We start from the raw sequence: 65,824 nt of genomic DNA on the forward strand, positions 1-65,824 counted from the left end.
AATCAACTAGAGTGGACTACATCTTTAAGACTCTTATGGGCCAACCAATGGTTATTAAACCTGAATAGTTTAGGACTCTAAAATTGATTAGCATATCGAAGAATAATAGGACAATGGAAGATCCCGCAGCGACATTAAGCCCCATTTTTCACACCAGACATCAGACGTAAGAATTATATCAAGCCTACTAGTAGTCCCTCCATTCAGATGGAACCAGGTAAAGTTCTTACCTAAAAGGGGAAGATCAATGAGATCCATATGAGAAGTGAAATTAGAAAATCCACGACACTCAACTAAGTCAATCTTACAAGGGATACCATCAATGGCAATTCTCTCAAAAAGAGAACAATTAGTATTGAAGTCATCTAGAACATACGTTATCATCTATTTATGTTAGTCTCTCTGTCCTACAAAAAATCATTAGAGTTGATTGTTTCTCTAAAATTAACAAGAAATTATAAATATTATTTTATCAAATTGATCTTACTAATTGTTACAATTGACCTAAAGTCTGCGCCATTACGACTACTAGATATTGTCTGCTTTGGGTGTGAGAACCCTCACGGCTTTGTCCTTTTAAAAAAAGCGCCATGTTGGGTTGAGGAATGTAGGTTTTGTATATAAACTACCTTTAGCCTCGATTCTCAAACAATTTGGAACTATTTTGGCTAGCTCGAAACAGTTTTCCTCAGTCCAGGCTAAGGGGCAGGGTGCGAGCATGTGGGTCTGACTCCTCCTTCTAGCGTCAATGTTCTGATTGACCTTAAGTTCGCGCCACTGCGGCTACAAGGTATTGTCCTCTTTTGGTGTGAGAATCCTCACGACTTTGTCCTTTAGAAAAGGCATTTTATAAGGTTTAGGGCAGTGTTGTATATAAATTATTCTTGATCTCGATTCTCAAATAATGTGGGACTATTTTGGAAATGTCTAAAACAATTTTCGGACCCACTTGCTCGCACACTGCCCCTTAGCCTCGACTGAAAGGCAGCTGTTGTGATTGGATAAAATAGTCTCACAGCTTAGGAATCGTGGCCAAGGCTAATTTATATCCAACACACACTCTTTAACCCAATGTGACGTATTTTTTAAAAGATAAAGTCATTAGAGTTCTCACACTCTAAACGAACAATACCTCGTAGTTACAGTAGCGCATATTTAAAGTCGATCAAAACACTAATTATTGGTTAATTACAATATCATAAATAAATTATAATACTAGTTTGAAAATAATATGTATAGTATTAATTAAAAAATATTATATTTAAATAGAAGTTATTAATATTACATTCAAAATAAAATTACTTTAAAATAATTTTTTCTTATAAATATGAAAATAAATCGATATAAATGAATTATGAATTCTTAGTATTAAGTCCTCTTTGAATAGTCAAGAAGACATTTTGGAAACACCGTCATTGAGAAGAAACATTTTCTAGTTGACTAAAAATGGCCGGTGGATACCCTAATAAATTTAAGCAGCAAAGCCAAGTCTCTGCCGTTTTGTCCAACCATCCATAATAGTAGTATTTTCAATCATCAATTCATCAAAATCATAATCTACATAAGTCCATTCATGATTCATATTTTGTTCTTAACAAATTTCATTACTCAGTCAAGAAGAAATACAACATTCAATACAAATTTGAAAATATAAATGTATTAACGGTGTAGTGTTACAGCATGTCCATTAGTACTCTATAAATTTTTAGGTCTTCTAGAATATATTTCCATGAAAATCTCACTTTATAATATATATATATATATATATATATATATATATATATATATATATATATATATATATATATATATATATATATATATATATATATGGGGACGACTCAAGTGAGAACACTTGGTTATTATGAGAAATGAGAATAATGAATCACGACCATTAAATTTTGATTTTGTTGATTTTAATGGACTAGATTGATTTCTCTTTCTATGATCCTTAATATTTATTTTAAATCAACATAGAAAGAGAAATCAATCAAGTCCATTAAAATCAACAAAATCAAAATTTAATGGTTGTGATTCATTGTTCTCATTTCTCATAATAACCAAGTGTTCTCACTTGAGTCGTCCCCTATATATATATATATATATATATATATATATATATATATATATATATATATATATATATATATATATATATATATATGAGTAGGGATCAAATTACACCCGAAGAGTTACACTACGAGTTACACTCGTTCAATAACTACATCTCGAATTAATATTTTTTAAATTCAACCGTTGGATTGAAACATAATATCATATAGATCATACCTATAAAGTTTGAGCTTAATCTATAATGATTTACTATGTCATTGAATTACATTAAAATTAACGTTATATAAAAGCTCATTTTGACGTTAATCTTTGGATATCTTGATGATATAGTAAATCATTATAGATTAAGCTCAAACTTTATAGGTATGATCTATATGATATTATGTTTCAATACAACGGTTGAATTTAAAAAATATTAATTCGAGATGTAGTTATTGAACGAGTGTAACTCGTGATGTAACTCTTCGGGTGTAATTTGATCCCTCCTCTCTATATATATATATATATATATATATATATATATATATATATATATATATATATATATATATATATATATATATATATATATATATATATATATATATATATATATATATATATATATATATATATATATATATATATATATATATATATATATATATATATATATATATATATATATATATATATATATATTATCATAAATGTAAAGTTGATAATTTTAGTGATGAAAATGATAATAATATATTGTATGTAATTATAAAAGTAATTATTATTAAATTTTAAATTGAATGTGGCATTTTTTAAAATATTTTTTTCTTATAGATTTGAATCAAAAAGTGAAGATAATTGTCTTAATCAAAATTTGAAGTTTTATGATTAAGCTGTGGAAGAGTCTAACTTTTTTTGCTAGACAATTTTGAGAGAATTTATTTTAATGTAACACAGGATAAAGAGTGTATTTATATTTTATATTTTCTTACAAAAGAATTATATTATATTATTATTAGGTATATCTGATGGACGCGCTTTCTTTTTAAAATATATGTTTTCAAACAAGTTATTAAAACAAATTCATATTTATTTTGTTAATGTCATATTAATTTATTTATTTTAAATTCACAAATAAGCCAACAAGAACTCTCCATATTTCTTGATGGGAAATAATCAAATAATTAGAATATTTTTTAAACGGAATATTTTCTCAAACTTGTGCAATTCAAATAAGCAACCAAAACAACCGATTCCAAAGTAAAATAATAATGACAGAAAAATAATATAGCAAGAACGTCAAATTATTAACGTCGAAAACTTCCCTAAAAAAAAATAGAGTAAAAATTATGGGACCTATTAAAACCTTTCATTATATCAAGATCACAAAAGTCTTCCTTGTAACATTAAAAATAACCATCTTAGAATAAACAATAAAGATGAAAAAACTTACTCTAAACAAAACCTTCATAAATTGTGTATACCAAAATAACTTTAAGAAAAAGTAAAGCTACTCAACAAGATCATCAATAAAATTAGCGTAGTGGTATGAACAACATACTAAATTTAGGTTTCCTACACATAGAAATATGTGTTTCAATCGAGAGGACCGAAGCTGGAATCGTGAACGGAATCACTTTCTTTATAGTATTTCAAGCACTCCCAATTTGTCTTGGAGTTTCTACGCAGGAATACCCAGGATAATTCAGCCTTCTCGAGTTTGCGCAAGACCGGCGAAAACTCGAATGTAGCGAAGAGTGCTTTGGAATTATTCTAGAGGATTTGTATTTTTGTGATTGTTATTTTCTGAATTCGGAATGAATTATTTATAGGCCACATTGGTATTGTTTCACAAGGTAGCGACCCTTGGTGGAACAATCTCTCTTACCAAAAGTTACAAAGTTTGGCCAAGAGTTGTATGTTTTCATTCTGCAACACTTCATGAAGTGTTGTCAACTTTCGAATTCAAAACTAACATATTTTCCTTGTCATTTTGGAACGCTCTCATATTATTAATTATTATTAATAATTTACAACAATCCCCCACTTGTTCTAATAATGACAAGTCCAATTCCAGAATATAAAAAACAAAAGAGTGTTAATACAGTTAGGTATCTTTCGATTTGAACTTAACCTTAGTAAAGACAACGCAAAGCCTAATCGGAATGTTAGGTAGCTATGCTTTGAACCGTTATCCCATGTGATCAGACCGGCGTTACCATACACACACTCTTTAAAGGTTCTTCGCCTACATATCTCGCCTAGCACTATTTATGGCCATGTGCTTTTCTTGTTTTCATGAATTCTTTATGAGAGAAACTCCAACTCTCACTTTAAGACGGCACCATCTTGAAATTCATATAGGTGAAGTTCAGTTTGTATCTATTTCTTGAGATACATATCCTCCTCGATATAGAACTTCATTCAGAGTTTCTAAAAAAACTCAACCCTCAATTATGTAATAGTCAACATTGTCACAAAATGTTGCACCATCTTCCAAATCAACGACTTGTTGTTACCCATTGAATCTTAGGTTAAGATGTATTAACTTCAGATTGGGTTGCTATCATTGTTGGAACACTTATTCAAGGAGTTTCAGCCTCACACCTCTTGAGGTTGTCTTTACTAAATCCCTGACCAGTAGTTTAGTAAATGATTTATTCAAAATTATAGATCGATCGTATATATGTGAATGAGATGATTACATCTTTAATCAATTTTCTCACGAAAGAATGTCTAAGGCCTTAGTGCCCAGACTTTTCATTTTACACATATCTGAATTCTCTTAATAAATTGGCTTGACTATCACATTGTGTTAACACCTTTGAAAAATTGTCTTTAGCCAATGGAACTTCCAACAGAAGGTCCTTCAACCATTTAACTTCTTGACCAGTGGAAGCGAGATCCACATACTATGGATCCATGGTCAAGAGTGTGTTGCATATTTGTTTCTTGATCTTCCAAGAAATCTCATCCCCAACTAGTGTAAATATATGATCTCCAACACTCGATGTCCAACTCATATTGGTATATCCTTCTTATATGCAGGAAACTTACCATAACGGAGGTCAAGATTTTGGCTTTTAAAAGATGATCAAAATCCTTGTGATGGCCTTCCAATGCTCACCATTTGGATTTCTAGTAAATCTACTCATTTACTAAGTGCAAATGCTATGTCAGGTCTAGTACATTACATTAGAACACCAATTTCACTTGCGTATTCTAATAAAGCCACATCTCTTCCATCATCATTTTGACACTAAGATCAAATTGAATATTCACTTTCTTGAAACGTGATAGTTTGAACTTATCAAGAACTTTCTCAAAGTGTCTTTGACTAAGTTCATAACCCCCACTATTTTTGCATTACTTTGATCTCCAAAAGAGTGTCAACTAGTTCAAGATCTTTCATCTTGAATGTGATTTTCTCAACCCCCACTCTTTCGCTTTACTTTGATCGAAAAGAGTGTCCACTATTTCAAGATTTTTCATCTTGAATGTGGAAGCTAGAAACCTCTTTGTTTCTAAGATTTCATTCATCTCGTTGCTAATGATCAACATGTAATCAACATAGAGACAAAGGAATATCACAATATTCTTACACAACTTCGTGTACAAACACTTATCACAAGAATTGGATGAAGAAACTTTTTAGATAATCATGCATGATGATGCAAGAAGGTTTTTAGATGAAGTGAGAGATAAAATTATGAGCAATTTAAAATAAATATTATGAATTGCAATGAGTACCTTAGTTATATTCTCTTGTCTCAAATATTCACTTGAATTTCTATGTTCAACCTTCTTGATCAACTTCATCATTGACGTGCATGAAACTTTTGATCCTTTTTCTTCTTTGATAACCTTTGTCTTCATCAAAACTATATATAAGATATATTCTTCACAATCTCCCCCTTTTTGATGATGACAAACTCTTTGAATTCTTGTTTTGATAAGATTAAAAATTCTCCCTCTAACTCCTCCTTAATCGGAGAATCTTACAATGACAAAGTCAAACTTTTATTGTCATTGTTTCGGTGCTTGTTTTAATCCATACAAGGATTTAACAAGCTTGTACACTATTTGTTCATTAACAGGAAGTATATAACCTTCTGATTTCTCCATGTAAATCTCCTCATCGAGATCTCCATTTTAGGAATGTCATTTTGACATCCTTTTGATGAACTATAAGTTCATGCAAAACTAATGCAAACAATACTCTAATTGTTGCCGTCCTTGCTACTAGTGCATATGTGTTTAAATAATTAACACATTCCTTTTGTCTAAACACTTGGTTATTAATCTAGACTTGTAGGTGTTTAGTGTACCATCTTTATGATACTTTCTTCTAAACATTCAGTTGCATCCAATGGATCTTGATCTTTTAAGTAGATCGACAAGTTCCAAGTATAGTTTGACATTATTGAATTTATTTCATCTTGGATACCATCCTTCCAAAAGGAGGGTTCCATTGAAGTTACTACTTCATTATGAATCTTAGAATCATCTTCCTACTTGAAGAATAATTGGAATCTTAAGAACAAAATTCTCATTATTTCCTTCTACTTGAAGAAATAAGTCGAGAATTTATTCTGTTCGGTCTTAGATCCTGAGTCTTTCGAACTCTCTTTCTTAACCTAAGTTCGAGTTGTTTTTCAACCATCATCGACGAACTTTCGGTTTGTGTTTTAATAATTGTGGATAACCTTTCTCACGAGGTTCTTCAAATGTAGGAATCTCAAATTCCTTATCCTCCACGATAAGGTTCTCAAAATTCTACATCTCGTTATGAATCATATTTGAATGATCTTTATATGTCTTATAATAATAAGTTTCACAAAATATTATTCACGTAGCATCCAAATCAAAATTCATTTACAAGATTTAAAATCATACACAGTAATGAATTAACCATTTCTATTTTGATGATAATTTCAAATTAATAAATTAATATGCTCATGTCTCTTCCATATAAATGTTTCAAAAAATTTAATTTATCATTTTAAACAATTCTAACATTATGTACTGTTACTATATCTTTATACTCAAATAAAAAACTATAATTTGAGAGATATAATTATTAAGACTAGAACAATATATATTTTATGCATATATATACATATACTAAAACATCTTTTAAGAAGGATAAATAAACTAACAGGTTTATGCAAAGTTAGTATGTATATATATGTACTGTTTCGTTACACTACACTGCTTGGGGACACCGTTTCGTTACGCAACGTATATATCCATATTATTTCAATTTCCTACAGCATATATATATATATATATATATATATATATATATATATATATATATATATATATATATATATATATATATATATATATATATATATATAAGGGTTGTTGATGATGCAGCGCATTGTTTAGAGAACAGATGGTATCTCTCAAACTGATTTTTTTTTTTTTTATAGACATTGCAATTTTTAGAACATAATAGATTGAGAAAAATTATATTCTGTAGAGAAACAACCATTGAAGATATATTCCATTTAGACACAATTATTTCAAAGAAGAAGAAAACACAAAAAATATACAATTAGAACCATTTCAATAGTTTCTTTTAAACTCCAATCATCTTTAGAAAGAATAACTAGTCTAATATATTGATTCAAAAAGAATTCTACATGACATAGCAAAGTTGAAACTACAGCCACTGAGAATATCAAAAGGATAAACAAATTGATAAATAATATTAAAATCATAAATAATCCTTTTACTAACGAGTATTAAATGTTTCATAATACTCTTTAAAGTAGTTAATACCATGTAATAAATAATGTGAGCAGTAGTTAAAAAAAAAATCAATATAACCAAACATATACAACGCTATATTCATGATAGAACCCAATATATCAAGACCTTCATTTTCTATTCAATAATGTTTCAATATTAAATGAAAAATAATAAAAACTTACTCGAATTCGGAAGCTAGATTCTTCCTGCATTTAGAATGTGTCGACGATACAATAATTTATCTTATGATGTTTGAAACGGAAGCCTCAATAGCCATTATTTGAAAATACTATAAGATTGTTAGAAATATGTGTTTCAATCGAGAGGACCGATGCTGGAATCGTGAACGGAATCACTTTCCTTAGAGTATTTCAAGCACTCCCAATTTGTCTTGGAGTTTCTACGCAGGAATACCCAGGATAATTCAGCCTTCTCGAGTTTGCGCAAGACCGGCGAAAACTCGAATGTAGCGAAGAGTGCTCTGGAATTATTCTAGAGGATTTGTATTTTTGTGATTGTTATTTTCTAAATTCGGAATGAATTATTTATAGGTCACATTGGTATTGTTTCACAAGGTAGCGACCCTTGGTGAAACAATCTCTCTTACCAAAAGTTACAAAGTTTGGTCAAGAGTTGTATGTTTTCATTCTGCAACACTTCATGAAGTGTTGTCAACTTTCGAATTCAAAACTAACATATTTTTCTTGTCATTTTGGAACGCTCTCATATTATTAATTATTATTAATAATTGACAACACCTTCTATCACTCGTGTCTTTTCCATCCTTGTGCTCTTCTTTAAAACTCTTGTAAATTGATTATTTGTTGTGTTGCTTTAAGAATTAAAAAATCCCTTTAAACAGATGTCAAATGAATATGACCCCAATAAAATAAATCTAATAAAATCTTTTTTTGTTTTATTCTTTTTTTTTAAATAAACGATGAATCCTGTTGAGAATCATGTGTGAGGAAGAAGTCTCACATTCGTCTAAAATGGAAGATAGAACACTTCATAAGTTAGAGAACTCACACATCTATCAGCTTAAGGTTTTAGGTGGACAAGTGGTGTGTAATATGCTCCCTCATTGAAACCCCCCTGCCAAACTGCCCCTTAAGCACCTTATTGAACACGTGTGAGGAAGAAGTCTCACATTAGTTAAAAAATGGAAGATAGAACACTTTATAAGTGAAAAAATCCACACATCTATTGAGGGGGGGGGGGGTGTTGAGAATCAAGTGTGAGGAGAAAGTCGCACATTGATTAAAAAATGGAAGATAGAATCCACACATAGAAAAGGAAAGATAGAACACTTTATAAGTGAAAAAACCCATACATCTATCACCGTAAGCACCAGGTTTTAGGTAATGGATAGAAAATGGAAGAGGAAAAAATTCACACACTTATCACCTTGGTTAGAAAAAGGAAGATGAAAAAACCCACAAAATGTGTCCTAATTATAAAAAATCTCCCTCGTTGACCTCCCGAGTTGCCTCCCACAAATCCCACTTTAGGAGCGACTCCCCCTCAAAATATTTGTCACAATTTTAATTTTTATATTTCAATTGTATCACATAATTAATACTTTTAATTTATTACTTTCTCACATTAATTTGCCTACGTCAATAATAAATAAAAATAATTTAATAAACTAATTTTTTTTTTTTTGAGAAGGGATATATTTACTCCAAGAGTAAGTGTAAAAAACTTACTCCAAATCTTAACCATTAGTTTTCATTAATCTAACATTTTTAATTGATTATTTAATCTAATTATTTTTGGAAATATTTATCTTTAATTATAGCCGTTAGATTAATGAAAATCAATGATTAAGATTTGGAGTAAGTCTTCAACACTTACTCTTGGAGTAAATATATCTCTCCTCTTTTCTTTTTAATTATTATCATAATTTTTTAATCAATATAAAAATATCAACGCTTCTTTTAAAACAAAGAGAATATATTTTAATATAAATTCAATAATCCTCTTTTATTTACTATTATATATTTTTTTAATTTGAATGAAAATGTGTTTTAACACAGAGAGAGTATAAATAAATTCGAAAATATCTTTTATTTATTATTATATTTTTTATAATTCAAGTGAAAATGTGTTTTAAAACAAAGAGTATATTTTAATATAAAATTTATTTGTTTGAATTGATTGATTTAATAAATTATTTATTTTTTAATGAAAAATAAATAAATAAATAGAAATGTAAAGCCCCTGCCCCTCTCTTTTAAAAGTGCAACAACCAATAAAGATGAAAGTGAATTCTAGAAGTGCAAAGTCCTCCCTCTTTTCAAAAAGACATTTTGGTTACCCTAAAAATCATGACCCCACAATGGCCGGTGGATACCCTAATCAATCATGACCTCTGAAACCAAGTCTCTGCCATTTTATTCAACCTTCTATTTTCATCATCAAAATTCATGCATGCTTGGTCAGAAAAAAGTACAACATTCAATACAAATTTTTGGCTCTTCTAGAATATTCTTGAAAATCTCAATTTAAACTATAGTAGTAACTAGGGCTGGACAAATGTTTACCAACCGATGGTAACCGTCCGAACCGAAACAATTATTTAGCATTCGGTCGAGTTTAAATGGTTACCGGTTTGAATCAGATGATTTATTTGGATATGTTAGGATTAGACCGGTTCAATTCGGATGGTTATTTTGGGTCCGTCGAAAACCGAACTCGACCGCAACATTTTATTATTTTAATTATTATTTATATTATTAATTAAGATAGGCTGGCCCATTATATCAAAACCCAAAATTTTGGGTTTTTGTCAAAGTTAGGCTGACCAATTATATCAAAACCCAAAATTTTGTCACTCTTCTCTCACTCTCTTAAACAGAAACCCTAATTCATTTCTCCCTCACTTCATCTTCATTCATTTCTCTCCTTGCCGCCGCTTCACCTACCATCATCGATAAATCTTCCTCGCATTTGAAGACATGATTTTATACAAAAGGTTAAGTACGTATTTGCTTTCTTTTTTGGATTGTGATTTAGGGTTTGAGTTACTATATTTTTATAAATGATTTAGTGTTGGTTTTCTTTAGTGTTTTGTAAAATTGATTTAGTGTTTGAGTATTGTGAATGTTAATATTTATTTATGGTGTATTTGATTATTATTACTAACATTCATTTACTGGTGTATGAAGTGAGCGAAGTTCTTGTAAGAGATAGAGTGGAGAGATAAGAGTTTTCTCCACGTTAGTCCTTTCCGTCCATTTTTTTGAAACGGCGTTAACTTTTGCACAAATTCTTGTCTTAGACAAGATTCGAACCCAAGTCATTTGGGTTGTAAAGATTAGTAACTTACCACTAAACTATTTCACAATTGATGATTATTATTCTACAGTCTGCAATTAAACTTTAAAAATACAAAATAATAATTAGAAAACCTAAATAAAACCTAGATCTAACTTCATCTTTTTCAACCATTTTTGTTCTTGCTGAACCGTATATTGTTCTTGCTGAACCTTATTTTGATTTTCACCATCTTCGTACAGAACTCAAATCGATTTTGATTTTCACCTCAAAATCCCAATTGACTTTCACCTTCAAAACCTAGAGTGATTTCATCATTGAAATTAATTTCTAATTCCCCAATTTATTTGCAGATCTAGACCGAAAATTGATCCACGTTTTCATCTTTGTTACTGTGAAGGTGGGTTTCATTTTACAGAGAAATTTGTGGGTTTCATTTCAAAATGAAGGTGGGTTTCACTTTCACTCTCTTCTTCTTGTTCATCCTCCAATTTCCTTCCACCACCATCACTGCAACTGCAACTTTCACACAAAGAAAGCATGTTACTAAGGCTAGAAACGGGAACTATTAAAGATTTGTGATGTAGCTCTGTTGTTGGAAATTCAACATAAATGACAGAAAGGCGCGATTTTGAATTCGGTTTCCATCCCCTTTTGATCTTCTGTGTCAATTCCCTTTCAAATCTAACATTTTCTATGGTTATGTAATGTAAATAATTGATTATTATTCCAATTTTTTTAGGTTTATGAATCTCAAATCAATCTTGCATTTTTATATGTTTAATTTGATTTGACATTAGAGAATGCATGATGTTGTTTTTTATGATGATTTTGTTCTTGAAATTTGGATTTGTTTGTGATTCATGATGGATAGCTGCTAGCTTTGTAGTGCAATCTGTTGTAAATGATGTTGAAAATGGTTGCACACTGGATGTTGTTCTGATGAAGATGAATGTTTTTTAATATTTTTTCTGAAATAATAAACTTGATAAGAAATGTGAATGAAATAGTTAGCATAAATTGTAAAGTGGTGTGGTGGTAAGTTACAATAGCTTACAAGCAAGGTGGACTTGGTTTGAATCCAGACATAATCAAAAAAATTGGAATGTTTTTTCAAGGAACTTTTTAAAGATAAGGGACTAGAATGAACCCCAAGGTATACTTAAGGGACCAAAAAGGGTATTTAGCCTAAGATTTATTTATGGTTTGTGGATGTTGTTTTATTTATTTATGGTTTGTGTTGATGTCTATTTGATTTTTATTACTAACCTTCATTTGCTTATGTTTGGAGTGAAATTCCTGAAAGAGTTAGAGTAGATGATGTCGATTTGGTTGACGATTGGTTGACTCTGTAGAACATCCAGAGGTATGCGAAATTAATTTTATGATTTCTAGCCTTCTTTTAGATTTATCTCTTTGAATGTAAAGTTTGTAAAGTTGTTTAACAATCTGTCTTTCTATGTTGCAGCTCATAAGATTAAATCTAAGTAAGAAAACTTGGGCTGCAATTTAGCAATCATGGCATCAGAAGAATGATTCTATCCAAGTTTCATATTTGCAGGTACTTATTAACATCAAAAGAGAATTTGGGTATAGAAATGGAACTTTAATCTATTAAAATCCATCCTTTGTTTCAAAGCATGTGTCAATCATTCACACATGGTTAATGAAAAGTTTCTACTAATTGTTAATGAAAAGTATCTACTAATCATTCACATGGTTAAATAAAATTCCTTTTTTAGTGAAGTTTTTGTATATTATGTCACCCTTCATCTTCATCAGGGCCGATCCCGACTTTTTAGAGGCCCAGGGCAAAAATAAAATTGGACCCCTAACAAAAAACCGATTTTTCATTCGTCTCTAAAATGAAGAAGAATCTCAGAGACAAAATAAAAAACATGAAATCTTGATTGTTTCTAACGACAAAAAGAATTTTAATTTGATCAGAAAAATAATAAATCAAAGCACAAATGATAATAAATTTGTTTTCATCATATGATAATAAATAAGTTAATTGTATGATAAACTTTTAAATATTTAATTATAGCATATAAGTAGTCTCTAAAATGTATACTAAAATAAATTAAAATAAAATTATAAAGGTTAGAATAAATAATTATTAAAAATGAAATTTAATTTAAAATCTCATTATAAAGTTTAATTGATCATATACAAATTATTTTATAAATAAAATTTGAGAAATTCTAATTGTCACAATAATTATATCAAAAATTTATTGAAAAATACTAATTATTGAATATAATTAACTAAGTTTATCTTTTTAAAATTGGTATAATTAACTAAGTTTACCTCTCCATATTCTTTCTAAATCAACCATAATTTAATGTCATATTTATATACTTCTGAATCAACCATAATTTAATGTCATATTTATATATTTACTTTACTTGCCATATTTACATATTTACTTTACTACAGTTATATTCATTCTAAAATGAAGTCTTTATTTACTGCAGTTATTTATATTCTCTCAAAAAATATGATAATTAAATATTTGGAAGCCATTAAGTATTTAAGAATCGAACACGTAACATTTAGCTCCCACAACAATTACCACGCCACTGGACTACAGGCAAGAAGTTGTTTACAGATTTCGCTAAAACGTAAATAATATATTCTTTCAGTATTATATTTCTTAACTATAATCGCAAAACTTGAGGCCCCCCATTTTTTGAGGCCCTGGGCTGTGGGTCTGCTTGCCCGGGCCCAGGGCCGGCCCTGATCTTCATACATTGTATATGTTTGTGTTTAGTTATTTTTGTTATGTATGATGAACTATAATGGTTGTGTTAAAAAATATTGTGTTTTGATCTTGACAGAATGAGGAATGAAGCAGGGAAGGAGTTGGACTTAGGAATGAGCAAAGATCGTATTATATATTTTAAAGTGTTAGTATTAATTTTTTTATGAGATTTTTTAATGTTAAGGACTTGATATATGGACTGAATTTTGTTGAATTAATTTTTTCTGATTTTTTAATGTTTAAGGATTTGATATATGGACTGAGTTTTGTTGAATTAATTTTTTCTGATTTTTTAATGTTTAAGGACTTGATATATGGACTGAATTTTGTTGAATTAATTTTTTCTGATTTTTTAATGTTTAAGGACTTGATATATGATGGACTGAACTTTGTTGAATTCATTGGGTTATAATTTATCCTGTTTAGTGGGTTGATTTAGGTCTATATTTATTAAAGCAATTTATTGATATTCAATTTATTCATTGTTAAAACAATTTTTTAAAAATTTAATTTTAATGATTTAGTGCATTAAACTGTAAGTTTCTATGTAAATTTGGGGTTTTGTTTGCCATTATTAGGTTGGTGAAGAATTAGTAATATTAAGATTTAAAAAATTTATTTTGTAAAAAATCAATATTGGGTTTCAAATAGTTACTACTTTTTTATACAAATAATCTTCATTTTTCATAAAAAATCTAGTGTATTTAGCAATTTTTTAAATTAAAATAAAATTTATATTGGATTGTAATTGGGTTGCAATTTGATTGGCCCAGGCTTGCTGAATAGAATTTAAAAAAAGTAAAAAAAAATTGAAATTACTAATTGGGATGGAATTTGTTTTGGCCCAATTTGAAATGCAATCCGAAATAAACCGGTCCATTTACCCAAACCCGTTTTAATTCGAATCTGAAAAAACCTAATGTTAAGTTGGTCGGAATTGGGTCTATGGATGTCATCCGAGGGTTGGGCCGGATTGGGGTTTTGGGCCCGAACCCGAACCGGCTCGAACCGATGTCCACCCCTAGTAGTAACTACTCTTCCAATCTCAAGAATTTTACAAGTATTTTGAAAAAATGAATGAGAATTTCTTTATCCATCCCCTGTCTTCTTAGTGACCCCTGGTAAAAACCCCCAAAATGCCTATTGTTTCGGAAATGCATTTCCGAAGTGCAAAAAAATGTTGTTTTCGGAGATGCATCTTCGAAAACACCTTTTTTTTTCCAAAATTTATCTTATTTCGGAAATGCATTTCCGAAAACAGGATTTCGGAAGTGCATTTCCGAAATACTGCACGTTTTGCAGATTAAACAAAACAGCCCCTCCCCCCAGTTCATTTACCCTAAATCAATTTCAAACTCAACCTCAAAGAGATTTTCTGCAAACCAACTTACAAGGCTACATCAAAGGCTCCATATACTTGCTCTACTACATTCAAAAGCTTCTCAATCACTTCAATTTGTAAGTTTCTTAATATTTAGATCCATGATTGAAATGCATGTTAGGGTTGTTAGAAATTACAAAAATGATATAGGGGTAGGTTGTTAGTAGTATTTAGGTTGTTTAGAAGCATTATAACATGTTTGAACTACTGATTTTGGGGTCTGCCATGAAAGGTGCAGAAATGGAGTTCGCAGGGGTGTTTCAGAAGTTCATTTTCGAAAACACCTCCCTCACCAGTTTCAGAAATGAACTTCCGAAATGTGTCCAGAAGTAGTTTTTTATTTAATTGTTTCGCATTTTTATAGATTTCAATTGTTTCAGGAATATGGCAGGCAACCCAGCACATATCAGACAGGGGAGAGAGACACAGACAGCGTCGGCTAGACGCAAGCGTGCGGTGTAACTTGCAGCGACGCGGAGACGGGGTGGAGTACGAGCACCCGTAGATACTGATGAGCCCGGTTACTCGTCTGGATCGAGGAGTCGGCTGGCTAGGGTATCTTCTTCCCGTTAGGAGGAGGTACGGGAGGAGGAGGAGGAGGCAGTTAGATACTAGGAGGCGGAGGGGGAGGTACCAGATGTTGACCCTCCGCACGGGAAGGAGGAGGAGGAGGCAGTTAGATACCAGGAGGCGGAGGGGGAGGTACCAGATGTTGACCCTCCGCACGGGAAGGAGGAGGAGGGCTACCCGGGAGGGCCCAGTGACACGTCTGTGTTGATTTCCTACCAAGAGCATGTCGCTCGACGTGTATGGGAGGGAGAGGTATTTTTTATAATTTGTCCGACTTTATTATTTTAATCGTTTTTTATTTAGCTTTTTATTCCTTTTTAATAATTAACAATATTTTTTGATTTTGTTTTTGTTGTAACAGGAAAGGGTGACTTAAAAAATGGTGAACCACGCCAGGAAGATTTTTGGTCTCTTTAAACCAGAGGCGCAGTGGTTTAATGATGCGGTGACAACTTCAGGGCTAGGTGGGTTGTGCATGACCGTGTATACCACCATAAGCCACGGCATGCAGGGGGCCTTTGTGGAGCGGTGGCATAGGGAGACGTTTTCTTTCACTTACCGGTTGAGGAGATGACGATTACCTTGCACGATGTGCAATGTCTTCTCCACTTGCCGATTAGGGGGATGCTGCTGAACCATTCCCGGATCCAGAGGGTCGATGCAATCGATTGGACGGCGATCTATCTGGGATGGAGCCAGATATGGCTGATTTTGAGTGTCGGAAGACAAATGGGCCTCATATCCGGTTCTCCACATTGAGCGATTATTACGAGCACCACTTGGTGGCGGCGGCCGAATCCGAGGATGCGGAGAACGGCCTATTTATGGAGTATCACCGTGCCTGCACTCTCCGGTGCTGGTTCATGTTTTTTGTAGGCACTGCACTCTTTGTGGACAAGAGTGCAAGATACGTCGACGTGACCTACCTCCGCTACTTCATAGACTTGACTACCGTTCACTAGTGGAACTGGGGGTCAGCTATTCTGGTATACCTATACCAGAAGCTGAATGAGGCCTCCAACTGGAGGACCAGGCAGTTGATCGGATCCGCCACACTCCTGACTGGATCCTCCAACATTTTAATGGTTTCACATTTATTTATGGTTCGTATTTATTTTTAATACATTATCGTGTTTGTGTTTTAGGGCTGGATCATCTCTTACTTCCCACGTATCCACGGCTTCCACATTGATCCTGCGTACGAGGACGCTATGCCCAGGGCCGCCCGATACGATCTCCAAAGGGGGAACAATGCAGTGGGACCATATCGTGGGTACCTCGACCACACAACTCACGATGACATCCGTTGGAGGCCATTCAATGACTACACTATTGTTGTCGCCTTTGACCGCATCTCGTTATATTCTGGATGGTTGGCATGCGGGACCAACACCATGGTGAGGTATCTCCTTGAGCGGTGCATGCGGCAGTTTGGATTTGTGCATATGATACCCAGGTCACCTTTTGAGGCTGCTCCCGACACAGTTACCCGAGTGGAGCTCACTGGCATATTTGCGGATTGGGAGCGTCATGTGGTTCCGGAGGAGTATCGTCGCATGCAGGTCACGCAGGACTGGCATAGTGTGGAGGGGTATGTCACATGGTTCTATCGGGTGTCACATCCTCTGATGACACCCGACGCTTCCGGCGCTCCTAGGCCAGCATACGAGGAGGTCCTGGAGAACCAGCAGGCCAAGGATGACCACACCATTGATCTCCTGCCGATCTGCCAGCGGATAGAGCTGCTCGGGCGGGACGCGTTGGAGCGAGGTATCATTGATCAGGACGGTCCAGAGGCAGTCGCCGTGGTGGAGAGGATGGTCGGTGATGTGGGCCATGCGGCGGCATATAGGAGGCAGAGGAGGTCCCAGGGAGTGAGGGTTAGGCATACCCAGTAGGGGTTCGGGTTTATTTTTCTTGTATTCGGCTTGTATTTCGCACACTATTACTCGTTTTGTATATATTATTCGGATTTTATTTATTATATTATTATTTAATGTTGATATGTCGTTTAGTTTGTTCGGCGTTTTCGTTTAATTAAAAATACGGTACTGTTAAGAAAAACATAAAAAAGAGAATTTCTGCATAATTCGGAAATGCACTTCCGAAAATCCCCAAAAACTGTGAAAAATGTATTTTTGGAAGTGCATCTCCGAAAATACCCCCCATTTGGTGTTTTCGGAAGTGCACTTCCAAAGTCTAGGAAAATTTAGAAAAAAAATACTTCGGAGATGCATCTCCGAAGCAGGGGCAAGTTGGGGTTTTAGCTGGGGGTCACCCCATAGGGAGGTGGATAAAGAAATTTCCAAATAAATATAGTAATGAACTTGTCAAAATTTATGATATTTTTTAAGGGTCAAAATTTATGATATAATAAGGTTATTTTAATAAATGAGACTCATTTTATCATTGAAATCAACATAATTAATCATTTTTTTAAAAAGTGTGAAAATCTCAAAGAAGACAGTTATTGTAAAAGGATGGAGTAATTAATATCATCTTAAAAATTAAATATGCACTCATTTTAAATAATTTTATTTATTTCTACAGATTAATTTGAGCTAAATTGTGGATATTTTTTTCCTAAAATTTAAATCTTCAATTTTATCCAAACTAAAAATAGATATTTTCAATTTTATGTTGTTCGAGTCTAGTCTATTATGCTTGACCAATCCAAAACAATTTATTTGATTGTACCACTTTTTTTACACTATTTTAACGCAGCACTTAACCGAAGGTATATTCATTTTTGTATTATCTTATAAAATGTTTTTATTTTACAAAATTGTGATATATCCTTTTTCTAAAATAAATATAGATTGAGGATTTAATAAATGAGGTCTCCAATAAGTATAATTTCTACTTTTAAAAACCGATACTCTATTATACGTTTTTTTTGGATCGTCATTGTCTTTCATATTCTCAAAAATTTTGAAATTGATTAGTCTTAATCATAAAACCAGACTCTATTATCAATTGATGGATGAAAATATGGAGTATGAAAACAATCTAGAAGGGGGAGGAGGGTTTGAATAGACTAAAATAAAATTCAACCGATTTTCTAAAATGGATTATTATAAGTTTTTCAAAATTGCGCACGGATGATTTAGAGCAAAAATATGAAATTATATATTTATTGAAATTTGATCACGTTAACACTTAATCATTTCACAAATATCAAAATATAAAAGATGATTTAATGATGCTACCCAAATGGGTTCAATTGATCCAGTTGCATACTTCACGAGGCGTGTTTATACAACAATTCAATTTCAACGAATTCTAACCTCAATAGTTTCTCACAATTTAATCACCACTAAAGCTCGATTATACATCAATTATTAGAAAATCTAATCTTACGTAATAAATTGCTGCCAGTTTAATAAACGATAAACTACACCAAGAATTGAAAACCTAAGCATGCAATATCCTACGAAAATTAAATGCAAGAGAGAGAGAGAGAGAGAGAGAGAGGACACCGGGAGTTATAATGCTTCAGTGTTCGTCCTCGCTTTGCCCACTGTACTCTTCAATAGTTTCCCATTGGAACTTGCTTTATTCTTTTTTATTTTGACAAATATTGCAAGAGTTCATACAATCACTAATTCATAATACTGCTGAGAATAATAAATCGCCTATCTAGATCTTGACTTGTATACAACGTAATGCCAAAATCTTCTGCTTAATATTTACTTGATTTACACTTCTTGAATCTTCCAGTATCACCAATTTGTTCCAAGCCTTCATATATAGCAATCACCCCTTAATCCTACTGATTCCTTGAGGGATGAACTGTCTAAGAATTTGAGAAGAACTCCACCTTGTCTTTAGCCTTCCATACAGTCACTACAAGGGTATTCAGGAGAGAAGAACATCCTTCTTTTCATTGGAATTTGTTAGCACCAATAACAACGATGTCAATCTTGCAAGCTACCTGAAAATCTCAACCAAATCTTCAAGAATGATTAGTTTCAAGAAGACGCCTCTCCCAATTAATTACAAATATTTCATTATCAAGATATGAAATCAAACTAAAAGTTGAAGAAGAAATAAATTCAATTGCTAGATTTTTGAACTTTTAAAAGTGAGAGGGGGTTGATTTTACGGAAAATCACAATGTTGATTATGAAATTCATACTAGAAAAATGATGACAAAATAATTTTATATGTGCTTGAGATTAAGCACAAAAAAGGATGGAAAAAGTTACTTATATTCAAATCAAGAATATTTCATGATTTGAGTCAAATGAGCAAGCGAAGTAGAATAAGAAGGAAAAAGATTTTTGACCCATTTTTCATCTGATTCGAATCTAGAACAAAGTATGATTCAAATCAAAGACCCCGTGATTTGAATCAAGTGTTAATCCTGGTTCGAATCAATTCAAACAGAGCCAAATGGAAAAGGCTGAAAAACTGTATGATTTGAATCAGGTGTAAAGTCTGATTCAAATTAAATCTAGCAGAGGTGAACCAGAAGATGTCTGATTTGAATCAGGTGTAAATTCTCATTCGAATCAAATACACAAAATCTTACTTTTTCATGGTTTTCAAAATACTTTGAGCTTTTATTTCCACCTAACTTTAATCAATAACACATATCATTCTTATTCCACTGACTCATGCAATTAACCAAAAGCATCATGATCATGATCAAGCTCAAATATGATTATTGATTTATGCATGCTAAAACGAATAATGAATCGATTCAAACTTGATTCGTAGATGTGAAATCATGGAGACTCGATAAAAGATGATAAATGGAAGCAACAAGGCAAGCAAAAAAATTGTCTTGGGGGTGCTCCCTTTGAATGTGTTAGGGGCATGCAACACTCTCCCCTAGGGATATGCAACTTCAAGAAGAATCATCAAACTGGTGGAAATTAACAAAGAGGATATAAAAGGTTCCCTAGGAAAATAAGAGAGACCTATTCTCAAAATCTGGGATAATGAAAAAGTAGGCAAGACCCCAAATGAAAATTTTCCTTTAGAAATAACAACAATGATAACCAACTTCGAAGTGTCCAAAATCATCATTAATAGGGAGAGCTCTTGTGGCATTATGCATGTTGAGCTCTTTAAAAAGCTTTGATTGAAAATAGAGAAAATGTGATCATATGAGGGAGCCGACCTACAATCTTTCAAAAACACGGCCAATCACCCATAGAGGTGTGTTGAGCTAATGGTCACCTTGGAAGAAGGAAGAGATACTAGAATGATTGACCTACAATTCTTAGTAGTTCCCTACAAAAACGTTTATAATTGCATTTAGAGCAGACCCTTCGCTACATGTTGGATGTGGTGGCCTCTCTGCTCCACTAGAAAATGAGGTATCATAATGTGCATGACGAGCCGATGCGAAAATGCGTCAACCGGTCTAGATCATGAAGGATACAAAAGGCCTTGCAACGTGACCAAAAGGGGAATATAAAGAAAATGTGATGGAAAAAACATGGCCTCCCTCACCAAGTAGTTGAAAAAGATGACGATAAAAATTCTGAATGGTCAGGGGACAACTCCAAATAAAGAGAGAAACCAGAAACATTGTGCCACACTAGCACACCTAGAGACCAATAAATATCGATAATTCGCTTGGTTAAGTTTCCTTTTTGCTATATACATAAATCATACTCTACATCACATTGTAATATCTTTTTCAATGAGAATGAATAAATTTTCACAAATTTTATTCTTTATGAACACAAAGGATATGCACATCCCAGGCGTGTTGTCGCAAACTCCACCAGTGTATGATCAAAGCAATCAAAACCCCATAAAAGAAGTCGCATGGATAAAGACCATAGACCACGAAACAAAGTGGTGATCATGGCTTTCCCCCTCTTGGCAGCTAGCCGCTCTAGAGCACAAAGGTGAGTCACCAGTACATCAACCTTGGACCAGGCTCGAGTATGAGGACAGTAAAGAAGTACCAACCCTTGGCTGGGGAAAAGTCCCCGCATACATTCAATACAACTTTTGAGCACAACCTCAAACATCAACAAATTCCAGAGAAGTGAAGTTGGGGAACTAAAGCAACATCATAACAAATATAACAATGGTAAGTAATTTCAATAAGGAATATGCCATAAGTCATCATTTATGGAATTTATTTATTCTCCAATAAGTGTTACATCGGGTAAGTGCGTCTCAAAAGGAAAAAAATATTATGAGCTCGACTCTTCCCCAATAAAGACTGACTTCCTGTCCACCATCTCTTGATCATGATAGATCTACTCTCATGAAATGTGCATTATGTGATAAAAAATTACCTGCTGGAAGGAATTCTCAGAAGAAACTTGCAAAAAGGAGAAATTTTCTTCCACTAACTTTGCATATTCTTTATATAACTCGAGGTTTTCAAGACGCGTCTCCTGAACTCCATCTTTAGCCTTGTCCAATTTTCAAGAGTCTCACTCAAAGACACATTCAACTCCTCACCATCATGTAGAAGGATGTAAATTCCTGGTTCGCCTCAACAAGAATGACCTCAGCTATGGATAGTGTCCACCAATAGATGTTAAGGCTTCATCTTTCTTCTTCATCTCTTGCACAAGTGATTGCACCCTCTCATCCAGTAAATGAGGGTATCCGAAAGTCTTCCCATCAAATCTTATATCTCTAAACAAGACACTTACCCTTGTGAGCTCCTTTAGGTACTAGTCTTGTTCAACAATAAGAGCATTGGCACATTTCTAGAGCACTTATTTCTCTTTCTGAAGGTGGTTAGGCAAAAAGATATCTCCTTTTCTAGCAACAATAGATGCTAAAATAGCCGATGTCCGATAGGGTTGATTCGCCATTTTAGGAAACTCCTTTTGATGAACAACCTCGGCCTTGCTCGAGAAAAATGCATAATCTTCTTTAGAAACAAGATACAAAAACTCCCCAGTCGTTCGAGAACCACGATGAACCAGAAATGTAGGAGACAAGGTGCCTTGATTCGACACTAACCTTCCCCAAAATCAGGTCCTCTTGGTCTTTCCTGATTATCCGAAGCCTACTTCTAGTTGGTCCACGACTAAGAGGCATTTCTAGAATCTTATTTGGAATCAACCCAACCACGCACGAGAAGAGCATAAAACACCCACTGCAACAGGTTGATCATGAGAACTCTGAGCTTCTGATGGGACCAGGGCAGGAAGGTTAAGGGTAGACAGACTAGTTGAGGACCCCATAATTGGAACTCCTCCAATAACTTGGACATTAATGGCCTCTGCAAGTAAAACAACAACCCTTTGAGTCCTCTTCATTTGTAGCATCGTCTAATGACATATCATCCATCTACAACCTAGAAAATAAGCGAGATAAGGAGACGATCACCAGGAAAACAGTAAAGAAAAGATCAAATTTTGTACATTACTCATCAAAGACTGTATGTCGCTCATCTTTTGGTGAAAATTTCCACTACGAATTACATTTATATGTATTATTTCTTTTTGTTTCTTATGAGTCGCACTAGAGGAAGCAAAGCTGTCCACAAAACCTAAGCCATCAAAGAGAGCTACCAATTTTCTCTTCAAATAGGTTTCTTTTCAGGATAAATCACCGTAGTGGTAAACATAAATTCAAGCATCTAAAAAAAAAATGACTATGACGCCAGAACCTGGAGAATTTACCCGAACATCATAAAAAATGACTCAAACTTTATGTTGCATATGTTAGTGTGAGCCACATCAATAAAGGATTTAACAAAAAATTAATAATTAAATTAAATTTAAATGTATTTTATAAATATAATATTAATTAGTTTATTTCAATTTTCGCTCACTTTATTATTTTTGTGTATAATTTCAACTAATTGTATTTTATAATACATTTATGACAATTCTTACAAGCAATAAAAAATATTGTAGAGATGCCATTGAACATCTAGAGGGTCAAAATAATGTCAATTTGATTCATAAAATCGTCAATTTCAAAGACATTTTAATCCCTTATTCAAAAAATAGATATTCAACTACAGACTTAATCATTAGTGTGACATAGGATGTCCAGAAAAACATAAACCGTAGAAATTCCATGGAACATCTAGAAGAGTTGTGAATCAGCAATGATTTTTTAAAAGATATTGTCACAATTACTTATTATTTTTCATAGTCTATATAAAAAGATTAAACTACATTTTCTTAGAACATAGGAGTATTTCTCTGACAGAGAGAAATTTAGCTCTTCTAGAAATAAAAATGTCAACAATATAGTTCTTCAATTTCTCCCATAAATAGAAAGTTCTTTTTAGAATGACCCTGTCTGTCAAGTTTCTGTGGTTCAAATGTTTTGAGTTTTATATACTATATGTAGTTGTTAATAAACTAAGAACTTTCTTAATATAATTTTGATAATTATTCTATAAATAACGTTCTATATCTTCCGAAATAAGTACTCATTCTTGTCATCGATGATTAATCATAACAGTTTATTAGAATTATTATATTTGTTGTCTTAGACTATTCTAGAACTTGCATATTAAAGTACTTAGATCATATGCATTGACAAGCATGTATTTCCGTCCAAGTAATTAGGGATTTTGATACCTTGAACAAGAAGTTATAGATTGATCTCTTGACTTTGCATATGAAGAAAATTAGATTGAAAGAACTTCTTCTGCGCGCCTAATAATTTTCTAAACAATACTAAATAAGATATCAGTCTCAAGATGCTTCCTCATTTTCCGTTTTGTCTCTGATTTTTTCTTCATCCCCGTCACTGATATCCGTCACGGGAGAATATTTCTCCTTTCCATCTCTATGGATTCTCACGAGATCCACCAATATTGAATATTAGAAAAATTTCTATACTTTTCAATTAAACTAAGACATTACTATTTTATTTTTATTTTAAAAAAAATACATCTTGCGTCAATTAAAAAAATACAAAAACACTCGCAGTTGTTAATATTTTATTTTTGTCAAAAAAAAAATCAATCTTTTTCTACCATGTATAATCATACAAAAATTCATAACCAAAATATCTCATAATGCATAAAAAAATAGAAAATTTCTTCACCTACCTCCTAACCTTCTTGCTCACCCCTGGTGAATTTACAACACTACCCCTTGTTTCGGAAGTTCATTTCCGAAAAGGTACTTTTTTTTAAAAAAAAAAAGGTGTTTTCGGAAATGTATCTCCGAAAACGTGTTTTTTTAAATATAAAATATTGATTTCGGAGATGCATCTCCGAAATAAAGTTACATTTTTAGAAAATGTGGTGTTTCGGAAGTTCATCTCCGAACGCACCCCCCTTGGAGAAATTCGGAAATGAACTTCCAAATTTATGTCTGGACAGAAGAAAAATGGAAAACAACAACGATTCGCTTTATTTAATCGGGTGAAGATTACAACGATAATATTACTGAAAATTAAAGTTACATATTGTTGAACACTGGTAGGTGGGGATGAGTCAACATTTTGATTACGTCGTCCGCCGATCTTTGAAGTTTCGCGTCCAACTCGATCGGGCCTTTCGAAGAAAATCGGTCGAACGTTGTCCACAAAACCGCTAAATCTTCGTCGTTCTTGATCTCAAAAGGTGTGAACTTAATGCCTCCCTCGTCGTTAAGCGATGGCGAGCGGTACTCGAGCTTGACAACCTTTCGATTCTCGGGATAGCGCAAAAGCGTGTTGAGCGACGGTATCAACTCCGCAAACGGCGTGTCGCGCGAGAAGCGAAATTGGAACGACATTGGGTAGCCGGTTTCAAAGTAGACGAATGCTAGGTGGGGGTAGGTTTGTGTCATTTGTGTTTTGTGGTGTGAAGAGGATGAAGAAGAGTGTGTGGTATTTATAGACTTATTGGAGCATTGATGGCCCAACAAACCTTATCCTGCCTTAGGGGACATTTCGGAAATAAACCTCCGAAAATAGGAGGCAGACAAGCATATTTCGGAAGTTCATTTCTGAATTATGCAGAAACAGACATAAACTTTGCATTTTGTTGATTGCTTAGTGTGTTGTGTAAATTGAACAAATGAAATTGACATTAAACATAAATTACACAAAGATGACATAAAACATACTTATATTATATATGTATTGAATCGGTCCGATTTTACATGATAAACAACAATACATACAAAAAATGATCGTTACAAACAAAAACGATCCGGAACGAACTAAAATTCACCGAACCAATCGGTGGATCCTAAGTCCAAAATAGGCACGTCCTTCGACCGCTCTCTATTTTGCTCGCGCTCTTGGCTCATCATTTCTTCAAACTCCGCCATTCTTGAAACGAAAGGATCCGGCCAAGTCTCCGCCTTATTTGAACGATGTGCGGTCCATTGACAACAAGTAGCCGGTATAGGACACCCCGGTTTCAAAAAAACTTGGACGAAGTGCTGCGATCGTAGATACCCGATGCATATGATCCGGCCCGACGAGTCTAATGGCGGTCGACTATGAAGTGGAAAGAAAGTCTCACTTAGTCCAAACCTCGTCAAATCGACACATACAATATCATAGGCACTTGCTATTAGATGACCCATATCGGGGAATGACATCCACTTCGAGACCGGAGCGATACCGGTAAGTGATGGAACAAGTGAATCATGAATTTTCGCAAACTTTTCTTGATTTTCATATAGTCGGCCGTAGATGTCCCGATACGAAGTCAACTCCGCAATGAGTTCCCATCGGACTAAAGTGTGATTATTTTCCCCTTTACCGAGCAAACCCGCAACGGCCCGATATCCACAATTGTCGTCGCCGCCAACATCAACGATGTTATGGATATATTTGTGCATAAAAAGTGGCATCTCATCAATGTAGACAATTGGTGATTTTTTGATCGGCGGTGTGCGAGGTGGCTTCGAAATACGGGCTCCTTTGTTACCACTACACTTAGACTTCGGTGTCTCATGAATTTCCGGGAACGATGCATCCACATGTTCAAAATAGGAAGGAGATCGTTTTGTTGACGTGTCATCTTGTGTAATTTTGGAATTTTTCGGTGCACCTTTCGTTTTAACCGGTTGAGATGGCGGTTTCAAATCGGTGGTCTCCGGAAATGCGATCTTTCGCAATTGTTCTTTTATGTGCATTTTTGTTATGTCGTCCGCTTTAGCAAACTTCTCCATTATCACTTCCAACTCGTCGGAGATGGTGATTTTGGAGTCATTTTCTTTCGGCGGGTCAAAATCATCAAAACGAAGTTTCTTCCAATGGTCGGCTACCTCATCCATGCGTATGGATGAATTCAAATTTTTCTTTTTTGCAAGTATACAAGCAAACGGAAGGCCATATGTAGTTCTAATGGTGCACCCACATAATGAACTATCCGTCCCCGTGGTCTCCGACCGCTTAGCTTCATGAAACAAAAAATTCAAACCCGTTCGAGATATGTTGTAAATCAATTGGGAGAATAGAATTTGGCCCTTATACCGGTGTTCCATAACCGTCTTGCTCCGACCGAACGATGTTTGAATTTTATTGTGTTGATTTTCAAGCATTTGGTTCACGGTGTCCCATCCGTGACACAAATCTCCCTTGCTATCACCCAACCACCTCTTGAAGACCGCATGTGCGGATTCAACTCGGTTAGTCGTGGTGCAACCAAGATGTCTAACCCGATTTGTCCAAGCGCACACGACTTTTTCTCTAACTTTGTCAAGAATGGTGGATTCGACGTAATGACAAAAAGTCTTAATGGAACCACACAAAGACCTAAAGTGTACCAATTTCTTGGTATAATCCTCTTCGGAGTATGCATCCAAAATTCCCCTCCATGCCGACATTATCCTATCAACCACAACACCGGCTTTGACAACTTTACCGTTTTCATCCGGCCTATCTTTTGTCCCAACCGCGGGTTTTAACTTGCTTCTCACGTTGCAAGTTATGTGATACCGGCAAAGTAAAGCGGTAGATGTCGGGAAGACGGTATCGACCGCATTCATCAAAGCATTGTCCCGATCGGTGACAATGACGTTTGGCATAACCTCTTGATCAACTAACAAAGACTTGCAAATTCCCAAGGCCCACGTAAAGTTGTCTTCTTTTTCACACTTCAAAAAAGCAAACCCCACCGAATAAGTCTTGTCCGTCGAGGTCACACCGACGATCTCTAGAAGAGGAAGCCTATACTTGTTTGTCTTGTACGTCGAATCCATGACAAGAACGGTTGGAAATGTGTTGAATAATTTGATACTTTCGGGATGAGTCCAAAAAATATCACGCACCGTAACTTTGTCCTCGGAGGTTCGGAAGCTTGAAACATAATTGTTATCGCCTAGTAGTTTCAAAAGTTGTTGCATTTCCGACCGAGGGCCCATATTCAAAACTTTGAGATTGTGCCGTTCATTGTAAATTTGCTTGATATTTGAAACGCTATCCGGTTTCTTACGCTTCAAATCGGCAAGTATGTTGCGAGGCGCCACTTTGACTATCGTTAGGTCCGATATCACATTCCTCTCTTCGCGGGACAAATGACACGCCATTGGATGCCCATGTAACTTGACATCCAAGGCATGATTATGCATTCCACAAATTACGGTTAACCGCCACAAATCATCAACCCTCTGAGTGGCACGCAACTTAAACGGACACCCGCACTTTCTCGATCCCTTGTCCTCGTGTTTTAGCACCCGGTTTGATTGTACATAACTACCACCCCGTTCGCAATTCAAAACAACGAAAGCTTTCCGCCTACTATTTCCGTTGTCCGACCTTAAAATAACAATTCCAAATCCATGTTTGTTAGCTTCCTTCCGAACCCAATCAATCAATTGTTCGCGACTACCGAAGCTCCGATCATTTGTAAAATGTTGCCGAACATCGACCGCATTGATCATAGGAGTAACGTCAATAACCGGATCGTTATTAACGTTGACAATTTCCGGAACTAATACTCCATTGTCTTGCACAATGTTGTCCGGATGCACCATACCTAACAAATGAATAAATTAGCAAAATTGGCCAAAACTGTTTTTTTTTTAAACTGCCAGGGCATATTTCGGAAGTTCATTTCCGAAAATTTTTAGGTAATATATTTCGGAAATGAACTTCCGAACCATATCAGTTTTCAGCATAAATTTGTTGAATCAATGTAGTGAAATAGGGGATGAAATGAGAGATGTTTACCTGAAATTGTAGCTTTCTATGCTCCCTTTAACGTGATCAACGGTTTGAAACTTGATTTTAGGGCAAAAAATTGATAGAGATTGATTGGGTTTTAGAGAGGGTTTTGAGAAGTTTTGGAGAAAAATGATGAAATAGTGAAGGAGGGAAATTTGTATATGCAGCAACAGTTTCGGAAATGAACTTCCGAAAATATGCACGGATTTTGAATTTTTTTTTACTTCGGAAATGCATCTCCGAAAACACCAAAAAATTGGTGTTTTCGGAGATGCATTTCCGAAGTCAACAAAAATTCAAAAAAAATATAACTTCGGAGATTCATCTCCGAAGCAGGGATAGTTTAGGTTTTTCGCTGGGGGTGACCTCATAGGGAGGTGGGTAAAAAAAATTTCAAAAAATATCAAACTAAAATTGTCAAACATAAAAAAAAAAACAAAATAGCCGATAAATATCCCACAATGCATAGCAAAATAGAATTTGGTGATACTCCAAAATATTAAAGTATTTATCCAACAAAAATATATAGATAAAGTTACTCTGAACAAAATTAGTCTAAATAAATCAAAATATTAAGCAATTATCTAACAATATCATGATAGCATCTCCATCTTTCTGACTTCCTTGTAAAATTACATTCGTACTTTTTGTTACTAGCTTTTTGCTCTTTTTTAGCATTTTTTGTTGCAATCCTGATGCATAATATTGTATAGAACTCTTTTATTTAATAAAAAATTTCTCTTCAAAAAAATTTATAAAAAAAAAACAGAGGGTATCACAAATCTTTCAAGAATAATAAAAGTAAAAAACTAACTAAATGTATATATAATAATCAAATAGCACCAGAAATCTTTGACGATTTACTACTACTTTTAGATAATATTGATAGAACAAGATTTAGTTCTGCACTATATCTCTAAATTTTGATGATAACAACACACATAGTTTATATGAAAATAATTTTGTTTCTAACAGTTTCTTAAGTGTGCAGATTAGAAATGCTTATTGATTCAAGACTGTTGTCTAAAGAATCATCAGAAGTATGATTGGCACACCAGAAAAACTATTCACATCCACTCTAAAAGAAACATAAGTAGTTCTAAAGAATGATGAATGTTAACTAGAAAGAGGATCTCCTGTGTACTTCTCAATTAGCTGCTGCTTCAGAAGTCTCAAGTGTCTCCAGAAGAAATAAGTCTGTTAGAAGAATTTGCTTCAAGATCAGAAAACAAGATTACATCAGGTACAAGCTTTTACTTCAAAAGATCATAAGACAATATGTGTTCGTCAGAAGAGCTGTTGCTTCTAACTTTGATGACATAGTCAACTTCAGCTGATAAGGCTCGAGATCAGAAATACAAATTAGTTATCATGACTCAAAGTTCAGGTATTAAGACTTGTCTTCAGAAAAGTTGTTGCTTTATATATATATATATATATATATATATATATATATATATATATATATATATATATATATATATATATATATATATATATATATATATATATATATATATATATATATATATATATATATATATATATAGGGCCGGCCCAATCAACGGAGATGCCCCGTTCTAATTTTAAAAATAGACCCAAATTTAAAATATAAATACAATTATAATAATTAAAAAAGACACATAAAAATTACATTTATGTATTAATTAATAATATATTTAATTATAACTATTTTGAGTTTTGATCTATCTTAATTTTTGAATGTATTGAGTTTTTATTATAGCATTTTTTTATTTATTGAATTTATATTATAATATTTTATTTATTTCGATTAATATTTATGAAAAATATTGGGTCTTTTAAAATTTTGGGGCCTCCTAAAATTTGGGGCCCTGTGCTGTAGCACTTCCTGCACATGCACAGGGCCAGCCCTATATATATATATATATATATATATATATATATATATATATATATATATATATATATATATATATATATATATATATATATATATATATATATATATATATATATATATATATATATATATATATATATGAAAACAATGTTCTATTTCTGAAAGACTCTGACAATATTGCACTAAATATCATATGGATTCTTTCTCATTCCTCAAATATGTTATCTTATCTTCAGATACATATAGGAAGTCCTGTGTCGTATTTCAGAAAAACGGTTGCTATCTTTTCTGAAAGACAAGGTTCTATTCCTAATGACACTAATGTTATGCTATCATAAAAAATTAGTTTATGAACTACTCATCAGAAAAAATTCATCAGAAGAACAAATATAAGAAGTTGATCTCTTCGAAGCTTATTACTTAAGATCAAAAGTACATCATCTGAAGATAAGATCAAGAAACTTTCTCAAGAATAATTCAGTAGAACTATATGCTTAAAAAATTAAAGAAGATGTTTGTACTATTTAGAAGTTGTCTTCCATGTTTTTATGATAAAGCTGCAAGCTACAGGCTAAGGAAGTAACATGTTGTACTATCCAACATCTACACTTGATATTATCCATTGGAAAGTAACTGTTGATTTAGTAAAGGAATTTTCTATCCTCTCAACCTCTCTTTTGAAGGCTATAAAATAAGATCAAAGATTTTAGAAGAAATTCTGCTGAAGCAAAAATACTCAAACGAAGCTGAAGCCGACATACTCAAGTGAAGCGGAAGCTGATGCTGAAGTTATGAAAGTTGAAGCTAAACAAAAAGAGAGAAAGAATATATGAAGAGAAAGAAAATAAAGAAGAGAAAGGAGAATAATACAAGATTCTACCCAAATATTTATCAAATACATCTTTGTAAAATCATGTAAAAGCAAGGAGTTATTGCTCATAACTTGCTGAACACTTTTGTGTTATTATCTCCTGTACTTAAACATTTGTGTAATCAGCTTGTAAGAAGAAATCATGTAAACACAAACATTAAGAAATTTTGATTTGTTTGTTCCTTGAGTGACTAGTGTTAGACTCAAGAAGACTTTGACAGTTTGTCATTGTGGAGAAATCTCCTTCAAGGGGCCAGTTGGGTCAGAATCCTTAAAGAGTTATTGATCGTTATATCTCTTAAGGTGTCATGTGGGTCAGAATTCTTAAGAGATCACTAACAGTTGATAAATGCTTTGGTTTTAAGTCACTGGCGGTTAGCCCGTGCATTTGTAATCATTTTGATGATAATGGATTAAGTCATTTTCTAAGACAAAATCACTTTGGCTGGTGGACAGGATTAACCTTTTCTAAGGTGAGCCTGGATCACATAAATGTATCATTTTTATCTTTATCGCATTCGTTTTTTATCTTTTATGAATAATATTTCCAAAGGAAAAAGTTTTGAAAACCCAATTCAAACCCCCCTTTCTTGTGTTTTTCTCTACATTTAAGTCTCAAATCGTATAAATATCACAATGATGATTTCGTTAAGTTGATGAGAACGAACAAAAGATAATGGTTGTTATAATGATGATGATGAGAACAGAGGAGATGGGGAATGAAGGAGACAAAGAGAATTAAGAAAAGAAGAGAAAGAGACGGTGTGTACACTATATGTACTGGATGCACTTTTCTTGGGTTGGATACCTGGGTAGTGAAATAATACAATGAAACAGAAAAATATATGATCACTATTTGTTAATGTACACTTATGACTTTTTATTTCCTGATATATTAATTATGTTTTTATAAAAAAACATGTAAAATTATATAATTATATATATTATATAATATACTATACATAAAACTTGAATAATATGGTCGTGGTTGAAAATCTGCAGAACGAAGAATACTTTCTTAATCTCCGTCTTAAAGTACTATCAGAGGAACTTTTCTCTCCTTCCCAGTCTTTGCAAGGAGAAAAATCCTCAACTTTAAAATCCATAATAGATAATCTCATATCAACATCCTTATACCGAGTAAAAAGAGAACTTAACTCTTAAATATTATTGTTGAACTATTTATATAAGTATATGAACTACTTAAATAAATTTAAACAAATATTTAACTAATTAACATATTTATAATTGCCACATAATAAACTTAAATTAATAAAGTTTATTTTACAATTTGTGGTTAATACCTTTCTTCAAACTTATGAATGAATGGAAACAACTCCAAGCATGAAAACTAATAATTGGAGAGGATAAGGATGCAAAGATTTTATTAAATTATCAATATATTAGATTATTAGTCTATTAAGTAGAATTCTGAATAAACACTAAATGAAATAAGCATGCCCATAGTTTTCATGGAAGCTTACAATGGTGCCTATATCAATAGCAAATTGATTATCATAATATAAAAAAGTAGGTGAAACGTAAAAGACGCTACTATAAAAAGCGCTTCTAATCTCAAATGCGTAATGCATTTTATTTTGGCTAAAGAAGCAACGTAACGAAGGGCGTCATGAAAAGTAACGACTTTATCTCTCAATTTTTGAAACACTAAGGAGAAAATGCTTATGGACATGGGTTCGAACACCAATTTCTACACTTTTAATATTTTCAAAACTAGCGCATCAAATATCTTGATTTATCAATACACCGAGGGATAAGATTGATATTTTTTTAAATTCATTACAAACTACAAAATATTTATAAATTAATTGCTTTCCCATAATATTACATTGTTTACACATATTATTTATGTAAATATATATAACAAATTTTAAATCCGATTCATCGTCATCACTGTGGTGAAGATTAGATGTTAGATACTCGTTTTATTGAAATGTAAGATGAAATATATTCCATATCCCTTTTGCATTAATTTGTTTTTGATGTAAAACAAAAAGGGGGTTAGTTAAATGAATGAATATATGATTATTGATGAACACCGTAAAAAATTGATTATTGAAGAAATACAAACCTTAAACATAATTTATTTTCTGCTCTATATAACTTTACCGAGTTTTTTACACTTCAAAGTTTTCATGTTATATGTTTAATTAATAATTATTGATATTCAAAATACTATTATAATGAATGTCTGTTAGGTTTCACGCGAATCACTAATGGGAAAGTCTTGAGCATTGATACTCATGAAATGGACGACACATATTTGTTTAAGGACGGTGATCATTATTCTCAATTGTCACACTAAAATTATTTCCTCGGTTTTCGACAAAAATCGAGGTAAGAGGTGTGTAAGCTTTTTTTAATATTACATTGTTTACACAAACTATTAAATTACATTATTACAACAAATACAGTGTTATCATAGTAGTTATTATTCTTGGAGAACAACACATCTCTGCTCTAATCTAGATCCTGTTAGATAGATTTTGTGCTCGTTATTTTAAAGTTCTATGGACTGCATGCAATCAACTTTTAACGAGCTATCTACCCCAAGTAAAGAATTATCTGTTCCAAATATGGAAAATGTTTTTCTGCACTTGCAATCCATCACAGAGAACTTTTCTAAGCTTCTTTAAGTTCCAAGATTTCATTATTTTGAGCAAATATTATGAAGGAAATTTCTTTCACAAGAAAGATATATAATGGTGGATGTAGATAGTTTGTTGTGGATTGATGTCTTAACAATATCTTGAGCACTACTCCTTTAAGAATGTAAGGTAGAGATTTGTTGTTGTAGCGGTGTAACATGTTCCCTCAGTTTTTACAAAAGAATCGGAGGAAAATGTATTTTATATTTTCAATAGAAAAATAAAATAAAATAACTGAGCCCCTCGGTTTTTGAATAAGGGTTAATAATTTTTTGGCTCATCAATGTTTACAAAAGGCACAACATGAGATAAAACCAACCGACATGGAGGATACTGATTGGACATAGATGAGGGAGAATGTCACAAGATTGACACACATTTGTGTTTCACACAAGGTGTTGTATCATATCTTGGACCAAATGACACCAAAGGAGGTTTGAAAGAAACTAGAGAGTCGTTATATGTCAAAGATGTTAATCAAAAAATTATGCGTAAAGCACAAACTATACAATCTCAAGGTGTAGAAATGATTTGATTTGCAACATGTCAATTTCTTCAACAACATAATCACTGATATGTAATACTTGATGTGATTATTATTATAATTTTGTTTCATTCACAAAGGAGATAAGGTGTGGAGGAATAAACTCAATGCGACGATTTGTATGTGAAAGGAGCTCTAGATCGTGGGCAGAATAAGGTTAAAACAGGTTATATGAAGAAGATGTCTAAATCCAAGAATCGGAAAATAGTTAATCCAAAACAAAAAATAGAGTTCATCCAATTATGCAAATATGGTTTAAACGGATGACTATGGAAGTAAAGTTGATATAGTGTGTGTCTTATCCAGCAGGTGCACAAATGAGTGGATTATTGACTCTGGATACTCTTGCCACTTGAAACTACACCGGGAATGGATCATTTCAATCAAGTCAAGTAATTTTTAATTTTTTTTATCTGGGTGATGATAAAGCATGTACTATCACTAGAATAAAGCGAATTAAAATTTTTATAGACGATGGTGGCATGCAAATATTGAACGATGTCAGATATATTCCAAAATTGAGAAAGAACTTAATTTGCCTAGGTACTCTACATGAAAATGGTTTCTCTTACATGTATGATGGAGATAAGAAAATTTTAAATGTTAGCAAGGGTTCCTTGACTGCAATGAGAGAAAAGAGAACATTGTTGTAAATGATGTAATATTATTTGAGTCTGATAATGATGCAACCAAACTCTAGCATATGTGTCTGAGACATCTTAGTGAGTGTTAGATGATGGATCTTGATAATAAAAATCTATTGAAGATTGTTCATATCTACAATATGGATTTGTGCAAGTATTGTGTACATGGTAAATAATGTTGTGTTTGGTTCAAGACGGAAAAACACAAATCATAGGGAATTTTATACTATGTGCATTTTGATGTGACGAGACCTACCAAAGAGGTTTCATGGATGGTTCTAGGTATATCATGACAAGATAATTTTTCTTGCAAGGTTTAGGTGTATTTCTTGAAGAAGAAATTTGAAGTCTTTACCAAATTCAAGTTGTGGAAGGTAGAGGTAGAGAATCAAACAGGAAAAAAAATCAAGTACTTACAATCAGATGGGACAAAGTATACTGATTCAAATTTCAAGATTTTTTGTGAAGAACACGGTACCCAAAGGCATTTTTCAGCTCATAAGACACCACAACAAAATGATGTGTTAGAATAAATGACTAATTTTGTGTGCATAGGTAGTTAACATGACATGATATCTTATCAACATGTCACTGTAGGCTTCATTGTAGGGGAAGATTGTAGAGAAGGTATGGGCATGTAGTCCTATTGATCATGAAAATTTAAGGACTTTGGGGTGTCCTTCTTATGTGCATATATCCAATGAAGATCAATTCAAACTTAATCCAAAGTTAAAGAACTAGGTCTTCGTCAGTTATGCTAAAGGTGTGAAGGGGTTCAAGTTAAGAAATCCAATAAAAAAGTAGATGGTAATCATTACAAATGTTCTTTTTTATGAGAAAATAATGTTGAATCCTTCTGATGCAATAGATGTGTTACCATATTAAGCAGAAACTTCCAACAAATTAGTGATTCAGGTGGAAGATCATCCCCCACCAATGAGCAATATGCAGGCAGTGCGTGAACCACAAGAGGAACTAGAATCTGATGATGAAATTGACCATGGACCTAAAGTTTCATGTGGAGTAAATAATTATATTCATGTACTTGATAAAGAGTATTGTTCAACCAATCCATTTTAAAATATGGGTATGAAGACTTAGTAGCCTTCCACCTTTTAAAAGGTCATAGCTAATGAGGAGAAAGATAAGAGGATGAGTGAAATGGTAGACGAGATGAAGTCCTTATAGAAAAATCAACATGATAGCTTCTTCAACTTCCTAAGTGGGAAAAAGTCATTAATTGTATGGTGTTCAAGAGAAAACTAGCAGTAACAAAAAAAAAAGGAGTTCAAGGATTGTTTTGTAGCAAAGGGGTATTCACATCATAAAGAGATCGATAATGATGAAATTTTCTCTCCAGTCGTCAAACATATTTCTTTCAGGGCAGTGTTAGCCTTGGTTTCCAGCTGGGACATGCATTTAGAGCATATTGATGTGCATATACTATTTTTTTCACGGTAATTTATATGACAAAATTTACATGAGCAACCCGAGGGGTTCAGTAACACCAGACGTGGCATACTAGTTTGTAAATTGAAGATGTCTTTGTATGATTTAAAAGAATCTCCAAGGAAATTGTATAAGCACTTTGATTTATACATACTTTATATTGGCTATAAAAGTTGTGATTATAATTATTGTGTTTATGTTAGGATCCTCAACGATGGCTCTTATATTTTCCTGTTATTGTATGTTGATGATATGTTTATTACTACTCATCATTTATGTTATGAGCTGGCCAGAAGCCCAAAGAATTAAGACCTAATTCATCTCGAATCCATTACACTTGATCCAAGGTATAAAATTAGTTTACACAGAAACACTAAGGTACATTCTTTGATATCCACTTTTCCCAACACTCATCTTGAATTTTGAAATGACTATGGGGTTGAAGTGCTAATCATGCAGGTCCACCTTGTGGCGCCGTGAAAGAGATCAACACCACCGTTCAAGATCATCATTTCTTCAACTACATCTATTTCTGGTTCCTGAACGAAACAATTTACATGGCATAAATGAAATGAAAAGAAATCATGATAGGAAAGAAGTTTGAAATGAGAAACTTAGGTGCTTCCAAGAAGATTCTTGGTATGTAAATTTACGGAGATATGAGTGCTAGAAAATTATGACTCTCATAGAAAAATTATGTTGAAAAGGTTCTTGATAAGTTTGATATGAGTAATTCGAAGGTTGTGAGTACTTCATTGACAAATCACTTTAAGCTCTCATTAGAATAGTGTCCAAAGATATATGAAGAAGTTGAGTGTATGTAAAAGGTTCCTTATGCTAGTGCGGTTGGTTGTTTAATGTATGTTATGGTATACATTAGAAAAAATTTGACACAAGCTCTAAGTCAAGTTTGTAAATTTATGTCTAAATCAGGCAAGTATCATTGGAAATAGTTAAGTGGATTTTTCAGGTACTTAAAGACTACAAATGGTCATGATATCATGTTTAGTAGTGAGCATGGCGATGCTTTTGTTGTAGGATATACTGATTCAAACTATGCTGGTGATGTGGATGATAGAATCGAAAACAGGGTATGACTTTACGTTAGCGGGAGGATCTATTCATGGAAAAGCATTTATTCGGTCAATAGTAAGCATTTATTCAAACTATCCAATGAAACATATATATATATATATATATATATATATATATATATATATATATATATATATATATATTAACATTGTAACTAGAGCTGTCAAAATGGACTCGACCCATTGGGTCAGCCCACGAGTCCTATATTTTATTATGGGTCGGGCCGCAAAAAATCTTTAAAAAACACAATCATATCTTTTTGGGCTAGCCCACCAAGCTTGTGTTTTTCATGGGCCGGCCTAGCGGACTTCGGGCTGGCCCATTAAAAATAAAATTTTGACATAATTTTAGTTAATTTTGGAGAAAAATGTTGCGTTAAGGTATAATTGCATAAGAGTATTTCAATTGAAAAAGAAAAGTTAAAGAGGATGAAGATATGTTTCAAGATGATATGATTAAGGAAATAGTTGTGAGATAAAGAAAAATTTTGATAAGTATTAGAGATAATATTCAGTTTCTCTCTATTTTTACAGAGATATCTTCATGGGATTCGTATATATGGATGTTGATTTAATGAATATTTTAAATATCACTTAACTAAGTTTATCATTTCTCTCTACTTATGTTATGTAGCTTTTATTCATTACATCCTTTTTATAAATTTAAAATTATAATATTGAAATAAAGTACTGACTGACTCATCGGGCTGGCCCACCTGGCCACATGGCCTATTAGTAACTGGACCAAACTTATTTTTTACGGTCCATGAAATTATTGGGCCGACCCACTTCAGCCCCTTTATATGTTTTGGCCCCCGGACTAAAGCGGACTGGGCCGGACCGAATCATTTGACAACTCTAATTGTAACCCTATTTAATCACATAAATAAAAGGAACTATATAGTTGCTCTATAACTATAAAGATAAACATATTAAATTGAAATGTGTCAACAAAAATAATCAATTCATTGTCTTTTACTTTTATTTCACTTTTATCTTAATCTTATATATTAATTTCTATTTTGACATATTGATGTCAAGTATGGTTGTTGTTAAATAAAATAACCTACCAATTAATCATCTACAACTAGTAGCATTAGTAGAGGACAAAAAATCAGAAATGTGCAACCTGGGGTTTTTAATCATGAGCCTAAAAGCCATTTTCACAGATAGTGTGTCCGATTTAAGTGAATAATCTAAAGAAAAAGGCTTTGATTGTTGTGTCACTTCGTGTCAAGAAAGTATCGAAGGTCCCCAAAATCTTTAATATGAAAAGATTTTTTTTAATATTGAAATTTTAAAATTTGAAACGATTGAATATCTTTTCCTATTAAAATAAGGTGATCAACATATATAAGAATGATCATCAAAGTGTGAGTTGCAAATTTTTTTTTTTAATAAGCAATGATATAATGATATAAGATATCGCACTAGGGGTGCAACCCTTACAACAAGAACTCTAAATAGAGTTAAAATAGTTTAAAAGTAACTTGTACTAATCATAAAAAATAGTCCTAGAAGTAGAGTCACTATTACACAACCATGCAAACTTAGTAACTAAGAAATCCTAAGGAGATGATTACTTGAATTGTAATACAAACAAAAACATTTACAATTAAACAAACCATTACCTACTTGATTGCTTGATCTCATAGAGAGGCTTATGTAATTGGTACACTATACTAAGCTTAATATTGTTAAGTTTTAGTAGAAGTATGATTGAAAAACAAAGTAAAAAATAGCTTATGACATACATGTCCTTAAATTACTGCTACCATATTTTCATAAACTTTTCAACATATCTCTTATGAAAACTATGTGACTTAACTTTATTTTTTGTGATAAAAATAGCTTATCAATAAGTAAATATATAATAAGCGCTCATGCTATAAGCGTTCAATTAATCAGATTATCTAACAAAACATAAATTTTGAGTACGAATCAAAAGGAGGACACTTCACTCTGATAAAAGAAGAAGCCGGAAGGACTATCATTAGGAAGTAGTGCTAGCCTTACAACACTAGCAGCGCCTTCTTCAACAGTTAACAAACCGGTATTGGCAGTTATATCTGTTACGATATAACCCGGGCAAACACTATTGATGCATAGAGCAGGACAATTCTTAGCTACAATTCTTGTATAAGCATTCATAGCAGCTTTAGAAATGATATAGGCACCTAAAGTCTTAGGCCAGCCATTATCTTCATTATCTAATGAACTTTCTTTGAAATCTTTCAGAAATTTCTTTAATACTTTCTCCACTTTCTCTTCTGTTAGATTATCAGCATCACTGAAGATACTTTTTGCACTTCCATTCGGTATACTCTGGAATTGACATGAATAAACTGTAAGATCCTGTGAAAATTATGGGACAATGGTAAAGATTGGTGACAATGGTAAATGCTAGAATCAATTCTAGAGGCAAAGTCAATTTTGATCAGAAACTTTCAATCATGTCAAAATCAATTTTAAGTCTTTAGAATGATTACTTTTAACTCTTCTGAAATGAATTCAAAGATGCAATTATTAATGTAAGGATTAAAATAGTGTACCTCTAATTGCCCCAAAGTGGATGATATATTAACAATTTTCGGTGAATCGGATAACTGAAGAAGGGGAAGAAGTGATTCAACAGTTATTTTAGCTCCATAATAGTTTGTTTTCAAGCATTCTTCGGCTAATTCGTATGTTTGAGTCAATGCCTTTTTCCTATTATCTGCTGATAATGCCTGCAAAGAAAAACTTATGAATACTCAAACCAATATACTTGTTTTCAACATCTTAACAATATACAGAACATTTTTTGTAAACAAGATGATATACTAAGCTATTAAAAATGCAAAAAATATATATATATATTTCCACGACTGTTGTCAAGTATCCGAACAATACTTACCCCACGGTTGATGATAGCGAGATTAAATAACTCTTTGTCATTAATTATAGTTCCAATAATACCTGCATTGTTCACCTACATGTAATAACGTTAGTTAATTTTATGTATATAGCAAAATGAAAAGTTTATTGATTATCTCACGGACCACAATCGCCTGCCGTCAAGATTTCTCGTAGTTATACATTGCAGATAGTGCAAAAAATTGGACAACTAACATTTCAAGTGCGTTATTTAACTCAAAATACGCAGTTGATACAAGAGTTATCTAATCTTGATCTGACGGCCATGATCCGCGACAGAAAAGAAAAATGAAATCCTTATGCTTATTAGCATGTGAGTGTGACAAACTTTTATTCCCAACAAAAAAAAGGGAATGGAGAGTCAATTTTTGGATGTTACCAGAATATCAAGTTTGCCAAATTGTGATTTGACAAAGTCTGCAAGAGAGGCTACACTTGAAGCATCAGCCACATCTAGTTGATGAAAAACAACAAAATCAGATAAACCAGATGCTTTGAGTGTTTCCAAAGCTTGAAGACCTCTTTTCTCATCTCTTGCTGTAAGCACCACCTTGATACCAGCTGAAGCTAACTGCCTAACTATTTCTAACCCAATTCCTTTGTTTGAGCCTGTCACCACTGCATACCTAACAAACTCATGCAAAAACTATAAGGATCAAAACATAAAGAAGAAAAAAGTAAAGGGATGAGGAAGTTAATGCCACTAAAACTTTTGGTCTTAAATTGCAGCCCGCATCTGCAGTTTTGGACTTTTGGTCGCATAGAAAGCTTTTAGCAGTCTCGACAGCAGCATTGCAACTGCGATTGCAGCTGTTTTAGTCATATTTTTACGTATCGGAATTCACAGTCTAACCACAACCGTGTCCGAAAGCACAATTTAGGACATGGTTCTAATATTACCTTTTTGCAGTTCTTCCCATCTTAAGTTTCAACTTTGAAGTTTGAAATGTGAGTAGAGTGTTTTTAACAATGAAAACATAGACAATGAAACACAACACTTATTATATACTAAAACATTGCTACTATGCATGTATTCATGTAATGTAACGCCCTTTTTCTTTCCAGCTTGTTATATTTGTCATTTTGCGAATTCGTCATTTGAGTTTTGGCTTTATATATGCCGTCTTTAAGCTAACTAAAGTATGACCTGATCAACATTCCATTAAAGAAGATATTGATCACTCTGTTGAATTTGACTATCTCCTATTTTAAACTATTACATAGAAAACTTGTTATTCATCAATAAGATAAGAATTATTGTTATTAATATGTAGAAAACATGATGCAACAGAAACAACAACAACAACAACAATAGTACTGTCAATATTAAATGCAAATATAACAACTAAGCAACAATACATTTTATTCTTAAACAAAAAATTCTAATGTAATTATCAAAAGGCTGACACTTCGGTCCTGCTATAGAATTGGCCAGACGAACTACCATTGGGAAGTAGTGCGAGCTTGACAACACTAGCAGCACCTTCTTCAGCGGTTAAGATACCGGTATTTGCAGTTATATCAGTGATGACATAACCAGGGCAAACACTATTGATGCTTACAGTAGGAAAATTCTTAGCAGCAATTCTTGTATAAGCATTGACAGCAGCTTTAGATATGACATAAGCACCGCCAGGTTTAGGCCCCTCTTTTTTGAAATCTTCAAGAAACTTCTTTAGTACTTCATCCACTTTCTCTTCGGTTAGGTTATCAGCATCACTGAAGACTTTTTGAGTCCATTCATTTTGTATGTGCTGAATTTGACACGAATAAGCAATAATACCTCATTCAAATTCAAGTCAAAACCACAAGGAGTAAAATAACTTACCTCTAACTTCCCTAGAGTGGACGATACATTTACGATTCTTGGTGAATCGGATAACTTTAGCAGCGGCAGAAGAGATTCAGTAGTTATTTTAGTACCATAATAATTTATTTTCAAGCATTCTTCAGCTAACTCATATGTTTGAGTCACTGCCATTTTCTTTTCATCTTCTGATAATGCCTGCACAGGACAACTCATGAATACTCAAACACCCATTATAGGTTTTTAATCCCCTAACAAAATCCACTGCCCAAAATATAATTAAAGATGAAACCACCTAAAGAGACTTACTCCAGGGTTAGAGATAAGCACGGTAGCTAAATCTTTGTCATTAATCACAGTTCCACTAATCCCTGCATTGTTAACCTGCAAAAAAAATTTCAAAAGGATATATGCATATTTTAGAAGTATGAGATTCCCTTCAAAGCTATCAAAATAGTTCACCATAACTGAATAGCCTATGAAGGATGGACTCCAACTCGGACACTAGGACACAGCACGGATACAGATACTCTGAAACTGAAAAATGTAAAAAAAATATAGGACATCGACAAGACTACATATATGCATGTCATACAAGTGTCGGACACCGATGCGTTTTGGACATTGCAACACGCATACTCGAATGACAAAATAGTGTAAAGGAATATAACTAAATAGTAAATACTCAAGTTGGTTCTTGAAATTGTATAACCAAATTACCCTAGTCTCTCATATTGTCAATATTCCAAAATAATCCTGAAATTGCAAACTATTGTTCATCCAAATCTGTTATAAATTGCATCTCTGAGATTATTCACTTAATGTCGAATTCATCAACTATGTTATCAAATTATCAATGGAGCTACAAACCAGATTAACATTTTACAATTTCATGGATCAGTTTGATATTATTGAAATTATAGAGGACTAGGTTGAACCAGAATCGTAATTTCAATGACCAAACAGATATGAAGCACAGACACCTCTAAGAGTAGACGTGTCGTGGTGTTCAACACCTGTATGACTCTCGTACAACACGGGTTGAAAAAGTCTTACAAGTGTCGGAAAACCCAAACAAGTGTATTCTTTATTTCGACACATTTTGCATCGGTGTCTGACGCTCTTATAACACTCACACAACACGTGTCCGACAATTTTGACAAGTATTTAAAAAAAATTGTTTTTTTCTATTCTTCAACACACCTTATATATTTTATGGACAAATCTCGTACATATCTAAAAGGGTTAAATATGTATCGCAACACTAATATCGGTCCAAAATTAAAGACATCAATTTTAATTATAATATTTTTAACTTTTTAATAATAAATGGATATATGAATGTTAAATACTTTCATATATGTTTCATTGTCGGTATCATATGTTTTTGAAAAAATCCGTGTCGTGTTGTGTTCCGGTGCCCGTAGTTGCATGAAATAAAAAAAAGGAATAGGGGATCAATTTTTTTATGGTACCAGAATATCAAGTTTTCCAAATCGCGATTTGATAAAATCTGCAAGAGTAGCCACACTTGCAGCATTTGCCACATCTAGTTGATGAAAAACAACAAAATCAGATAAACCAGAAGCCTTGAGTGTTTCCAAAGCTTGAAGACCTCTTTTCTCATCTCTTGCTGTAAGCACCACTTTGATTCCAGCTTCAGCTAACTGCTTAACTATCTCAAATCCAATTCCTTTGTTTGATCCAGTCACAACCGCATACCTGTATATCAAAATCAAACAAAAATATTTTACAGTGATTGAAGTTGAATGCAACATTGAAGCTTGTGATTTACTACACTATACTATACCTTTGTGGTGCAGAATCTCCCATTTTTCAGTAGGTTTGTGATGTGCATGTTGATTTGAAAGTGGTTGTACTAGTATTTAACTAAAGTGTTTCACCATTTCCTAAAACAAGTTGTACTTTTTGGACTCTTTATTGATTGGATCTGAACTCTGTAACCGTTTTTGTGACTGGTAATTAATTTGATGTTAACTTGTTGTATTCATTAAATTTCATCTAGCTAACTTTCAAGGGCGGAGTTTACTGGATTTTCCTAGGGGCACAAAAAACTATGAAATTTCATTGAACAACTTAACTGGAGTTTAGTCAGAGATAGTATGAACGAATTATCTAGATTATCGACATCATTTATTTAGTTAATCTAACAATTTAGTTAATCCAACCACATGTTATAAAAATTTAGTTAATCTAACATAAATTCAAAACTTTGTCAAAAAAAAATTAATAAAACATAAATTCAAAACCATTTTAAACCGTTTATTAATTGTTTTGAATAAATATTATTTAAAAATAAAAAACATAAATTTTATTACAATAATAAAATAATTATTTTTTGAAAAAAATAAATACTTATTTCGGGGAGAATTTTTTTTAAAGTGATTTTGACTTCTTTTCCATGATACTTGAATCTTGTCATGTTTTTGTTTTGTTTTCCCACGTCTTGAATATTTCACCCATCATGTGCGTTGTCAAAATTGTTCATATACTTTCGTAGATGTATTTTCAGAAATATTTTATTTTGTTTATTCCGTAGGTACATATACAGAAGGTTAAAATATAGTCAAAATTGAGAGAATTCTAAATTAATTAGAAAATTTTCAAATTAATTAAAATGAAACCTAGAAAACTAGAAAATTTCAAATTAAATGATAATTCCAAATTAATTGAAAAAATTTCAAATTAAATAAAATATTCTGTAACTACTTCTAGGTAACAATGAATTTGAATATTACACATACAAGGGTTAGAAAAATTTACGAGATTCAAAACATGGATATGTTGATCTAAGTATATTGAGAAGGAAAGAAAGAAAATTTGATACTACACGTACCTTTCCGTTGGTTCTCCCATCTTTGGTTGGAACTTAGATTTGGAACTTACCAAAAGCGTTGACTTGGGAGATTTGAAGGTGCTACTGATTTATAAATATTGGGAATTGGTCAACATAATTTTTACTGGTGCTCATTTTTGAAACGGTGGCATCAACATAATTTTATTTTAATATTAGAAGTGTTGAAAAACAGTGGTTTCTCGATTCAATAACACATCATTATGTCATTTTTCTTTGTGATATGGAGGTGCATATTGATGCTGGATCAAAAGGCAAAGTGGGCCTAACAAAGAAAATCCCAATGCAGTTCATGTTTTTCTTACAAAAATATATTTGTTTTCAGATTTTAGAGACATATCTCTGAACGCACTAAAATACAATAAATTTATGAATAAAACTCTGAATCAATGAAAATAATTTATCAGACAATTATGTAAATCTTACGTAGATGCATCTTCGGATGCACCAAACTTCAGTACTTTTATTGGTCTGGATACTAAATTTTATATTAAATTTTTCTAGAGATGTATCTATGGCGAACTTACGTAAGTGCATCTCCGAACGCTATTTGATCAAATACGCGCCTGAGTCTCTTCCCCTCCCTCACTTACTCATATTCTTTCAAAACTCATTTCTACAAACACTGTCCAACCCCATTATTTGAAACCCACTCATAACACATTCAATCTTCATCAAACATCAAACTTCATCAAACATCTGACTTCAAACATCATTGAGCATAAAGAATCAACTTGGAGATATAAATCGTAAGTTTTTTTTTAAGTTTATTGAGTTTATGTAAAATTGTGTAGAAGTTGAATTTTAGGTTATGAAATCAAAATATTTTTAGTGTTTGATGATCAAAACCACTGTGAAATAACTTAGTTAGGTAGTTTTTACGATCAATGGATAATTTTTTTCTTTAATGGATCTACATTTTGCCATTGACGGTGCTTGGAGTTGTAGGAATTTTTGGAGATGTATCTCCATAATTTTTCAATATATACTCAGAAATCAGATGCATCTCTGTAAGCAGTCTGTTTGCAATGTTTTGTTTTTTTAATGAATTCATAGAGTAACACTTGTCTTGTCTATTTACACACTATGACAAATAACACTTTTAACCTTAGACACGAAATGTGTTTTACCTCGGCTAAGGCATCGAGGTAACGAAGAGTGTCATCAAAATATTACATTGTTTTTTGTTACATTTTTTACCTAGAATATTACATTATTTACACAGAATATTAAATCAAATTTCATAGAATCGAGATAAAAATCAAATTCCCTCGAGATTTAGACTTTAGATCTTCTAACTATTGAATCTTGGGGAAGATCTTCTATTTCTGATGAAAAAAAAGGTAAGATAATTAAAGTCAAATTATTTTTCGGTTTGAATAAATATTTAAGAAGACAAATCTTGAACCCAAAAAATTGTATGCTCTTGCAATTCATCAAAGAGAACTTTTCTAAGCGTCCTTAGGTTTCAAGTGTTTCAAATCTTTCATTTAGGTTAGATTTTCAATATTCAGCATGATTTTATAATGGATATCCCTTAGGTTTCACGGAGATCATTAATGGAAGAGTCTTGAGCGTTGATAAACATCCAATAGACAGCAAAGATTTGTTAAGGCTGGTAAAAAAATGCTTAAACTATCACTTCGAACATGTAAAATCATCAAGGTGAATACGCATTTTTTTTGTAACATTGTCTTGACATAATATTATAAATACATTGTATACAATAAATATTTGATGAGATAAAGATTTAGATGCTAGATGTCCCATGAAAGATGCTAGAGATCTTTGGTGGAATTCAAGTTTTGTTGCATCCCTTTATATGTTTCCACCATGAGAATATTTATTTTAAAAAGAATAATCCATTTTTAATTTTTATTGAAGCGATGAATTGTCCGTCGTTGTAAAAAATGGCGAAAATAAGATTAATTAGAATTACATTGAATAATACAAAACTTCAACAATTTAATTGGATATAAATTGAATCACATATTATAAACAATTCAGTTAATCTAACATAAATTCAAAACTTTCTCAAAAAAAGTAAAAAATATAACATAAATTCAAAACCATTTTAAACCGTTTATTAATCGTTTTGAATAAATATTATTTAAAAATAAAAAAATATAAATTCTATTATAATAATAAAATATTTTTTTTTTGAAAAAATAAATATTTATTCCTGGAAAATAAAATTTAGAGTGATTTTGACTTGAATCAGTCTTTTCCATAATAGTTTGAATCTTGTCATGTTGTTGTTATGTTTCATGTAATAATAGCCAAAAATAAAAGATTGTGATAACTTACTAATGTTTGACTTTTATTTTAATTTTTTTAAAGATCGCACTGATGGTAAAAAAAACTTTTTACATTGACGCTGCATAATAATTAAACTCAAAATAAAAAAAAAATATTAATAAAATGATAGAAAAACAAAGTATGACGAGAGTAATTATAGTACCCCTTTAAAACCTTACATTCATTTGTTTGTTAGTAAAAAAAAAAAATCTTTCTTAGTTATAGTCATAATAGGAGGTCAAATATTTTAGATATAGTTCTCACAAAAAATAATTTTTTCGATGATGCATCATATTCTGTTACTTTTAACGACAATCACACTAGAAAAGTGTGGACTTTGATTTTGAAATCTATAGATCTAATATTTAGTGTCTTCAACCACTTCCATGCAAATGTTGAAAGAAAACAGGGAATCTGAAATGTTGTTATAGAAGATAATGATGGAAAATATACAGATATATTGTAGAGTATTGCAAGGTCTATTTGGAAGCATAGGAATGATATATTTTCCGGAATGATTCTTGGAATATCGCAGATATCGTTTGGGACATCAAAATGCTTGTTTGGCGTTGGTCTTTTATCGGAAAAATTCCTTCTACTAATTACAACTTCTATGAGTTTATCATTGCTTCTGTGGAGTATATGTCATAGATAGTATTTGGGGAGTAATTTTCAGTGGGGTGTGTTTTGCTTAGGGGTGGCAAAACGGGCCCGGCCCGCGGGGAAAGCCTGTTTTACCCGCACTTTTTCGCGGGGCGGACCAAGGTTTTAGGCTCTCTCTCTTTAATGTGTCCGCCCCGCCCCGCCCCGTTTTTTTGTGGGCATTTGTTTTTCATAGAATTTTACTATTTTTTGGCCTAAAAAGCCGAATGCCCGCGGGCTTTCTCCGCCCTCACTTTTTTGCGGGGCGGAACAAGGTTTTGGACCCGCACTCTTAAAAAGCCCGCACCACCCCGTCCCATTTTTTTCGCGGGCTTTTGCGGGGCGGGCATGCCCGTTTGCCACCCCTAGACTTTTGCTCCCATTCTTTTTGTAATCTCTCCTTAAAACCTTTGGTTCTTTTTAATGAAATCTTAATTAAAAAAAAATAATCGTGGAATCCTACTTAAAAGACTGTTCCAAAAATGCCTCCAAACAGTGGAGTTATAGAGAGAAGGAATCTTACCATTATTGATATTTTCCTCAAATGTATGTTCCAAAGATTAAATAAAAACAAATTATAGTTGAAATCACAATTACAATTTATTAACTGTATAAAATCGTTACACCTATGTGTATATCAGTCAAAATGCCGAGAGTATATCTCGAGTATAGTATAGACCAGATGGACTACCATTGGGAAGCAATGCTAATCTAACAGGATGAGCAGCACCTTCTTTTGCAGTGTAGAAACCAGTATTAGCAGTTATATCAGTCTTCACATAACCAGGACAAACACAATTGATGCAAAAATTTGGATATTTTTTCGCAATAATTCTTGTATAAGCATTCATTGAAACTTTAGCAACAGTATAAGCAGCCAAATACCTAGGCCAACCTTTTCTTTCCAAAGACCCTTCTTCAAAATCCTTGATAAACTCCTTTGACACTTCATCTATTCTCTCTTCTGTAAGGTTTTCAACATCACTGAAAACCCCTTTTGCCCATTCATTTGATACATACTGATTTGACATCAACAAAATCAATATAAGTGACAATGCTAATTTAATTAAACATTATATTGATGTAAAAGTTTGATTACCTCTATCTTTCCCAATCCTGATGATACATTGACTACTCTTGGTGAATCTGATAACTGGAGTAGGGGAAGAAGACATTCAAATGTTCGCTTAGCACCGCGATAATTTATCTCTAAGCATTCTTTAGCTGACTCGTACGATTCTGTCATTGTCCTTCTCAATTCCTCATTAGATAGTGCCAACTGCAAGGTAAGAAGAACAATTCAATATATACTCAAAACTTTTCTGCATCTATGATTGACTAAATTCATTCATAAGATGTATTAATTAATATATACTAACCCCGTTCGTAATGATTAATGAACTATATAAGTTACTATCTTTAATATCAATTCCACCAACCCCAGCATTGTTAACCTACAAAAACAATAGAGTCTCTCTTCATGAAATAATAACATCTAGATATGAAACATATTTACAAGGAGAAAAAAACAATAATTTAAGGTTACCAGAATATCTAGTTTTCCAAATTGTGATTTGATAAAATCTGCAAGAGTGGCTATACTTGCAGCATCAGCAACATCTAGTTGATGAAAAACAACAAAGTCAGATAAACCAGATGCTTTGAGTGTTTCCAAAGCTTGAAGACCTCTTTGTTCATCTCTTGCTGTAAGCACCACTTTGATTCCAGATGAAGCTAACTGCTTAACTATTTCAAATCCAATTCCTTTGTTTGATCCAGTCACCACTGCATACCTGATCAGAAAAATTTACGAGATTCAAAACATGTTTGGATATGTTGATCAAAGTATACTGAGAAGGAAAGAAAGAAAGTTTGATACTACACTACACGTACTTTTCTGTTGGTTCCCCCATCTTTGGTTGGAACTTGAAACTTACCAAAAGCGTTGACTTGGGAGATTTGAAGATGCTACTGTATTAATGATCAAGAGAAATGTATATTTTCTTCTATTGGGAATTGGTCAACATAATTTTAAGTGGAGCTCATTTTTGAAACGGTGGCATCAACATAATTTTATTTTAATATTAGAAGTGTTTGAAAAACCGTGGTTTCTCGATTCAATAACACATCATTATGCCATTTTTCTTTGTGATATATGGAGGTGCATATTGATGCTAGATCAAAAGGCAAAGTGGGCCTAACAAAGAGATGAATACAAAAGTCTAAGGAGGATTTCTTAATGCACCTCGTGTTTTTGTAGCGCAACATGCGAAAATATATTTATGTTTCTAGGTTATTGAGATACATCTCCGGAAGTACCAAAATACAGTAAATTTTTGAATAAAACCCTGAATCAATGAAGAGAATTGATCGGAGATACAACTACGTAAACCTTATGTATATGTATCTCCGAGCGCATCCAACTTTAGTACTTTTATTGGCAAGAACACTAAATTTCATATCAGATTTTTTCGAAGATGTATCTATGGAAAACTTACATAAATGCATCTCCTCCGGACGCTATTTGATCAAATACGCACCAAAGTCCCTTCCCCTTCCTCACTTACTCGTACTCTTTCAAAAATTCACTTCTACAAATACTCCAAAACCCCATTATCTGAAACTCACTAATAACACATTCAATCTTCATCAAACAACATCAAACTTCATCAAACATCTGACTTCAATCATCATTGAGTAAGAAGAATCAACTTGAAGATACAAATTATAAGTTTTTTTTTAAGTTTATTGACTTTATGTAAAATCGTGTAGAAGTTGAATTTTAGGTTATTAAATCGAATGATTTTTAGTGTTTGATAGCTTAGAACTACTAAAGAACAATTTAGTTATGTAGTTTTTACGATCAATGGATAATTTTTTATATTTAATGGGTCTACATTCCGCCATTGACGTTGCTTAGAGTTGCAGGAATTTTCGGAGATACATCTCTAAAAAATTTCAACGTTTACCCAGAAACCGGAGATGCATCTCCATAAGTAGTTTGTTTGCAAGTTTTTTTTTGGCAATGAACTCATGGTGTAACGCTTGTCTCGTCTATTTATAAGAATTATGGTTGGAAGACAATCCAAATGGAGACACGACCGGGTTGCACAACATGCATCCGTTTGGAGGGAAAAGATTCAACCTTCCTAGGCTCCTTCTTCCTTTAGAGAGGTTGATGCAGAGTCGGCGTAAAGTTCCAGGCTCATGGCTCTCCTCCTTCTTCTTCGTCCTCCCGTAGCAAGCGTGGGTCCCTTGTTCATGCCTCCTCATCTCCATTTCACGTAGATGTATGAGTTCACATATTAAGGTACTTAAGACACGAAAGGCATCTTAGCCCCAGGCGGAACCTGAGGCATCATAGACATTCCAGTTCCAGGCGGCACCTGAGGCATCACGGGCTCAGGCGGATAAGGCTGCACCTGCAGCACCTCAGGGTTTTGGAGGAGGCCTGTCAGACTTATCATTGCTTCCTCTTTATCCAGACCATGTTGTCAAACATGTCTAAGACGCAGAGGTGAAATTTAGTTGGAATTAATCATTTTAAACCTGTGTTTGTTTTATTCTTGACTTTTGTTTGTTTGAAGCATTCTTATTAACCCATATATGCAGGAATGTGATCCGCTAAAATTCATCAACCATATGCGGAAGATCACTCGCCTGGAAGAGCCCAATGAGTCGTGGTTTCAGGAAGTTTTGCAGTTATCAGGATTGCGATACTTGAGCAAAACTGGTTCGGTTACAATTAACCATGGTATGTTTAATGCGTTTGTGGAGAGATGGCACATGGAGACGTCATCATTCCATCTAACACATGGTGAGACGTCTATCACACTGGACAATGTCTCGTGTCTGCTGCATCTTCCGGTTATGGGGAGACTTTTAGATCATGGAAAGTGTGACAAAGAAGAGGAACTGTAATTGATGATAGAATACTTAGGAGTTGAACCAGAAAGTGTCATTATGGAGCTTAACAAGACCCGCGAGCCTCATTGAAGGATAGAAAAACACTTAGAAAGGGGGGGTTTGAATAAGAGTAGCTTTAAAAACTTGACCGATAAAAATAAATTACACAGTTATTTTTATCCTGGTTCGTTGTTAACTAAACTACTCCAGTCCACCCCCGCAGAGATGATTTACCTCAACTGAGGATTTAATCCACTAATCGCACGGATTACAATGGTTTTCCACTTAGTCAGCAACTAAGTCTTCCAGAGTCTTCTGATCACACACTGATCACTCCAGGAACAACTGCTTAGATACCCTCTAAGACTTTCTAGAGTATTCTGATCCACACGATCACTCTAGTTACAACCTGCTTAGATAACCTCTAAGACTTCCTAGAGTATTCTGATCCACACGATCACTCTAGTTCCTTACAACTTAATGTAATCAATTCTAAGAGTATTACAATTGCTTCTTAAAAGCTATAATCACAAACTGTGATATTTCTCTTAACGTTTAAGCTTAATCTCACTAATATATTACAACAGCAATGTAGTGAGCTTTGATGAAGATGAAGATTCTGAGCTTTGAATAGAACAGAGTTTCAGCAAGTTAATATGAGTTGTTTTGTTCAGAATCGTTAACCTTGCTTCTCATCAGAACTTCATATTTATAGGCGTTGGAGAAGATGACCGTTGAGTGCATTTAATGCTTTGCGTGTTCCGTACAGCATCGCATTTAATGTTATACGCTTTTGTCAACTACCTCGAGCCTTGTTCATGCTGTGTCTACTGACGTTGCCTTTTAATAGCCTCTAACGTTCCTTTTGTCAGTCAGCGTAGCTTGCCACTTGTACTTCCTTCTGATCTGATGTTTGTGAATACAACGTTTGAATATCATCAGAGTCAAACAGCTTGGTGCAAAGCATCTTCTGATCTTCTGACCTTGAAGTGCTTCTGAGCGTGATACCATCAGAACTTCAGTGCTTCTGATCTCATGTTCTTCTGATGCTTCCATAGACCCATGTTCTGATTCTGCTTCGACCATCTTCTGATGTCTTGCCAGACCATGTTCTGATGTTGCATGCTGAACCCTTTGAGACAAAGCTTCTGAGCGCTGAATTATGCATACTCTTTATATATTTCCTGAAAAGGAAATTGCATTGGATTAGAGTACCATATTATCTTAAGCAAAATTCATATTATTGTTATCATCAAAACTAAGATAATTGATCAGAACAAATCTTGTTCTAACAATCTCCCCCTTTTTGATGATGACAAAAACATATATAAATGATATGAATTTGCGATCAGAAAGAGCAGACGGCAAAAGACAAATTACACAGCTATAGCATAAGCATGTGAATATGTCTCCCCCTGAGATTAACAATCTCCCCCTGAGATAAATAATCTCCCCCTGAAATAAATACTCGAAGAACTTTAATAAAAGACTTCCCTGATTATTTCGGTAGAGACGATCACATAAGCTTCTGTCTTCAGAGAATTCATAGCTTCTGACTTCTGCTTCCATTGGACAACTTCAGAACTTGAATTTCTTTAGATCCCTAGAACACTCATAGCTTCTGATTCCTGCTTCCGTTTAGGACAGCTTCAGAACTTGAATTTCTTTGATCATCAGAACATTCACACCTTCTGATTCCTGCTTCCATCTAGGACAGCTTCAGAACTTGAATTTCTTTGATCTTCAGAACATTCACAGCTTCTGATTTCTGCTTCCATTTAGGACAACTTCAGAGCTTGAGTTTTCTGGATCTTTAGAACATTCACAGCTTCTGATTTCTGCTTCCCTCGGATAGCTTCAGAGCTTTGAATTTCTACCAACATTACTTCATGCTAGATTTGTATCAGAACATTGTTGAATGTACCAGAGCATCATCAGAGCATCTCTTACTGTTAGAACAAGATTTGTTCTGATCAATTATCTTAGTTTTGATGATAACAATAATGTGAATTTTGCTTAAGATAATATGGTACTCTAATCCAATGCAATTTCCTTTTCAGGGAATATATAAAGAGTACGCATAATTCAGCGCTCAGAAGCTTTGTCTCAAGGGTTCAGCATGCAACATCAGAACATGGTCTGGCAAGACATCAGAAGATGGTCGAAGCAGAATCAGAACATGGGTCTATGGAAGCATCAGAAGAACAAGAGAACAGAAGCACTGAAGTTCTGATGGTATCACGCTCAGAAGCACTTCAAGGTCAGAAGATCAGAAGATGCTATGCTCCAAGCTGTTTGACTCTGATGATATTCAAACGTTGTATTCACAAACATCAGATCAGAAGGAAGTACAAGTGGCAAGCTACGCTTACTGACAAAAGGAACGTTAAAAGCTATTCTAGGCTACATCAGTAGACACAGCGTGAACAAGGCTCGAGGTAGTTGACAAAAGCGTATAACATTAAATGCGATGCTGTACGGAACACGTAAAGCATTAAATGCATTCAACGGTCATCTTCTCCAACGCCTATAAATATGAAGTTCTGATGAGAAGCAAGGTTAACGATTCCGCACCAAAACAACTCAAATTAACTTGCTCAAACGCTGTTCAAATCCAAAGCTCAGAATCTTCATCTTCATCAAAGCTCACTACATTGCTGTTGTAATATATTAGTGAGATTAAGCTTAAACGTTAAGAGAAATATCACAGTTGTGATTAACGCTTTTTAGAAGCATTTGTAATACTCTTAGAATTACATTAAGTTGTAAGGAACTAGAGTGATCGTGTGGATCAGAATACTCTAGGAAAGTCTTAGGAGTGAACTAAGCAGTTGTAACTAGAGTGATCGTGTGGATCAGTAGACTCTAGAAAAGTCTTAGAGGGTATCTAAGCAGTTGTTCCTGGAGTGATCAGTGTGTGATCAGAAGACTCTGGAAGACTTAGTTGCTGACTAAGTGGAAAACCATTGTAATCCGTGCGATTAGTGGATTAAATCCTCAGTTGAGGTAAATCATCTCTGCGGGGGTGGACTGGAGTAGTTTAGTTAACAACGAACCAGGATAAAAATAACTGTGCATTTTATTTTTATCTGTCAAGTTTTTAAAGCTACACTTATTCAAACCCCCCCTTTCTAAGTGTTTTTCTATCCTTCAATTGGCATCAGAGCGCCGGTTCTAAGGTGCAAGCACTTAACCGTGTTTAGAAAAGATTCAGGAAGAGAAAAACGCTTCAGTAAAAGATGGTTGATGAAAGTGAAAAGTCTACACCTACACCTGCATCTACATCTGGCTCTGCTGAGCAATACAACGGTAACAATGGTTATACTAGACCGCCGGTATTTGATGGTGAAAACTTTGAATACTGGAAAGATAAACTGGAAAGTTACTTTCTTGGTCTAGATGGTGATCTATGGGATCTTCTGATGGATGGTTACAAACATCCAGTAAATGCCAGAGGCGTAAAGCTGACAAGGCAAGAAATGAATGATGATCAGAAAAAGCTTTTCAGGAATCATCATAAATGCAGAACTGTTTTGCTGAATGCTATCTCTCATGCTGAGTATGAGAAGATATCTAACAGGGAAACGGCCTATGACATATATGAGTCCTTGAAAATGACTCATGAAGGAAATGCTCAAGTCAAGGAGACTAAAGCTCTAGCTTTAATCCAGAAGTATGAAGCCTTCAAGATGGAGGATGATGAAGACATTGAAAAGATGTTTTCAAGATTTCAAACTCTTACTGCTGGATTGAGAGTTCTTGACAAGGGATACACCAAGGCTGATCATGTAAAGAAGATCATCAGAAGCTTACCCAGAAGATGGGGTCCTATGGTGACTGCATTCAAGATTGCAAAGAATCTGAATGAAGTTTCTCTGGAAGAGCTTATCAGTGCCTTGAGAAGTCATGAAATAGAGCTGGACGCAAATGAGCCTCAAAAGAAAGGTAAGTCTATTGCATTAAAATCCAATATCAAGAAATGCACTAACGCTTTTCAGGCTAGAGAAGAAGATCCTGAAGAATCAGAATCTGAAGAAGAAGATGAACTGTCTTTGATCTCCAGAAGGCTAAATCAACTCTGGAAGACCAAGCAAAGGAAGTTCAGAGGCTTCAGAAGTTCAAAGAAATTTGAACGTGGAGAATCTTCTGATGACAGGAGATTTGACAAGAAGAAGGTCATGTGCTATGAATGCAATGAGCCTGGACACTACAAGAATGAATGTCCAAATCTTCAGAAGGAAAATCCCAAGAAGAAGTTTCATAAGAAGAAAGGTCTTATGGCAACCTGGGATGAGTCAGAAGATGATTCAGACTCTGAAGATGAGCAGGCCAACTGTGCGCTGATGGCGACAGAAGATGACGGATCAGAATCTACATCAGAATCAGATTCTGAAGAGGTATTTTCTGAACTTACTAGAGATGAGTTAGTTTCCGGTCTAACTGAACTTCTGGAACTCAAGTCTCAAATCAGTCTCAAATACAAAAAGCTGAAAAAGCTATTTGAATTTGAAACAAAGAAGCTTGAGTTGGAGAATTCTGAATTAAAAGAAAAACTTTTAAAACTATCCAATAAAGTTGGATCTCCTTCTGATTCAGAAAAATCCACTCCTAGTCTAAACCATATTCTGAAAGAATATGATTTAAGTTTCAGGAAGTTCTTATCTAGAAGTATTGGCAGAAGTCAGCTAGCTTCTATGATATATGCTGTGTCTGGAAACAAAAGAGTTGGCATTGGTTTTGAGGGTGAAACCCCATACAAACTTGAACCTGTTGATGAAATGAAACTCACATACAAGCCATTGTATGATCAGTTCAAGTACGGCCACTCTCATGATATTAGGCACACTTCACATGCTCAAAGTTTTCACATAACACACACCAAAAAGCATGTGACACAACCTAGGAAATATCATGAAACTCACATTAAAAATTATCATGCTGTTCCTCCTATTGCTTACAATGTTAAACCCAAGTTCAATCAGAACTTGAGAAAATCTAACAAGAAAGGACCCAAAAAGATGTGGGTACCTAAGGATAAGATTATTCCTATTGCAGATATCCTTGACTGCAAAAAGGACAAAGCACAACATGTCATGGTACCTGGACTCTGGATGCTCACGACACATGACAGGAAGAAGGTCTATGTTCCAAGACCTGGTGCTTAAGTCTGGAGGAGAAGTCAAGTTTGGAGGAGATCAGAAGGGCAAGATAATTGGCTCTGGAACCATAAAGTCTGGTAACTCTCCTTCCATTTCTAATGTACTTCTTGTAGAAGGATTAACACATAACCTCTTATCTATCAGTCAATTGAGTGACAATGGTTATGATATAATCTTTAATCAAGAGTCTTGCAAGGCTGTAAATCAGAAGGATGGCTCAATCCTATTTACAGGCAAGAGGAAGAACAACATTTATAAGACAGATCTGCAAGATCTTATGAGTCAGAAGGTGACTTGTCTTATGTCTGTTTCTGAAGAGCAGTGGGTCTGGCACAGAAGATTAGGTCATGCTAGTTTGAGAAAGATTTCTCAGATTAACAAACTGAATCTTGTCAGAGGACTCCCTAATCTGAAATTCAAATCAGATGCTCTTTGTGAAGCATGTCAGAAGGGCAAGTTCTCCAAACCTGCATTCAAGTCCAAGAATGTTGTTTCTACCTCAAGGCCATTAGAACTCTTGCACATTGATCTGTTTGGCCCAGTCAAAACAGCATCTGTCAGAGGGAAGAAATATGGATTAGTCATCGTAGATGATTATAGCCGCTGGACATGGGTAAAATTCTTGAAACACAAGGATGAGACTCATTCAGTGTTCTTTGATTTCTGCATTCAGATTCAATCTGAAAAAGAGTGTAAAATCATAAAGGTCAGAAGTGATCATGGTGGTGAATTTGAGAACAGATCCTTTGAAGAATTCTTCAAAGAAAATGGTATTGCCCATGATTTCTCTTGTCCTAGAACTCCACAGCAAAATGGAGTTGTAGAACGAAAGAATAGGACTCTACAAGAAATGGCCAGAACCATGATCAATGAAACCAATATGGCTAAGCATTTCTGGGCAGAAGCAATAAACACTGCATGCTATATTCAGAATAGAATCTCTATCAGACCTATTCTAAATAAGACTCCCTATGAATTGTGGAAGAATAGAAAGCCCAACATTTCATATTTCCATCCTTTTGGATGTGTATGCTTTATTCTGAACACTAAAGATCATCTTGGTAAGTTTGATTCCAAAGCACAAAAATGTTTCCTTCTTGGATATTCTGAACGCTCAAAAGGCTACAGAGTATACAATACTGAAACGTTGATTGTAGAAGAATCAATCAATATCAGGTTTGATGATAAGCTTGGTTCTGAAAAACCAAAGCAGTTTGATAATTTTGCAGATTGTGATATTGATATATCAGAAGTTGTTGAGCCAAGAAGCAACGCATCAGAAGCAAAGCTTCTCAGAAGCAAAGAATCGGAAGATCAAGTATCAGCTTCTCTGGAGAATCTAAGCATATCTGAAGAACCATCTGTCAGAAGATCATCCAGACTCATCTCTGGTCATTCAGAAGATGTCATTCTTGGAAAGAAGGATGATCCAATCAGAACAAGAGCATTCCTTAAGAACAATGCAGATTGTCAATTAGGTCTTGTATCTTTGATCGAGCCAACTTCTGTTGATCATGCTCTAGAAGATCCAGACTGGATAATTGCTATGCAAGAAGAATTGAATCAGTATACAAGGAATGATGTTTGGGATCTTGTTCCTAGACCAGATGGATTCAATATAATAGGTACAAAATGGGTCTTCAGAAACAAGCTCAGTGAGAAAGGTGAAGTGGTAAGAAACAAAGCCAGACTGGTGGCTCAGGGTTATAGTCAGCAAGAAGGGATTGACTATACAGAAACCTTTGCACCAGTGGCCAGGTTAGAATCTATTCGTCTATTAATTTCATTTGCCACTCAACATAACATCACTCTCTATCAAATGGATGTTAAGAGTGCCTTCTTAAATGGTTATATAGATGAAGAAGTTTATGTCCATCAACCTCCTGGTTTTGAAGACTATATGTCTCCTAATCATGTTTTTAAACTAAAGAAATCATTGTATGGATTGAAACAAGCTCCCAGAGCTTGGTATGAACGCTTAAGTTCTTTCCTTCTGGATAATGGTTTCACTAGAGGAAAAGTGGACACTACTCTCTTTTGTAAAACCTTTAAAAGGGATATTTTAATTTGTCAAATATATGTAGATGATATTATTTTTGGAACATCTAATGCTACACTTGGAAAGGAGTTTGTTGAGTCTATGCAGGCTGAGTTTGAAATGAGTATGATGGGAGAACTCAAGTATTTCCTTGGAATACAAATAAATCAAACATCAGAAGGAACGTATGTTCACCAAACCAAGTATGTGAAGGAACTTCTGAAGAAGTTTAATCTTCTAGACTGCAAAGAAGCCAAAACTCCTATGCATCCAACATGCATCCTAGGTAAGGATGAGGTAAGTAAGAAGGTGGATCAGAAGTTATACAGAGGTATGATTGGATCTCTTCTATATCTGACTGCTTCTAGACCTGACATTCTGTTCAGTGTTTGTTTGTGTGCTAGATTCCAATCAGATCCTAGAGAATCTCATTTAACTGCTGTTAAGAGAATTCTAAGGTATCTGAAAGGTACTACTAATGTTGGCTTAGTTTACAGAAAATCTAAAGAATACAACTTAGTAGGATTCTGCGATGCTGATTATGCTGGAGACAGAATTGAAAGAAAAAGTACTTCAGGAAGTTGCCAATTTCTTGGAAGTCATTTGATCTCCTGGTACAGCAAGAAGCAAGCAACTATTGCTCTATCAACAACAGAAGCAGAATATGTCGCTGCTGCTGGTTGTAGTACACAGATGCTCTGGATGAAGAGTCGGCTAGAAGATTATCAGATATTTGAGAGTAACATTCCTATATTCTGTGATAATACTTCTGCTATATGTTTATCTAAGAATCCTATTCTTCATTCAAAAGCTAAACATATTGAGATTAAACATCATTTCATAAGGGACTATGTTCAGAAGGGTGTTATATCTTTAAACTTTGTTGATACAGACCATCAATGGGCTGATATCTTTACAAAACCCCTGGCTGAAGATAGGTTTAAGTTCATTCTGAAGAACATCAGTATGGATTTATGCCCAGAATGAGAAGATGAGAAGTTCTCATGTATGAGTATCTTCTGAAATGAATGTGGATTTCTTTTTTAATCAGAAGTTCTGATTGAAATCTTTTAGAAATTATGATTCGGTTATTACTAACGTTTCATTGTCTAAGTTGATTCAGAACCTCTTTTAAAGCAAAACAGCTGTAACGTTTTATCTCGGGATGGTAAACCTGTCGTTACTATTCATAGATAAGCGCGCGTGCAGTTGAAGGGACGCCGACCATAGGTAACTGTGCTAGTCACGTCTTTTGTCATTATTATCTCTCCTCACGTCACGTAACATTAAATGCTTTTCATCATTTACTCTCTTTCAGTTTTTCTTTATATTCTTCAAACTTTTTTCCTTCCCTCTCATATCTTCTCTATTCACTCTATCTTTTTGCATTCATATCAAACCCTACCCGTTCATTATCTGCAAATCCATCATGAACTCCTCATCGAGCCCAGGAAACCATGGTAAAGATCAAAACAACAAGAGGAAAGCTGTTGAAACATCTCCCTCCAAACCCAAAAAGATAAAGATCACCTATGACCCTCTCAAGGTGAATCCATTCGAGGCTATGCTTTCTGGAAACTATTCTAGACGTGTGTTTCATCCCCCTGGTGAAAGCCCTCCATCATCTCCATCTTCTTCCTCATCCTGTTTCCTTCTAGACTCAACTTCCTCTTCATCTAACCTTTCCTCTCCCTTAACCCATTCCGAAGAAATCTCTTCATCTTCACCTGCTGAGAATGTTGTCTCTGATAAAGATCGTGGAAGATCTGCGTCAGAACCAAGTCTCCCTGACCCCTCGCCTGGAAGTCCAAGAAGCAGTCAATGAGGCGTTTCACTCCTTCATGGCATGCTGGCACAGACTTTGTCTTAGCTAGGGTCTTAGGCTTTGGTCTTTGTAGTTTTCTTTTCCTTGTTGCATCTGCTTGTTAAACATCTTCATGTAATATCTTTTGATTATCAATAAAAAGTTTCCTTGTTTACATTCCAGTTATTTTATTTGTCGTTTTATTCATCTGAATCTTTTGATATATTCTTTTTGATGTTATGACAAAAAGGGGGAGAAGATAAATGATAAATGATTTTATTAAATCTATCAGTTGCTGGGTAAAGCTCCCACACATTTACTAACAAGAACTGCAAGTTCTATATGGTTTAAGTGTTTTGCAGGTATAAAGAAGTGAAGAGAATCTTCAAAGCAAACACAAGAAGCAAAACCATGGAAACTGAAGCAAGCCGAGTGCTATCAAGCTTCAGAAATCAGAAGCAAGAAAGAAGAATGAATCAGAAGCACTGATAATAGAATTTGATCCATATTTGTCTATTTGATCTGACAAAATTCTATTTACTCTGATACATTACTTTAGCCTATATGCCTCTGATACATATAATGTGTTCGAATATACATTTTATGTTCTGACTCGTTCATGCTGACTTTTGTCGTTTAGTTTTTGTTCTGTAACATTTCAGGATGTAGAGATGCTCAGATGATGCTTTGGTACATTCAACAATGTTCTGATACAAATCTAGCATGAAGTGATGTTGGTAGAAATTCAAAGCTCTGAAGCTATCCGAGGGAAGCAGAAATCAGAAGCTGCGAATGTTCTAAAGATCCAGAAAACTCAAGTTCTGAAGCTGTCCTAAATGGAAGCAGAAATCAGAAGCTGTGAATGTTCAGAAGATCAAAGAAATTCAAGTTCTGAAGCTGTCCTAGATGGAAGCAGAAGTCAGAAGCTGTGAATGTTCAGAAGATCAAAGAAATTCAAGTTCTGAAGCTGTCCTAGATGGAAGCAGGAATCAGAAGCTATGAGTGTTCTAGGGATCTAAGGAAATTCTAGTTCTGAAGCTGTCCAATGGAAGCAGAAGTCAGAAGCTAGGAATTCTCTGAAGACAAGAAGCTTATATGATCGTCTCTACCGAAATAATCAGGGAAGTCTTTTATTAAAGTTCTTCGAGTATTTATTTCAGGGGGAGATTATTTATCTCAGGGGGAGATTGTTAATCTCAGGGGGAGACATATTCATATGCTTATGCTATAGCTGTGTAATTTGTCTTTTGCCGTCCGTTCTTTCTGATCGCAAATTCATATCATTTATATATGTTTTTGTCATCATCAAAAAGGGGGAGATTGTTAGAACAAGATTTGTTCTGATCAATTATCTTAGTTTTGATGATAACAATAATATGAATTTTGCTTAAGATAATATGGTACTCTAATCCAATGCAATTTCCTTTTCAGGGAATATATAAAGAGTACGCATAATTCAGCGCTCAGAAGCTTTGTCTCAAGGGTTCAGCATGCAACATCAGAACATGGTCTGGCAAGACATCAGAAGATGGTCGAAGCAGAATCAGAACATGGGTCTATGGAAGCATCAGAAGAACAAGAGAACAGAAGCACTGAAGTTCTGATGTTATCACGCTCAGAAGCACTTCAAGGTCAGAAGATCAGAAGATGCTATGCTCCAAGCTGTTTGACTCTGATGATATTCAAACGTTGTATTCACAAACATCAGATCAGAAGGAAGTACAAGTGGCAAGCTACGCTGACTGACAAAAGGAACGTTAAAAGCTATTCTAGGCTACGTCAGTAGACACAGCGTGAACAAGGCTCGAGGTAGTTGACAAAAGCGTATAACATTAAATGCGATGCTGTACGGAACACGCAAAGCATTAAATGCATTCAACGGTCATCTTCTCCAACGCCTATAAATATGAAGTTCTGATGAGAAGCAAGGTTAATGATTCCGCACCAAAACAACTCAAATTAACTTGCTCAAACGCTGTTCAAATCCAAAGCTCAGAATCTTCATCTTCATCAAAGCTCACTACATTGCTGTTGTAATATATTAGTGAGATTAAGCTTAAACGTTAAGAGAAATATCACAGTTGTGATTAACGCTTTTTAGAAGCATTTGTAATACTCTTAGAATTACATTAAGTTGTAAGGAACTAGAGTGATCGTGTGGATCAGAATACTCTAGGAAAGTCTTAGGAGTGAACTAAGCAGTTGTAACTAGAGTGATCGTGTGGATCAGTAGACTCTAGAAAAGTCTTAGAGGGTATCTAAGCAGTTGTTCCTGGAGTGATCAGTGTGTGATCAGAAGACTCTGGAAGACTTAGTTGCTGACTAAGTGGAAAACCATTGTAATCCGTGCGATTAGTGGATTAAATCCTCAGTTGAGGTAAATCATCTCTGCGGGGGTGGACTGGAGTAGTTTAGTTAACAACGAACCAGGATAAAAATAACTGTGCATTTTATTTTTATCTGTCAAGTTTTTAAAGCTACACTTATTCAAACCCCCCCCTTTCTAAGTGTTTTTCTATCCTTCAGTTACATCCTGAAATGTTACAGAACAAAAACTAAACGACAAAAGTCAGCATGAACGAGTCAGAACATAAAATGTATATTAGAACACATGATATGTATCAGAGCCATATAGGCTAAAATAATGTATCAGAGCAAATAGAATTTTGTCAGAGCAAATAGACAAATATGGATCAAATTCTATTATCAGTGCTTCTGATTCATTCTTCTTTCTTGCTTCTGATTTCTGAAGCTTGACAGCACTCAGCTTGCTTTAGTTTCCATGAGCTTATTCTTTTTACAGAATAACGCTTCTTATGGTTTTGCTTCTTGTGTTTGCTTTGAAGATTTTCTTCACTTCTTTATACCTGCAAAACACTTAAACCATATAGAACTTGCAGTTCTTGTTAGTAAATGTGTGGGAGCTTTACCCAGCAACTGATAGATTAATCAAATCATTTATCATTTATCTTCTCCCCCTTTTTGTCATAACATCAAAAAGAATATTTCAAAAGATTCAGATGTATAAAACGACAAATAAAATCACAAAGAAACTTTTCATTGATAATCAAAAGATATTACATGAGAAGATGTTTAACAAGCAGATGCAACAAGGAAAGAAAAACTACTAAGACAAAAGACTAAGACCCTAGCTAAGACAAAATCTGCGCCAGTATGTCTTGAACCCTGTCATAATTTGCAGTTTCCCTTGCCATGAAGGAGTGAAAAGCATCATTGACTGCTTCTTGGGCTTCCAGGCGAGGGGTCAGGGAGACTTGATGCAGATTTTCCACAATCTCTATCAGAAACAACATTCTCAGTAGGTGAAGATGAAGAGATTTCTTTGGAATGGGTTGAGGGAGAGGAAAGGTTAGATGAAGAGGAAGTTGAGTCTTGAAGGTAAAAAGATGAGGAAGAAGATGGAGATGATGGAGGGCTTTCACCAGGGGGTTGAAACACACGTCTAGAATAGTTTCCAGACAACTTTGCTTCGAATGGATTCACCTTGAGAGGGTCATAGGTGATCTTTATCTTTTTGGGTTTGGAAGAAGATGTTTCAACAGCTTTTCTCTTTTTGTTTTGATTATTTTCATGGTTTCCTGAGCTTGATGAAGAGTTCATGATGGATTAGCAGATAATGAACAACTAGGGTTTGATATGAATGCAAAGAGATAGAGAAAGAAAACAGAGACAGAGTGTAATAGAGAAAATATAAGAGAGAAGGAGAAGCGTTTGAAGAGTATTTAAAAAAAATGAAACAAATGATGGATAGCATTTAATGTTACGTGACATGAGGAGAGATAATAAAGACAAATGAGGTGACTAGCACAGTTACCTATGGTCGGCGTCCCTTCAACTGCACGCGCGCTTATCCATGAACAGTAACGACAGGTTTACCATCCCGAGATAAAACGTTACAGCTGTTTTGCTTTAAAAGAGGTTCTGAATCAACTTAGACAATGAAACGTTAGTAATAACCGAATCATAATTTCTAAAAGATTTCAATCAGAACTTCTGATTAAAAAATAATCCACTTTCATTTCAGAAGATACTCATACATAAGAACTTCTCATCTTCTCATTCTGGGCTTAAATCCATACTGATGTTCTTCAGAATGAACTTAAACCTATCTTCAGCCAGGGGTTTTGTAAAGATATCAGCCCATTGATGGTCTGTATCCACAAAGTTTAAAGATAGAACACCCTTCTGAACATAGTCCCTTATGAAATGATGTTTAATCTCAATATGTTTAGCTTTTGAATGAAGAATAGGATTCTTAGATAAACATATAGCAGAAGTATTATCACAGAATATAGGAATGTTACTCTCATATATCTGATAATCTTCTAGCTGACTCT

At 33.9% G+C, this 65,824-nt stretch overlaps 3 protein-coding genes across 4 annotated transcripts; all 3 read right to left on the reverse strand.

The window, feature by feature from the left end:
- Window positions 1-39,905: 39,905 nt before the first annotated feature.
- Window positions 39,906-41,857, reverse strand: LOC131620039 ((+)-neomenthol dehydrogenase-like). Its single transcript, XM_058891064.1, has 6 exons — window positions 41,838-41,857; window positions 41,648-41,747; window positions 41,317-41,583; window positions 40,918-40,992; window positions 40,574-40,750; window positions 39,906-40,376 (listed from the first exon to the last, which is right to left on the reverse strand). The coding sequence occupies exons 1-6, from the start codon at window positions 41,855-41,857 to the stop codon at window positions 39,963-39,965; spliced, it is 1,053 nt and encodes a 350-aa protein (XP_058747047.1). The 3' UTR covers window positions 39,906-39,962.
- Window positions 41,858-42,232: 375 nt separating this feature from the next.
- LOC131616662 ((+)-neomenthol dehydrogenase-like) lies at window positions 42,233-45,757 on the reverse strand. Of its 2 annotated transcripts, none has more exons than XM_058888050.1 (5): window positions 45,602-45,757; window positions 44,220-44,466; window positions 43,054-43,128; window positions 42,766-42,942; window positions 42,233-42,691 (listed from the first exon to the last, which is right to left on the reverse strand). In XM_058888050.1, exons 1-5 carry the CDS (start codon window positions 45,619-45,621, stop codon window positions 42,332-42,334), a joined length of 879 nt encoding a protein of 292 aa, XP_058744033.1. In that variant the 5' UTR covers window positions 45,622-45,757; the 3' UTR covers window positions 42,233-42,331. The 2 variants fall into 2 exon arrangements, with proteins under 2 accessions (XP_058744033.1, XP_058744032.1); XM_058888049.1 differs by lacking the exon at window positions 45,602-45,757 and adding an exon at window positions 44,555-44,839.
- A 3,146-nt stretch (window positions 45,758-48,903) lies between these two features.
- On the reverse strand, window positions 48,904-50,490 carry LOC131616663 ((+)-neomenthol dehydrogenase-like). Its single transcript, XM_058888051.1, has 5 exons — window positions 50,453-50,490; window positions 50,106-50,352; window positions 49,939-50,013; window positions 49,659-49,838; window positions 48,904-49,578 (listed from the first exon to the last, which is right to left on the reverse strand). Exons 1-5 carry the CDS (start codon window positions 50,470-50,472, stop codon window positions 49,201-49,203), a joined length of 900 nt encoding a protein of 299 aa, XP_058744034.1. The 5' UTR covers window positions 50,473-50,490; the 3' UTR covers window positions 48,904-49,200.
- Between the last annotated feature and the right edge of the window lie 15,334 nt (window positions 50,491-65,824).

The sequence above is a fragment of the Vicia villosa genome, linkage group LG7, assembly GCF_029867415.1.
Source record: "Vicia villosa cultivar HV-30 ecotype Madison, WI linkage group LG7, Vvil1.0, whole genome shotgun sequence".
NCBI classification, from domain to species: Eukaryota; Viridiplantae; Streptophyta; class Magnoliopsida; order Fabales; family Fabaceae; genus Vicia; species Vicia villosa.

Bases quoted from the DNA above. Each gene is read 5' to 3' on its own strand.
- LOC131620039 (XM_058891064.1), bottom strand. From the start codon at position 41,857: ATGGGAAGAACTGCAAAAAG. The intron at 40,993-41,316 runs GTAACATCCAAA...TATTACATGTAG, and splicing joins TTGGCAAACTTGATATTCTG to GTGAACAATGCAGGTATTAT. The intron at 40,751-40,917 runs GTAAGTATTGTT...TTTTCTTTGCAG, and splicing joins TCGCTATCATCAACCGTGGG to GCATTATCAGCAGATAATAG.
- LOC131616662 (XM_058888049.1), bottom strand. From the start codon at position 44,577: ATGGGAGATTCTGCACCACAAAG. The intron at 42,943-43,053 runs GTAAGTCTCTTT...TGTCCTGTGCAG, and splicing joins TGCTTATCTCTAACCCTGGA to GCATTATCAGAAGATGAAAA. The intron at 42,692-42,765 runs GTAAGTTATTTT...TGTCAAATTCAG, and splicing joins CCACTCTAGGGAAGTTAGAG to CACATACAAAATGAATGGAC.
- LOC131616663 (XM_058888051.1), bottom strand. From the start codon at position 50,472: ATGGGGGAACCAACAGAAAA. The intron at 50,353-50,452 runs GTACGTGTAGTG...TTTTCTGATCAG, and splicing joins ATGGGGGAACCAACAGAAAA to GTATGCAGTGGTGACTGGAT. The intron at 49,579-49,658 runs GTAATCAAACTT...ATGTCAAATCAG, and splicing joins CAGGATTGGGAAAGATAGAG to TATGTATCAAATGAATGGGC.